At 44.1% G+C, this 72,089-nt stretch overlaps 1 protein-coding gene across 1 annotated transcript; it reads right to left on the bottom strand.

The window, feature by feature from the left end:
- Positions 1–28,649: 28,649 nt before the first annotated feature.
- ETS2 (ETS proto-oncogene 2, transcription factor) lies at positions 28,650–60,486 on the bottom strand. The gene is made up of 10 exons (XM_030203841.1): positions 60,276–60,486; positions 51,194–51,270; positions 41,151–41,262; positions 40,011–40,130; positions 38,579–38,779; positions 36,128–36,211; positions 34,353–34,574; positions 33,624–33,887; positions 31,545–31,663; positions 28,650–30,275 (listed from the first exon to the last, which is right to left on the bottom strand). The coding sequence occupies exons 2-10, from the start codon at positions 51,263–51,265 to the stop codon at positions 30,060–30,062; spliced, it is 1,410 nt and encodes a 469-aa protein (XP_030059701.1). The 5' UTR covers positions 51,266–51,270; positions 60,276–60,486; the 3' UTR covers positions 28,650–30,059.
- Between the last annotated feature and the right edge of the window lie 11,603 nt (positions 60,487–72,089).

Below are 72,089 nucleotides of genomic sequence, written 5' to 3' on the forward strand. Positions count from 1 at the left end.
CTTTCCTCTCTGAGCACACCACCCGAACTCTCATCCACTCTCTCGTTACCTCTCGCCTTGACTACTGCAACCTACTCCTCACTGGTCTCCCACTTAGCCACCTATCCCCCCTTCAGTCCGTTCAGAACTCTGCTGCACGTCTTATCTTCCGCCTGAACCGATACACTCATATCACCCCTCTCCTCAAGTCACTTCATTGGCTTCCGATCAGGTACCGCATTCAATTCAAGCTTCTGCTACTAACCTACAAATGTACTCGATCTGCAGCCCCTCCTTACCTCTCAACCCTCATCTCCCCTTACGTTCCTACCCGTAACCTCCGCTCTCAAGACAAATCCCTCCTTTCAGTACCCTTCTCCACCACCGCCAACTCCAGACTCCGCCCTTTCTGCCTCGCCTCACCCCATGCGTGGAACAAACTCCCGAGCCCATACGCCAGGCCCCCTCCCTGCCAATCTTCAAATCTCTGCTTAAAGCCCACCTCTTCAATGTCGCCTTCGACACCTAACCTCTACCCAGGAAATCTAGACTGCCCCAACTTGACATTTCGTTCTTTAGATTGTAAGCTCCTTTGAGCAGGGACCGTCCTTCCTTGTTTATTTTGTACAGCGCTGTGTAACCCTAGTAGCACTCTAGAAATGTTAAGTAGTAGTAGAAGTAGTAGTAGAATGAGGATAAAATTTAAGAGGGCAAATATAAACGCAGAGAAGAGACAGGAAGGGAGAGAAAACATGGCAGATGAACTGGAGATCTTGTAATGAATGTTAAGACAGAGGAAAGCAAAAATTGGAGACTGAGACAAACATAATTGGAAAAAGCAAAACAACCAGACAACAAAGGTAGAAAGAATTTTAACTTTATTCTTAATTCAGTGAGCAGAAAATGTCACGTTTACAATAAATTCACAATGCCGTTTCTATTTCTCTTTTTCTACTGTTGCACTGCTTAATCAACTCTGGATAATCCCCATTAGCCACCGCCACTGAAGCTGCCCCAATCCTAAACGAGTGGGTCCCAAATAAAGAAGGATCCAAACCTGCTGCTCTCAGTGCCAATTTCAAGACAGCCTGAAATTGATACCTAGTCAAGGGACTACCATTCATGTGCACTAACCAATAAACACCTAACCTCCATGTAGGCCATAGACAAAACCACGGGGCAGGAGGGCAACGCTGAAGAGTGACGCAACCACAATCACACACCTCAGCTGTGCTGATCACATTTGGGCCGCCTAATTAACAAACATAACTCCCAAGGCCCCACTCGCACATCCCCCCAAAGCATTCCCATATCACCCATAGCATTCTTGGCAGAGGCCACAAGTTCACTCACTTGCAAGGCCCCAAAAAATGAAACCACAAATGCAACCGAAAATAACAGATGGCAAAAGTCATCATTAAGGACAGCAGCACTGTATGAGAAATAAGCAGGTGTGCCCGGTCGAGCAGCCACCACACTTTTAGTGTATCCATACAACAATTTGTGCAGCAAAAAAGCAGCAGTAGGATCACAATGACCTGCGAGTTTACGGAAAAAGGAAATAGCTGCCATTGACTGAGCAACCAAATCCATAGGCCACCCAACCCTCTTTACATATAAAACAAACTGCACCACCCAATTCACAACAATTGGCAAAGTATGACCAATCCTTTGCTGAGCACAAACAGCCCAAAAAACACCGCTACCCTGCCGCATAGGGCTTTCAGGTATTAGCAGGAAACATGTCCACAACTTGTTGGGCATCACAGTCCTCAGGCATGTCCCACCTCTGCGGAAAACAGGAAGTTGCATTACAGTAGGTGGGATGCGCCTGAGGAGAGACCCCGACACTGGCAGAAGGCTGACTGTGATTCGCCGGTGCCGGAGGGAGAACGGCGCTTCATCAGGGCAGTAAAAGTGACTGACCACGTGGACAGGGAGAGCGGGCATGAGCTATTTTTTCTAGAAACCTGTTTGGGGGAGCGACCGCTCCCCCTGCACCCTCCCTAGCTACGCCACTGGTTGCCACATCATTGACTTTGGGAGCCAAGGCTCAAAATTGTGCCTACTGAAAGCAAGACAAAGCATCGGAAGAGGCATTGAAAACACCAGGCACATGTCTCACCCTCAGGGACACGTTAAGCCGAAGACAACAGAACACAATCAGGCACAACTCCACTAGCAACGCACAGTGGCCAGACTGCCTATCGGCAGCCTGTACCACTGCCTGATTATCCGAATACAGCACAATGCACTGATTAGCCAGCTGTTCACCCCACAAAACTAAGGCTACCAACACCTGAAAAAGCTTCAATAGTTCTACCTTCCCACACCACCCATTTGTTTTCCACACCTTCAGCCAAACCTGCCCACACCAATGCTCCTGAAAATATATACCAAATCCATGGCTGCCTGCCACATCTGTAAACAATCTCATTACATTTGAAATCAGCAGCAAAGGCCACACCCACAGTATTAAAATCACCCAAAAATGATATCCAGAGCCGCAAATCAACCCGAATGCCCCTAGGGACACACATCTTGTAATGTTTGTTTTTCATCCCCCAGGACAGCAGAGCTAGATGTCGCAAAAAATACTCCACACTGGGGCCACTCATGTAGTAAAATTAAAGTGACCCACCAAAGACTGGATAGCGTTTGCGGCAAGTCAAAAATTGCAGAATAGCTGACCGCAATGCTTTGATTTTTTCTCTAGGCAAACGAGACTCCATTTTGACAGAGTCCAACTCCACACCCAAAAATATTAGCAATATGCTAGGGCCCTCTGACTTCTCCGCCAAAGGGATCCCTAATTCCAAAAGCCACCTGATGAAAAACAGCCACCATGTGGGCACATTGGTCCAAAAAAGCCAATCCCCAAAGAAAAAATCATTGAGCTAGTGTACAATACTACCCAAACCAGAACTCTGCTCTGTAACCCACTGGACGGAGGTAGAAAATGCCTCAAAATAAAATTGACCCTCAAAATGAAAACCCAAAATATGGAAAGGTTGGGGGTGTATCAGTAGCAAATGGAAGGCATACTTAATGTCAGTTTTTGCCAGTAATGCACCCTGACCAAGTTGTTGCAGCATCTCCATAGCCCGATCAAAAAGACACATACTGCACTGAACAGAAGGTAGGATCAAGAAAAGAATTAACACTTCATCCCTCTAGGTAGGACAAATTGAGGGGCATAATCGAACGAAAACGTCTATCTCCATGGGCGTTTATCTCCGAGAACGGGTCCGTGAAGGGGCGGACCGAACCGTATTTTCGAAAAAAATAGACGTCCATGTTTTATTCGACAATTTGTGAGGTGGGCATTTTTGTTTTTCAGCGATAATGGAAAATGAAAGCGCCCAGCTCAAAAATGAATAAATCCAAGGCATTTGTTTGTGGGAGGGGCCAGGATTCATAGTGCACTGGTCCCCCTCACATGCCAGGACACCAACCGGGCACCCTAGGGGCACTTTTACAAAAACAAAAAAAAGGTAAAAGAGCTCCCAGGTGCATAGCACCCTTCCCTTGTGTGTTGAGCCCCCCAAATCCCCCTCAAAACCCACTGCCCACAAGTCTACACCATTACTATAGCCCTAAGGGGTGAAGGGGGCACCTACATGTGGGTACAGTGGGTTTGGGGAGGTTGGACGACTAAGCATTAAGCAGCACAATTGTAACAGGTGGGGGGGGGGATGGGCCTGGGTCCACCTGCCTGAAGTCCACTGCACCCCCTAACAACTGCTCCAGGGACCTGCATACTGCTGCCAGGGAGGTGGGTATGACATTTGAGGGTGAAAATAAAAAGTTGTGAAACATCATTTTTTGTGGTGGGAGGGGGTTAGTGACCACTGGGGGAGTCAGGGGAGGTCATCCCCGATTCCCTCTGGTGGTAATCTGGTCATTTATGGCACTTTTGGGGCCTTATTTGTGAAAAAAACAGGGTCCAGGAAAAGTGCCCTAAATTCTAGCTACAAACGCATACTTTTTTTCCATTATCGGCGAAAGGCGCCCATCTCTGTTTGGGTGATAACCATGCCCCAGTCCCGCCTTCACCACGCCTCCGACACGCCCCCGTCAACTTTGTACGCTTCCGCGATGGAGTGCAGTTGCAAACATCCAAGTTCGGCTTTCGATTATACCGCGTTATTCGTTTTTGTGAGATAAACGTCCATCTCCCGATTTAGGTCGGAACTTGGGCGTTTTTCTCGTTCAATTATAAGCAGGATTGTGAATTAGGCAAATTTTCCCACCTTTTTCTTGGGAACTACACCCAATGGAAATACCACAAAATCATCCAGTGGAGAGGAAAGAAAAGGCCTCATGATCCTACCTAATTCCAATTCTTTGCCAACTTCACATGCACAACATCCACATGCAACCATGTAGAAGCTGTGTTAGTACAAGAATGAGATAATGGGGGCCTCTCAAAAAGAATCACAAATCCTTCCAAAAACCCTTCCCAAATCCACTAGGTCACCTCACTCAGCAGGTAAAAAGACAGCCAATACTCCAAAGCTCCTATCTTAATGGGAGAAGGAGCCTTGGTCAACATCCCTGGGCCTCCACCCCAAGACGACTGCCATGGCTGCCCTCAGGCTTCACTCCAACGGACAGCTGAGTGGGGCACTGCACTTATGGGTAAATTTACAGCCCACTTGCTTATAACACCCCACATTAAATTGGAATCAGGCTGCCCCTGGGAACCCACCCCTCTGCTCAAGCATGCCTACCGATCCATCTCTCCAACTCCTGAAAAACCTGGCCGCACTTCACCCTGAAACCACGCCCCCCCCCCCCCCCCCCATGGAACTTGCAAAACCAGAGGGGGCAATACCTTGAAAAAACAGAGTACGAGATGCTGTCATCTCTGCCAACCATAAGTCAACATTCCCCCTGGTGTTCCTCGAGCCGGCTTCCTTTACCCTGACCCCCTTCAGAGGAGCCATAATATCGACAAAGTGGCGTAGTGGTGCAAAGTCTGTGGTGTGGAGTGCGCAGTCCCATGTAGTAGCCTGGACAGCCCGCTAAAGAACCCCAACTAACCTCCAGACCCAGCAAACTCTCCAGGTTCTGACGCAGCAAAGCTGTTGCTGCTGGAAAGCAAATGCCCCAGGCCACCAGCCTGCAGAAGCTAGTAGAGCCACTCACAGCCTGAAGAAGCCACAAGAGGCACTCACAGCCTGCCGGAGTCATGCGTGGAACTCACCAGCGCCAAAGGTCAGCACCATTCACTCAACAGTACCTATTAAGAACTCACTAAAGGAAGCCGAAAACGTTCCCCCAGGTAAGCCAAATTTAATCCAAGTAATCAAATTCCACAAGCTCCCACCACACACTGACCCACTCTAAACCCTCTCCTCAACAACAATCTCCTACTTCACCTGTCAAAACAACTAACCTCACACTCCATCCTCTCCCTCCCTCCCCACCAATCCCCATCAACCATACCCCAAACCCTTGCCAAACCCTCCCAGCAACTTGTCTCCCACCAGCATCTCATTACCTTAAACCAACCAGCACCTGATTCCCCCACCTTGCCACCCCCACTCCCCCCCACCTACTCCCACAAGGCTGACCACGGCTCTGCCCATTATGGGGCCCATAGCTAAAAGCAGTGGACCCTTCTTATCAGTGGCTCACAAATTTTCAGTTCCTCTCTCTTTAGGATGGTTTCTGAAGTTGCCGACTCTTACTTTGTACTGGCCAATCCAGAGACAGCCTGAGAGCCCTCAGAGATCTAGAGTAAGATGACTGAACCCAGAGACTCTGGATCAAACATGGCAAGTTTCTAGGTATAAGCCTGATAGAGCTATGAAATGAGTAGCATTTGTAACGGGATAAAATTTATAGCTGAATCTGACAGAAGTGGTATATAGGAACAAAACATCAGATTTTAGAATATGTTGCATATTCATTTCTAAGTTAATTTTTAGAAGTTTATTGATTTTTCATCAGGTAAGGGCAGCATTCTCCATTCTCATCTGCTCATAGACTCCATGAAGAAAAAAACCCCATAAAAGGCACGTATCCATATTCTAATAATTATTACAAACTTACCCCCCCCCCCTTTTATAAAGCCACTGCGTGGTAATGGGCTATGTCGGTGCAAAGGGGTGGGGAGGGGGGTTTACTTAGTCAAGGTTAGCAGATTTTGCATTAAGAGTCAGTAAGAAAGCCAAATCTGTTTCAAATATTGGAAAATGTACAAATTTGTTTTACATTTGTTGAGGTTCATGAGGTTTCTGAGTAGCAATAGATCTCAGTTATAATGTGACATCACAACATTCAAAGGGGGAACCTGCAGAGACTAGAAATGGTATTGTCATCAAATGAAACAAATAGAAGCAAATCATTCTTGTCAGATTCCTCTACAAGTTTAGCTGTGGTTGGAAAAGTGTTTAAAACATTATCTGGTTCTGATCTCTTTACCACCCAAGTGCTTCATGGGAGGTACAGTAAGTCACATTGAGATGGAAGAAGGAGAAATGGAAACCCATTATTTCTGAGATCCTGGGAAAGGGAGATGCTGGTGCTGCTGTTTTCCTGATCTGAACTCAACACAAACAGAAATGCGCTTGCTCAGTTCTTTTTATCTTTTGGGGTCACTTTTAGTTATTTAGAACATATATTGGTTCTGGTTTCAGTCTATTTTTCTTAATATATTCTAGTTCTCAGGCTAATAATGACTACTGAAGAACTGAACTGTATAAACTTGGAAAATATCAATAAAAGTATATTGTGGGACAAAAGAACAGCTTTGGACTGACACTTGCCTTAAATTCTACTTTTTAGATCGAGTTAAGTCAACAACAAGTAGGCAAAGTATTTTTCTACCCAGACGAAGAATAATCAGAGTATCCCAGAAACTATACTGGTCTTATTTACCTTTGTGTTTATCAACCTGATGGCTAAGTTCATTTTCTAAATACACAACTTTGAACTATTTGTGTTTCAGTGTCTGGACTGTGCTTCAGATAAATCAATCATTAAAGAAAAAGCAGTGTTAACAATACTAACTCAATAAATTCCAGTACTGGATGACTGAGCACAACCTTCAAGTGAAACTAATAGTTTACTCTTCCTAGATGCATATCTTACCTGTTTAAGAAACTCAGTATCAGTGAATCATTCTACACTCAAGGTATGAAAACAATGCAGTTTTGTATAGTCAGTCCCAGGAGTATTTTGGTTTCTTTCAATGTACTGTAATGTGACGCGCTCTATACTTGTTTAGGTACACTGTCAAAAGTTCAGAATCATAAGCATATGCTGGATTTATGTATTTAAACCATTTATGTGGCACTGGCGCCAGCCCAAAGGTATCTGATGCCCTGGGTGGATTTTAGTTGTGCAACCCCCCCCCCCCCCCCCCTCTTGCCAGCACCAGAAGCTTCCTTTCTCTTCCTTCACCCCACTTCCAGGCCCATCAGTTCCCTTAGCTCCTTGTTTCCACCCCAAACTCCTTCCTGTGCAATCCCCTTTCTGCCTTAGCAGCCTCTTTCTTCCTTGGCCAGCCAACAGGCAGCCCCTTCTATTTTACCCATGACTCTCCCTTTCAAATTCCTATGGCCTCAGCCAGCCTCCATTGAGGGTCTTCCCTCCTTGGCTCAGAGTCAGACCTGGTATGTGCCTCTCTGCCTCCTCTTGCTTCTGCAGCTAGGAGCCTATCTCTGGGACCAAGGGACTGGGATGCCACCACCACATCTACCTGTTGCAGTGCTGCTGTAATGTGCTGCCTCAGCTTGCCATGCTGTACCCAGGTCAACTGGCAATGATTATTTTTCTTTCCTCTGCTGCTGCAGTTGGAGTCACTCAGTCACATGCAACCACATGCCAGTCAGTTCTCTCTCTGAGTGCAGTGGTTGCATGATATGTTATATCCTACGGAGGATGGGAGCTGAGGGATTGAGAGACAGGTGGCGCTGGAGGCTGAGCAAGGTGCCAGCTTGGATATACAGTGCACTCCATTTAAGTACACGTCAGATAAGCGCATGCTCTGTTTAACTGCATGCCGTACTTCGGTCCCGTTTTTGGCGCCATCAATTTCTATAGGGACAAACTTCGGTTTAGCGCACCACTTATAAGTGCAAGATTCGCTTATATGCATGGTTTAAGACCACTCCTCTGTAGGAAAGACTCCGCATAAGCGCACACACGGAATATAGAAGCTGATTGGCGCGTGACAAAAGGGCAGTAAATTTGAAATCTCATTGGTTAACTGCCACAGGCAGACGAAGCGAAAGAATGTTGTTAGAGTGTACAATAGAGTCGTCGTCATCGTCGTTGCGCAACTGTAAGACTTTAACGCTGGCTGAATGAATAGAAGTTCTTAAAAAATTAGAAAACAAACAAAGTCAAGCATCTATTGCTAAAGAATATGGTGTCAATCCCAGTCAAATTTCATGTATCTTGAAGCAGAAAGACCAGCTTCTGGAAGACTGGCAAAACAGTACAAATCCACACAGGAAACGAAAACGGACGGGAAAAGCTGAGGAGGTAGAAGATGCTCTTCTTCGGTGGTTTTCTCAAGTCAGGAGCAGACAGTTTCCTGTCAGTGGTCCACTGCTCATGGAGAAAGCTAATCAGCTAGCTGAAAATCTTGGACTAACTGAATTCAAAGCCACTGTTGGATGGTTGGAAAGATGGAAGGAGAGGAACAAAATAAAATTCAAGAAACAGCATGGTGAAAAACAAGACGCTGATGACTTTGGTGCTGAAAATTGGGTTGTTTCAGTTCTTCCTACCATCTTGAACGAGTTTGCACCTCGTGACATTTTCAATGCTGACGAAAATGGTCTCTACTGGCGAGCGATTCCTGATGGAACACTTGTATTCAAACAAGCCAAAACTATAGGAAGTAAAACGTCGAAGGACCGACTGATGATCCTCCTTTGCTGCAATATGGATGGGAGTGAGACGTTGGAACCACTCGTCATTGGAAAGAGCAAACATCCCCGTTGCTTCAAGAATGTTAAGCGACTTCCTGTGTCATACGAGGCTAATGCAAATTCATGGATGACTGTGGAAATTTGGAAGCAGTGGCTAAAGAAGTTAGACACTAGAATGCAGGCACAAAAGCATCAGATTTTGTTGCTTTGTGATAATTGTGCTGCACACAGTGATGATATCAGGCTGTCTAACGTCAAGGTGGTCTTCCTGCCACCAAATACTACCTACTACTACTACTACTACTTAGCATTTCTATAGCCCTTTGATCCAACCTATGGATCAGGGCATAATAGCCAATTTCAAACATTATTGGGATCTTGTGCTATATCGTCTGATGAGCGTTATGGATGACCAGACTGGCAAGGATAAACGTGCTGTTGAACTGGCTCATAATCTATCACTGTTGGATTCCCTACATATGCAGAAAGAAGCCTGGGATCATGTTACACAGGCAACCATTGTGAACTGCTACAAGCGGGCAAGCTTTGTTAGGGATGTGGAGAGGGACGAAACAGATGCAGCTGTTGCAAATGCGTCAGATGAACAGGCTATTGACATCCCAGCCGGTGTTACTGAAGAGGAGTTTCATCACTACGTAGCTGTTGATTACAATCTACAAACAGCTGGCGACAGCACTGATGTCGAGATATGCACCTACACGCAGGCAACGGCTGATGCTGAAACAGATGAAGAAATGAGAGTAGGATTGCGTGGCCAGTATTCTCAGTGGAGGAGGGTAGTTAGTGGGGTCCCGCAGGGGTCTGTGCTGGGTCCGTTGCTTTTTAATGTATTTATAAATGACCTAGAGATGGGAATAACTAGTGAGGTAATTAAATTCGCCGATGACACAAAATTATTCAGGGTCGTCAAGTCGCAGGAGGAATGTGAACGATTACAGGAGGACCTTGCGAGACTGGGAGAATGGGCGTGCAAGTGGCAGATGAAGTTCAATGTTGACAAGTGCAAAGTGATGCATGTGGGTAAGAGGAACCCGAATTATAGCTACGTCTTGCAAGGTTCCACGTTAGGAGTTACGGATCAAGAAAGGGATCTGGGTGTCGTCGTCGATGATACGCTGAAACCTTCTGCTCAGTGTGCTGCTGCGGCTAGGAAAGCGAATAGAATGTTGGGTGTTATTAGGAAGGGTATGGAGTCCAGGTGTGCGGATGTTATAATGCCGTTGTATCGCTCCATGGTGCGACCGCACCTGGAGTATTGTGTTCAGTACTGGTCTCCGTATCTCAAAAAAGATATAGTAGAATTGGAAAAGGTACAGCGAAGGGCGACGAAAATGATAGTGGGGATGGGACGACTTTCCTATGAAGAGAGGCTGAGAAGGCTAGGGCTTTTCAGCTTGGAGAAGAGACGGCTGAGGGGAGATATGATAGAAGTGTATAAAATAATGAGTGGAATGGATCGGGTGGATGTGAAGCGACTGTTCACGCTATCCAAAAATACTAGGACTAGAGGGCATGAGTTGAAGCTACAGTGTGGTAAATTTAAAACGAATCGGAGAAAATTTTTCTTCACCCAACGTGTAATTAGACTCTGGAATTCGTTGCCGGAGAACGTGGTACGGGCGGTTAGCTTGACGGAGTTTAAAAAGGGGTTAGATAGATTCCTAAAGGACAAGTCCATAGACCGCTATTAAATGGACTGGAAAAATTCCTCATTTTTAGGTATAACTTGTCTGGAATGTTTTTACGTTTGGGGAGCGTGCCAGGTGCCCTTGACCTGGATTGGCCACTGTCGGTGACAGGATGCTGGGCTAGATGGACCTTTGGTCTTTCCCAGTATGGCACTACTTATGTACTTATGTACTTATGTACTTATGAGCAGCGAGGCCCATGGTGACGAAATTCAACAACCTCCTGTCACTTTTGCAAGAGTGCTGGAGAGTCTCAACACCATGCGGGCCTATCTGGAGGCCACTGGATGTCAGTGCTATGACAGTTTTTACCATCTGGCAGACATAGTCTATGGAACTCACAGACACAAGAGTGTACAGAGGACCATGACTGATTACTTCAAGTAAGCCTAACATCAGTTAACGGAGACTGTATAATGTTAGTTAATGGAGACTGTATACTGTACGTATAATAAACAGTACTGTACATATGTTTATCAGATGTCAAGCTTTTTTGGGTCACAATGGTTAAGTGCACACTCCAGTTAACTGCATGTATTTCTTTGGTTCCAGACACTTGCACTTAAGCGGATTGCACTGTACATCGTCAGTAGAGGTGGCAGGAGAAGGAGGAGGATGGCACTCTCCTAGTTACTATTAGTGCCAGTTGTGTTGCACTAGGCTACCATTAACTGCCATTGCTGTCCCAAAATGGTGCCGCCCTAGGAGGGTACCTAATCCAGTTGGCCCTCTATGCCCCCTTCTGAATTAATCAAGGTAGCTCACAAAATTACACAGTATGGATTAGATTCTGTAAATGGTGCTGAAAAATCAGTGCCAATTTAAGCACTGAGCGGTATTCTATAAAGAATCTGCACCGATTATAAAATAGCATTTAAGTGTGCCAGCAATTACACCTGCTGAAAGCAGGTGTAAATACTGGCGCCTAAGTTAGGTGCCAATTGGGTCTATTCTGTTATAGAATGCGAGGCATGCAGAAATCCGAATTAAGGCCAATTAATGCCAATAATTGGTTGTTAGCAGGCAATTATTGGCACTGATTGGCTCATTAATCAATTAATTCACATGCTCAAATTTAGTGGCCATATATAGAATCTGGGGGGTATGTGGATATAAAATTGTAAAAGTTTGGGATTAGAAATAAAATGTGGTGATAAATGGAATCCACTCAGAGGAAAGGAAGGTGAGTAGTGGAGTGTCTCAGGGTTTGGGGCTGAGGCTGATTCTCTTTAATATATTTGAGAGCGACACTACTGGTGGTTGGGAGGCGGGGCTAGTGCTGGGCAGACTTATACGGTCTGTACTGGGGCTGGTGGTTGGGAGGCGGGACTAGTGCTGGGCAGACTTATACGGTCTATGCCGGGGCTGGTGGTTGGGCGGCGGGGATAGTGCTGGGCAGACTTATACGGTCTGTGCCAGAGCTGGTGGTGGGAGGCGGGACTGGTAGTTGGGAGGCGGGGATAGTGCTGGGCAGACTTATAAGGTCTGTGCCAGAGCTGGTGGTTGGGAGGCGGGGTTGGTGGTTGGGAGGCGGGGATAGGGCTGGCCAGACTTATACGGTCTGTGCACTGAAGAGGACAGTACAAATAAAAAAGTAGCACATATGAATTTATCTTCTTGGGCAGACTGGATGGACCGTGCAGGTCTTTTTCTGCCATCATCTACTATGTTTACTATGATAGGTTAAAAGGAAAGGTTTGCATTTTTATGGATGACACAAAGATTACCAACAGACTGGAAATTCCAAAGGGAGTAGAAAACATAAGAAGAGATCTATAGCAATTAGAAGAATGGTCTAATGTTTGGCAGTTAAGATTTAATGTGAAGAGGTGCAGAGTGATGCACTTGAGTTGCAGAAATCCAAAGGAGATGTATGAAACTGGAGGTGAGAGACTGATAAGAATAGTTCAGGAGTGAGACCTTGGGGTGATTGAGGATCTCAAGGCAGTGAAAACCATGTGACAATGTGGTGGCTGTAGCCAGAAGGGTGCTAGGCTGCATAGAGAGAGGTAGAACCAGCAGAAAAAAGAAAGTGCAGATGCTCCTGTACAAGTCATTGGTGAGGCCCCACTTGGAGTATTGTGTTCAGGTTTGGAGGCCATATCTTGCTAAAAACATAAAAAGACTTGAAGCGGTTCAGAGAAAAATGCAAAAATGATATGGGGTTTGCACCAGAATGACCTACAAGAAAAGACTTGAAGCCCTTAATATGTATACCCTAGAGGAAAGGAGGGATAGATACAGGGGTGTAGATACGGGTGGGCCTGGGTGGGCCCTGGCCCACCCAATCTCTGTTCAGGCCCACCCAGTCTTTTGTAACCTGCCAATTGGTGCTAGTCTGGCAGCAGATGCAGCTGCAGGCCTTTCATTTGCAGCCGTACCTCTAGTCCAGCAACAGCTTTACATCAAACAACAATCGCCATGCAGAACAATCCCTCCAGTTGCACCTCGCCGTGTCCGCTCTAATAAACAACCAAGGCAGAGGTGTGGGACCGTGGCTCTCTGCCTGCCACTACTGCTTCCTGTGCCGGTCCGGAAGTTTACCTCAGAAGAGGCAGGACCGGTACAGGAAACAGTAGCAGCAGGCAGAGAGCCGCAGTCCCGCTCTTCTGTCTTGATTGTTTATTAGCGCAGATCCTGCCAGCAGGGCCGCTGAGAGGGGCAAGATTCCCCGGGTCCAGCCTACAAGAGGGGCCCGGTGGTGGCACTACAATGCTGTGCTGCTGCATCACATCGGTCAGTCGGCTGTGCCGGCAGTGGTGTTGTTCGGGAAGGCTTCAGTCAAGTTCCCAGCCTAAAGTCACACACGTGGATTTGCTAGCAAAGGTGAGCCTTGTACTTATAATCAAGTCTTCTGACTTATTATCTTTTACTGTAATAGTTAGGTCATATCTCTTCCTTCTAGCATCTATGGGTGACAGATGGGTGGTATCCTGAACTAGAGCAAGGCAGGTGCAATCAAGCAGACCGGATTGGTCAATTCATCCTTATCTGTCAGCGTATGGTTTCTATATGTGAAGCATGGGAAAGCAAGACGTAGGACGGGAAGGGTTTCATTCATTCCATAGGAGTGCTGGCAGGACTACTACTACTACTATTTAGCATTTCTATAGCGCTACAAGGCGTACGCAGTGCTGCACAGGACATGCATGTACTTTTGTAGAACTTCAATGTACAGTGGATCGGATTGCATGGAGGACTTCACGCACTTGACCAGGCAATATCTCCTTCTGTCTCCATCTATCAATGCCTGGTGATGTCTGAGAACCACCATTAATTGACATCCTTGCCTTTTCTTCCCCCAGCTTCTTTGCAGGCTTTAGTTTTACTTCACAAAGTACCTGGCAGTGAAGGGATTTTGTATTGCTAATATTGAGGTGCTACCAGAATTTGAATACATTTTTCCTATGTAATTATATTGCAGGATCCTGCCATGTGTGTTGAAAGGTTTGCCATTGTAGTAGACTTATGTCTGGTTAATTTTAAGATATGGGATAATGTAATTATATTTAAAAATATCTATTTTTCCATTAAGTATGTATGTGGTTGTGTTGATGCAGGGCAGCTGTTGGGCAGACTGCTTAGAAATCCGACCTCAAGTGCATTCTAAGGCATTATTTTGTAGTATCCCAAGAAACACTACTCATATCCATATACACAGTGCCCACCCATATTAGCTTTGGGCCCACCCAAAATCTCGGGTCCTACTATGCCACTGGATAGATATGATATGATACAGATATTTAAATATTTGAAAGATATTAATATGCAAACAAACCTTTTCCTAAGAAGGGTAAGCCGTAGAACTAGAAAATGAATTGAGGTTAAGGGGGGGGGGGGGGGGGGTCAACTTAGGAGTAATGTTAGGAAGTACTTTGTCATGGAGAAAGTGGTGGATGCCTGGAATGCCCTCCAGCGGGAGGTGGTGGAGACGAAAACAACAATGAAATTCAAGAATGCATGGAATAAACACAAAGGATTCCTATATGGAAAGAGAATTGAATCAAAACAACTTAGCTTACTTAAGCGGCAAATCTAGTAGTTGGGAAGTAAGGCTAGAGCCAGAAAGACTTCTAAATATGACTGAACTGGAGTGGGTTTCAACAGCAACTCCAGTAGTTGAAAATTAAGCCAGTGCTGGGCAGACTTCTACGGTCTGTGCCCTGAAAATGGCAAGGACAGCTCAAGATCATGTATGCATATGTTATCATATTTTAGGAGTTTATCTTGTTAGGCAGACTGGAGACTGGATGAACCATACAAGTCTTTATCTGTTGTCATCCACTATGTTACTAACAGGCTCATTTTTGAAACAGATGAACGTCCATCTTTCAACATAAATCGGAACATGGACGTCCATCTCCCAGGGATGTCCAAATCGGTATAATGGAAACCAAATTTTGGACGTCTCCAACTGCAGTCCATCAGAATCTCAAGGGGGCGTGCCAGGGGTGTGTTCAAGGCGGGACTTGGGCATTTCTAAGACATGGACCTTTCAGGGATTATGGAACAAAACAAAGACGTCCAAGACTAAAACTTAGACATTTTGAGCTAGTCCTGTTTTTATAACAAATGGCTGCAGTGGGAATTGAACCCACTTCCCCACAATCAACATCTGCTGCATTAACCACTAGGCTACTCCTCTATGCCACACAAGAGGTGCCCCAAGTGACCAGATGACCACTGGAGGGACTCAGGGAGTACCTCCCCTTACTCCCCCAAATCACAAAACATTTTTCCAAACAGCACTTTCAAAAGGAAAAGATAGACTTTTTTTGTAGAAAATGACCTTTCCTGTTCTGATTTTGGACGTTTTTTTTTTTTTTAACGTCCAAATTCAGACTTAGATGTCATATCCAAAAATTCCCTTTCTGTATTTGACTTGCACAAAGTTTCAAGGAGCAGCAGTGGGAATTGAACCCATGTTGCAAGGATCAAAGCCCACTACACTAACCACTAAGGCACTCCTCCTCTGTTTTGGATGTTTTGCATTTGGACGGTTTTTGTTTGAAAAATGGACCAAAAACAAGGCCATCCAAATCACAGGACGTCCTTGGTATTTTCGAAACAAAAGGTGGATGTCCATCTCCCCGCCTCCGAATTTGGACATCTTTGTAAAACGTCCAAATTCCAACTTAGACGTTTCTTTCGAAAATGGCCCTCCATGGCACTCATTTTCAAAGCAGAAAAATATGCGAAAGAGCCCAGATTGATGTTTTTTCTGGTGAAAATGCACAAATTGCCATAATTTTGAAAACCTTAAAGTGGTTTGTGTATGGCCAAGAAGACGTTTTGAGAAGGGATGTTTCAGGGGAGTGTCATGGGCGGTGTTATGAGATGGACATTTGTCAGCGATAATAGATAGCAGGGAGCCATTTTACGGCGGAAATGAAAATATTCAAATTGTTATTATCACCTCAGGAGCAGCACATGCTCCTTCCACGGCAGGACACTTTGATTAAGTCAGATGGATTTTTCTTTGTGCAACAACTCTACAGGATTTGGAGACAATTAGCCTTGAACATTTCTATTTTGGGTGCCAATGCCCTACTTTTAAATAAGAACCAAAGATCTGTGCTGATGAAAAAACATGAAACAGGCTCACAGCGGTATAAAGTGAAAAACTTTTAAATGCTTATACAACAACACTCATGTAATAAGTTGATAAATGTCTCAATCTTTTTTAAGAGTACCCTCAGAAATATCCACCTATTTTAAGACAATATCATTGTTTTTTGCCAGGTGGCATAGCACAACTTTCATAGGGCTAACTCTTGTTCATAAGTGTAAATGCTATTGCCTGAATCAGAAAGTGCTAACAAATAATATAGTGCACAATGTTAAAGAAAGAAACGTGAACTTGTCTTTAAATGTTTTTTTTTTATTTTTTTAGTAGGAATACTCAGCTTGCTTGTCCAGCTTGCTTGCTATGTACTTCCCAGTAATAAGGTGTAGCTGGGTCTAGCATCTCCCCCCTTCCCTGCATTTACCTTATTTTTTTTCAAAAGGCAGGTACAACATGGACAGTCAGGTAGTTGGGAGCTCCCCAAGGAACCTTGCGAGACATGTCTGTACAAGAGTCTTTGTACATCCCTACCACCATATGACAGACCAGGATACCCCCAGGACCATATTGGATCATCATAACTACATAAGTATTGCCATTCTGGGACAGACCAAAGGTCCATCAAGCCCAGCATCCTGTTTGGCCAATCCAGGTCACAAATACTTGGCAAGATCCCAAAAAAGTACAAATCATTTTATGCTGCTTATCCCAGAAATAGTGGATTTTCCCAAGTCCAATTTAATAATGGTGTATGGACTTTTCCTTTAGGAAGCCATCCAAACCTTTTTAAAACTCTGCTAAGCTAACCGCCTTTACCACATTCTCTGGCAACAAATTCCAGAGTTTAATTACACGTTGAGTGAAGAGAAATTTTCTCCAGTTCGTTTTAAATTTACTACTTTTTAGCTTCATCGCATATCCCTTAGTCCTAGTATTTTTGGAAAGCATAAACAGACGCTTCAAGTCTACCCGTGCCACTCCACTCATTATTTTATAGACCTCTATCATATCTCCCCTTAGCCGTCTTTTCGCCAAGCTGAAAAGCCCCAGCTGCTTTAGCCTTTCCTCATAGGGAAGTTGTTCCATCCCCTTTATCATTTTCATTGCCCTTCTCTGCACCTTTTCTAATTTCACTATACCTTTTTTGAGATGCGGTGACCAGAATTGAACATAATATTCGCGGTGCGGTCACACCATGTGTCAGCATTCGTTGTCTAGGTATGGTCCCAGGTCCAGTTCACAGAGGCAGTGGGTTCCCAAAGAATACACAATCCACACAGGTTTGGATATATATAGAAAGTATATTGTAGTTATATATATAGGCTCACAGCACTTAGTACAGGTAAATATTATAATGCTGTATCTGTTTGTGTGGGTTTAGATAGGAATCAATTAGAGGAAGGTAAGAATGGGGGGGGGGGGGGGTGCAGAGAAAGAAAGAAGCCTTAAGGTAGGGCTGAAGGTGTGTGTGTGTGCAGAGAAAGAGCCTAAGAAAGCAACAGGAACAGAGAGGGATCAAACAACTTACTTCCTTCCCATCCTTTGTTTGTCAGCTCTTTCCTTTACAAACTCCAGTTTACTTTCCTGATGCAAGGAAGATGACCATTTTCACAGGTTCTACTCATTGAAGTTGCCAGTTTTGGAGTCTCTCTGTCTGGCTTTCATTGTTCTCACAGAGAGCCCTGCTCCCAGATGCCCAGAGAGGACACAGGTATGCTAATCAGGGGTAATTTGAGAAACAAAAGGGCTAGCAGGCAGCTGGGCAGTGTTTGGTCCATTTGCCATCCTCAGAGCTTCCTGAGGGAGGGGGGAGTTATCAGAAGCTGGTTTCATATTAATTTAAGTATGTCCAGCAATCCTGACACCATGGAGCATCCCTGGCCACAAGCCTAGCCTGGGAAAAGATCACACTCACAGCTGCCCTACAGCCTTGCCCTTGAGTGTAGTGGAAAAGGAGAATGAAGTGAACCAATTTTTTTTACTCTTTCAAAAAGTACAAAGACTAGGGAACACTCAATGAAGTTACATGGAAATACTTTTAAAACAAGTAGGAGGAGACATTTTTTTCACTCAACGAATAGTTAAGCTCTGTAACTCTTTGCTAGAAGATGTAGTAACAGCAGTTAGTGAATCTGGGTTTAAAAAAAAGTTTAGACAAGTTCCTGGAGGAAAACTTCAAAGTCTGCTATTGAGACAGACATGGGGAAGCCACTGCTTGTCCTGGGATTGATAGCATGGAATGTTGCTACTATTTGGGCTTCTGTGAGGTACTTGTGATCTGGATTGGCCACTGTTGGACACAGGATTCTGAGCTAGATAGACCATTGGTCTGACCCACTATGGCTATTCTTATGTTTGTCAGGTTCTGCATTTGGCAAACACAAGCCTACTGGCTGTTCTTGTTTAGGCCACAATCCTTGCTCCCCAAAGGACCATCTCAAGGCGTAGCCTAATGGTTTCTGCATTGGGCTGGGATCGCAGGAGTGGCAGGTTTGAATCCCTCCCCTATCAGTAAGGTGTACAAGATACAGTTGAGGTAAACAGGTTCCCTTTGGACACAGCCTGTAGCCCCTATTTCCCAACTCTAGAGGTGTGATCTCTTTTTTTTCCTCAGGGATGTGCAATTACTGTTTTGTATAAAACTGTTTTTATCATTGCATGTCATGTAATGTTGGCACCTTTGAAAAAATTAGAGGCAAAGGCGTTTGTATGGAACAATATATAAAATGTAACTGGTATTCATATTAAAATAAGTAAACTCTGAAAATATAAGCAATTGCATTGCAGCCATTATTAGTCCATTTCATTGCTTCTTGGGTGGCTGTTGGGGCTGCTGCTGCTGCTCCTGGCGGAGGAGCCTTACCTCCTCCAGCAGGAGCAGGACTGAGGCCTAGATTGCAGCAAAGCCCTGCTTCAGGTCCTGGCGCTCAGTTTGGAGCAACCCACTCTGGCCAGGTATTGGGCTTATATTGGGGGGGAGGGGGAGCTCAGCAGCCACAATAGATGCCGGTTGTGGTGCAGCCACAGTAGCACAGGCCTGAATCTCTGCTGGGGGGGGGGGCTGGTCCTCAGGTCCCTCCGCCCCTTCCAGTGGGGGCATATTAGCATACGGATACTCCTCCTCCTCCTCTTCCCCAAACTGGGCAGGACCCTGTGCTGATGTGAGTGGCAAGAGCCCGATATATGGGTCCACGTTGACAATTTGCTGCTGCTGGTGGCTCTGCTGGCACCTGGGCTGCTGCTTGAGGGTGACCTATGTGTAGATAGTTCACAGTTCAGTTCATTGAATCCAGTTTTTCTAGCATAGTGGGGCAGCAGTGCAGCATAATGTAGGTCCCGGGACAGGGTGGGGCTGTGCATTGTCACCTGGGGACAGCTATGATCTCTATGATGATATGGCAGGGAACCTCAGACCCGCAGGAATGCTTCCAGTTCTTCCCCCTGAGAGGTGTTTATGTTCCTATGCCTAGGGGGCCACCATCTGACTAGGAGTGAACAGGACACTCTGCTTGTCCCTCCCTGCCACTGGCCACGTTTCAGGGGCTTCTATGCCACAATCACTACCTGCTAGACGGGGAGACATGTTTGGGTGGTTGTAGCTGTGCTGTCATAATGGTAACCAGGTGGTGTCCCACACAGCTGCCAGTGCCTCCCCCTCCCCCCCCCCAACTCATGTGCATGCTCTTTGAGGGTCCAAGGGGAAGGGGGACTATTTTCATAGGTGGTGCTGTGGCTCTGGAGGGGTTGTTGACAATGTATAACTTCAGGAGTGCGATGCCTACAGCAGTGGCAGTGATGAACATTGGACAGTGCTGTGCACATAACTTTGGGGCTCACATTGTGTGTGTGCTCTGGGACACGAGGGGCCTGCTTTGTGGGCAGGGGCATAGCCAGACAACAGATTTTGGGTGGGCCTAAGCAAGAAGTGGGTTGGCACCAAATGTTCTCCTCCCCCCCCCCCCCCCCCCCCCCCCCCACACCAAAAGATATCTCAGCTGGCAGGAAAATGTTTCTTTCCACCTTGGCAGTCTGCAGCAGGCATGAGCTGAAAACTGAGCATGTGCAGGTGCCGGTATCATGGACAGTAGCGTTTTTAATACCATCAGGGGGAAGTCTTCAGCTGGTAGAGCTTGGGATCTCCACCAGCTACCGCTAAACATGTGCTACTGTTGGGTGGGCCTGAGCCCTAAGTGGATGGGCCCTGGCCCACCCAGGCCCACCTGTGCTACACCACTGGGTAACAGGCTTCTGTGGTCACTGTGCTGTCTTTTCCGCTTTCTCCCTTGTGAGGTATGTGTGCTGTGTGGTGGGTGCTGTGCACTGCGGGCATGGGTTTGATTTCCACAGATGCTTTTTCAGATAGCTGTTTTTTTTTTCTGGCTGCCACACCTACTTCAATGTGCAAGGTAGCTTTATGTGACATGAAAAACGCTTTGATTTAGCTCACTGAGGTGTGCAGCCCCTCAGCCCGCCCCCTCTTGCCACGTCATCTTATTGTTTTGTGTTTCAATGCAACACATTTTTGTGGGTCTGGTGGTTTTGGGCACACTGTGATGATGATAGCTGCATACTGAGGCCTTACTTTAAAACATGGCTGTTATGGTAGTGCAATGTTATTGGCACTCATGCCTATCCCTGTTTCACTCCCTTATGTGCCGGATCAGGCCTGGGTCTTCCTGCCATATTGGGCAATAGCGGCACTGGAGCACCTCCAGGTTCCGACAGATCCCAAAGCACATGTAACATACAACAGGATGGGGACAAGGTTCAGATGATGGCCCTTTTTGCTTTGACCGACCAGCTTTCCCATGGACATGCTGTGCATTGCTCCACACATAGACAGTGACAGGCAGAGGCAGAAAGATAGGGGATGCTTTCTGGAGGGTGAAGGAAGGGTATGGGCATTGGGGCATGACAGGTGTCACTTTGTTTTGGGCGCCTCTACATTTTAGAGCTGCTGCTAACTCTCCCCTTGCTATCTTGTGCAGATGCAGCAGGGTGGGGGAGGGGGAACATATGCATTCCCTCATTTCTGCATGCTATGGCTGGGGAGGGGGGCATGTTCAGCAGATGTGGCACATAGGAACAGGGGAGGGGCCTTTTCAAGTAGCACTTAGAAAAGAAGGAACTCCACAAAACTAAAAGTAGCAGGTCTGAAACAAATTTAGGAAAAGTATTTTTCACTCAGTCATGATCAAACTGTAGAATTTCTTGCCAGAGGATATAATCAAAGCATCTAGCATAGCAGAGTTTATAAGAGGTTTGTACAAGATCCTGAAGGAAAAGCTCATAAGTCATTATTAGCCAGGTAGACTGGTGAAAGCCACCACTTACTCCTTCGAGTGAGCAAAAACTATAGGTCTACTTCTTGGGATCTACTGCATATTTGTTACCCAGCTTGGCCACTGTTTCTGATAGGAAGCTGGGCTTGATAGACTTTTGGTCTGACCCAATATTGTGTTTCTTATGTTCTAGAAAGCTTTCCCAACCTAGCCCTCTCTGGGAGGCACACCAGGCCAGTTGTGTTTGCAGGATTGCCTCAATGAATAAAAATGTTAGATTTGCAAGCACTGGTTCTCCAATGTATGCAAATCTATTGTACGCATATACATTACAGATATCCTGAGAAACACGCTGGTTAGATATGCCTTCAAGACATGGCTTGGAAACACCAACAATATAGAACATGATGAGAGAAAATAACCATTCAGCTTATTAAAGTCTGCCCATCCACACCAACTACACAGCTGAGTAAGCTCTATACATTCCTTCCTTTTCTTCAGAGATCTTCTGTGCTTGTCCTGTTCTTGCTTGAATTCAGGTACCATCCTTGTCTCCACCAGCCACACTAGGAAGCTACTCAGCACATCCACCACCCTTTCTGTAAAGAAATATTTCCTTATCTGAAAATTGCACTTAACTAAACAAGTAATAGCCAGCTGCACAAACCTGCATATTCAATGATGTTGCCCAGACATAACCTGGTATTAAATAACCAAGCAGAACCCTGGCAGTGGCCAAAAAAGGCTGACTGCTGGCAGCTGAATATTTACAGCATGGCAGTGCTGTAGCAAGGGTGCCTGACACCCGGGGTGGGTCGCCGCTGCGCACCCCCCCCCCCCCCGGTGCAGGGCACAGCGCCCCCCCTCCGGAGCGCTCCCCCTGAAACGCACCCTACCTTTCAGCGGGGGGCAGGCGGGAGGGCCAATCCGCCCCCAGTGCACGTCACTGGGAGCTGCGTCGGCTCTGCTGCTTCCCTGCTTTCTCTGCCCCGGAACAGGAAGTAACCTGTTCCGGGGCAGAAAGAGCAGGGAACCAGCGAGCCGACCCCCCCCCCCCCCCAGCACGTGCACCCGGGGCGGACCGCCCCACCCCCCTTCCTACGCCACTGCAGCATGGTCTCCAGAACTTCCTAACAGTATTCACACGAACATAAGAATAGCCATACTGGATCAGACCAATGGTCCATCTAGCCTAGTATCCTGTTTCCAGGTCACAAGTACCTGGCAGAATTCCAAAGAGTAGCGAGAGTCCAAGCTACCAATCCTAGAGCAAGCAGTAGCTTTCCCATGTTTGTCTCAATAGCAGACTATGGACTTTTCCTCCAAGAACTTGTCCAAATCTTTTTTAAATCCAGATACGCTAACTGCTATTACTACATCTTCTGGCAAAGTGTTTCAGAGCTTAACTATTCGTTTAGTGAAAAAAAAAATTCCTATTTGTTTTATAAGTATTTCCATGCAATTTCATTGTCTCCTAGTCTTTGTACTTTTTGAAAAAGTAAAAAATTGATTTATTTCTACTCATTCTACAGCACTCAGGATTTTGTAGACCTCAATCATATCCCCCCTCAGTCATCCCTTCCAAGCTGAAGAGCCCTAACCTCTTTAGCCTTTCCTTATGTAAGAGGAGTTACAACCCGTTTATTATTTTGGTCGCTCTTCTTAGAACCTTTTCTAATTCCACTATATCTTTTTTTAAATACAGGATCAAAACTGAACACTTTACTTAAGGTGAGGTCGCAGCATGGAGCGATATGGAGGCATTATAGCATTTACAGTCTTATTTACCATCTGTTTCCTAATTTATTTATTTAGCACATTTATACCCCACTTTTTCCCACAGGTGTGAAGGCTCAAAGTGGCTTACAATGTAATAATAAGGCAATCGTCAGATCAGGTGTTATACATTTACAATCAAATGAGATAGGATAGAAGGAACAAGGTAAGAAGAGGGAAAGGGCAAGAGAGTCAAAAATGGTCCATGGAGATGTTATTAGGAAGGACTGTTGGTTATATGATGAATCCTAGGAGTAGGCTTTCCGAGATAGGCTGGTCTGAGGTAGATTCCTGATGCTGAGATGATTATGAGTGCCCATAATTCCTAGCATCCTGTTTGCTTTTTTGACCGCAGCCGCACACTGGACAGAACATTTCAGTGTGTTATCTACAACAATACCTAGATCATTTTTCTTGGGTGCTGATCCCCAAGGTGGATCCTAGCATCAGGTAACTATGATTTGGATGGTTCTTCCCAATGTGCATCACTTTGTATTTGTCCACATTAAATTTCATCAGCCATTGGGATGCCCAGTCTTCCAATTTCCTAAGGTCTTCTTGTAATTTTCACAGTCCCTATGTGTTTTAACAACCTTGAATAGTTTTGTCATCTGCAATTTTATCGCCTCACTTGGTGTTCCAATTTCCAGATCATTTATAAATATGTTAAATAGCACCAGTCTCAGTACATATCCCTGCATCACTCCATTATTCACCCTCCTCCACTGAGAAAAATGGTCATTGAACCCTACCCTCTGTTTTCTGTCCAATAGCCAGTTCCTAATCCACACCAGAACCTTGCCTCCTATCCCATGACTTTTTAATTTTCTCAGGAGTCTTTCATGAGAAACTTTGTCAAAAGCTTTCTGAAAATCTAGATACATCAACTGGCTCACCTTTATTGACATGTTTATTCACGCCTTCAAAGAAATGAAACAAATTGGTGAGGCAAGACTTCCCTTGTCTGAACCCAAGCTGACTCTGTCTCATTAACCCTTGTTTATCTATTTGTTCTATAATTGTATTCATTATAATAGTTTCCATTATTTTACCTGGCAATAATATCAAACTTACTGGGCTGTAATTTCTTAGATCACTGAGGAACCTTTTTTTAAAGCTCAGCGTTACACTGGCCACCCCCCAATCTTCAGATACTATGGATGATTTTAATGACAGGTTACAGATTACTAACAGCAGATCATCAATTTCATGTTTGAGTTCATGCATGCCATCTGGTCTAGGTCATTTACTACTCTTTAATTTGTCAATTTGGCTCAGTATATGTTCCAGGTTCACGGAGATTTCTTTCAGTTCTTCCACATCATCACCTTCGAAAACCATTTCTGGTACAGGTAGAGCTCTCACATCTTCTCCCATAAAGACCGAAGCAAAGCATTCATTCAGTCTTTCTACTATGGCCGTGTCCTCCCTAAATCCCCTTTTGCTCCTTAATGATCCAATTGAAGTCTCATCAGAGAAATACTATGGTTGATATTTAGCATGCAGTGATCGGTGTATATTTAAACGCTGACTGTGGCAGTCAGAATTAGCTCCAGATATCCAATGTTGGGCCATGTCCGAGCACCAACATTGAATATCTGGAGCTAATTCATACAGAGCACTGTTGATTTCTAAATATTGTAAACCACTTAGGACCTACTGGATTCTGCAGTATATAAATTCTGGATTAGATTAGTGCTACTCAAAGGTTAACCGGGCAATTCAGACCAGTGCCTGGTTACCTCCATGGCTAGTTAGGACAGTTTTTTTGCTGTCCTAACTTTAGCTTCTTACTTAACCGGTTAGCAGCCTGAATATTGCTGTTATCTAGTTAAGTTCCAGCTCTTCCCATCTCCACCCAACCTCTGCCCATGGACTGCCCCGGCACTTTTTCCTGTTGACCATTCCTCTCCCAATGCATACAAGTACCTTTCTGGCTTTGCTTTCACCTTGGCCACCTTAAGATTATCAGATACCCTGATTCTTCTCTTATTTTGTACATAGAAGAAATTCATCCATGTATTGTATTACTCTTTTAGCTTCTTTACAGTTCTAAATAAATGCCCCTGTATTTTTTCTTCATTACATCTTACCACCAAACTCTAGACCTGTGGGTTCCAAAACCAGTCCTTGATGCTCCTGTACTAATCAGGTTTTCAGGATATTCATAATGAAGATGCATGAGATAAATTTGCATGCACATCTTTCATACTATACAAATATTTTTCATGCATACTTATTGCAGATATCCTGAAATCCTGGCTTGCTAGGAGTCCCCCAGGACAGGTTGGGGAACAACTGCTCTAGACCATTCCTCAAGCTTTGTTAGAGCTCTCCTCATATTTTCAAAACATTTTACGGTGTCTATCCTGTCACAAATTTGGTATCATCTGCAGAAAGGCAAACCTTTCCAAAGAGCTATTTGCCCTTGTTTTAGAATGTTCAGCCTAGAGAGACTAAAGCTCTAGAAGATTCTCTCCATGCAGAATAAAGTACTGTAAAGTTCTGTGCAGTCAGAATAAAAGTTTTGAAGGTTGTAGCTAAAAAGAAAGCACAATACCTTCAGAGATTCAGCTGCAGGAAAGAACAGCCAAAATATGTCCGTTTTTTATCATCGGGATCTGGTTTTGGGTAAGTGCAGGGTAAGGCAGTTACTCATATTCTAATAAGTAGATCCATGTACATTTCAAGCTGCAAACATACAATCTTCTCGTGGCTAAAGGAAACCTTTTCCTCTGTCTATATTTAAACTCTGAAACTCTGTGACACCCTGAGACCTGCCCACGCAGTATTGAAAAGATGCACTGGTTTGTCAGTCATGTGGTTTTCTTACTTAAATAAAACACCCAGCCCTTCCACAAATCTCCACTTTATAATTAGCGTACTTTCCAAAGGGAAAATAAGGCTTCTGGGGGTGTGTGTGTGTCTATAAATATCCTGAAAAATAGGTTCCATTTGGAACTTCCATTAGTTCAAGGTGTAATTTCTTGTTCTTGGCAGGATTTTTTAAAATCAGGTTTAATCCTCCCACTTTGGAAATGATCCGAATGGAATTATTTCTGTATTTAGGTTAGGTGGCAGAGTGTTAACCTCCCTCCCTTTGCTCTCTCCTTCTCCTTGCACCCAGTATTGTATAGGTTCTCAATTTCAAACAAAAGGTCCGTCCTCATGACTTATACCTTAGATTTGATCATAGGTTGAGATGCAAATACAGAGTCTTGGTATGCTCCTAGTCCATAGCTCAGGAAAATTCAGCCTTCTCAAAAAATTCTAGCTATTTACTTATCAACAAGGTGACTTTGGGGATCATTTTTGAAACAGAAAAACATCCAAAAAAGAGACACAAAGCGGATGATTTTTTTTTTCACAAAAACATCAAAAGTGCTATTTGTGAAACTCATTTTTAAGATGTTTTTCTATGCAGTTCATCTAAATCTCAAGGGGGTGTGTTGGAAGCATATTTTTTTGTGGGGGGGGGGGGGGAGCTTATGATTTGGACATTTTTCTGTGATAATTAAACATTGTAAAAACATCCTGGGCAAAAAAATATGATCTTTTTGGCTAGACCCCATTCAGTAATGACTAAATGCCAAAAATGTGCCCAAATTGACAAGATGACTACTGGAGAGATAAAGGCATGACCATTCCTTTAATCCCCCAGTGATCACTGACTCCTTCCCACCCCCCCTAAGAGGTGAAAGTGACAGTACATACTAGGCTCTATGACAGTTGCAGATATAATGGCCATTCATCTTTGAGCAAGCAGGTCTGTGGAGTAGCCTAGTGGTTGATGTAGTGTAGAGAAGCGGACCCAGGCTCAGGGGCGTAGCTACGTGGGGCCACAGGGGCATGGGCCCCCCAGATTTGGCCCTGGCCTCCCCTGCCGCCGACCCTTTCGACCCCCCCCCCTTCCCACCACCGCCAACCCTCTCCCACCGCCGCCGTCAGGTACCTGTGTTGGCGGGGGTCCCCCAATCCCCGCCAGCCGAAGTCCTCTTGAACGCCAGTCTCCGGGCCGGCGCGTTGCTGCAGCTGATCTGGATGGAAGGATTCTGTTTCTGTGCGAGTCGTCCTGTCGTACCTGAAAAACAGTATGTGCCAAAAATACCTCCTGTAATGTATTGCTACCAAGGACCAAAATGAATTTGGATGGCTCTAGTTTCACTGAGAATCCACTGCAACAGCTAGTCTTGATTTCCCCAAAAAATTTATTAAAGATTTAAATTGATATATTTTTTTTTTTACTTCATGAACTGTACAGGTAATGTTTCAATTTACAAGAGGCACAAATAAAAAATAAAACTTTCCTGAAAAATCACAATTTCCAGTGAATACAATTGTTTGCAGTAAAAACAGCTGCTACATAAATCGCTCCTGATCTCTGAAAAGGAGTCAAATAATTATTTCCAAAATAGAATTCATACTTTCATCATATACATTAGGGGAAAAAGAATCCAACACAGATCAACTTACAAAAACAAAATAGTCTTATAAAACAGACAGATATTAAAAGAACACTTTGTACAGAAGTGAAAAAAATATACAATTTATCAAAAAAAAAAAAAAAAGTTATTTTCATACACCTCACTAAGCTGCTCTAAGGTGGTTTTGCGGGGGGAAGCTTTGGCTTTGTTTGGATTTAACTATGGAATTATATGTGTAATTCTTAAAAAGGAGATAAACTATTCAGTCTAAAGTGCACATTTTTCTCCATCAACTTTAACTACATTTGGTTTTTGTTTTGTTGTTTTTAACTGGTGTGTGGAAATTAAGCACATCACACACACACACAAATATAATATGTTGACAGCAAATTAAAATCGGGTGACAGTGCCCAAGACGCTCAGACTATCAGCTCATTCTTGGTTCTATTGCTCTCCTTTAGTTGACATATTTCCTATGCTTCTGCATACTTTTTTTTTTTTGGGGGGGGGGGGGGGGGGCATATCTTTTTTTTTTTTAAAAACCCTGCTTCCCTGATGTTCCTCTTCTGCAGTTTTCTATATAAGGTGTGGGTGAAAGTAATACCAGTGACCAAGCAAATGTTTGTTTACAAAATATTAAGGGCTAGATTCTATATATGGCGTCTGACAATTCCGTGCGGAAAAAAAAAATATGACCAGGTGTACTCTGTAAAGTACACCTAAATTTTATAGAATAGGCATAAATTTCCACATGGTATATAGAATAACGCCGAGTGCCACTCCAAGCGACCAAAATGTAGTCAGTCATTCCCGAAGCCTAAATTAGGCGCAGAGCGGGTATATTCTATACCACAAAGATTTTAGAAACCCCTATGTCTATGGCCATGCCCCTTTTCCAACTATGCAATTTAGAATTTAGGTGCAGCACGTTAAAGAATACGCTTAGTGAGTTGTGTGCATAAATCTTAATGCACATTAGTGCTGATAATTGCTTAACACCCAATTAACAAAACATATTAGCTAGTTAACCAAGTTATGCACAACTGCATAGAATATGCTTTGATTTCTGTGCAGCAATTAAGGCGCCATATATAGAAACCCAGGGTAAATGCTTTATCCTTGTTTTGTTTCTTCTGTGAGTTGCTACCAAAAATGGTCTGTCTTATTGTTACATTAAGGGGGATCATTTATTAACAGTTAGCATGTGCCAATGCTGTTAAATGCCCACTGAATAGCATGCACTGTCAGTAATGACTATGACATATACCTGCTTGCCTTCTGCCAGTAAGTTGACTAAATGTATCACTTTCACCATCCCTTATAGCCAAAAGGGCAAAGAGTTTCTACAGTACCTGGCCAAGTTCCTCACTGGTTTTAATGAACACATTCAGAGGTTGATGCTACGAAGCATATAAGCACAATGCTTTTGCTTCCATAGGTCCTTCTAAACATCTTTTCCAAAAATGTAAGATAGTATCAAATGTGATTTTATAAAGCACTCTATATTCTTCATGACCTCCTCACGTTCTCCTAGTTACAGCAATCACAGACTGGTTTTAATTCCCAGTCTGAACAAGTTGAAGTGTAGGTTTCATAAAGAAACTTTGTTCAGTTTTAGAGCTGTACTGAGTATTGGTAGGGATCGAAACCTAGAAGCTACTGACCTCTTCTCATATGCCAATTTTTTAAAATGATTAGCTTTCCTTTAAAACACAAGAAAAAAAAAACCCTATCATGGCCTATTAACTCATCCTCTACAACATTCACCTGGCCAAAGAGGCACATCTGCATACATCGTAAAGTGTACACACACATCCAAGCAGACCACTAATAAATCATCTTAACCAGAACATCCAATACTTCATAATCACAGGATTCTTACTGAAAATATGTACAGACCAGTTTTTGAAATGATGTGATTTGCGGGAAACATTTTACACCAAAAACAGAACGCAACACGCCGTGGCACATGCTTTTGCACAATAAGAAGGAACCATCTGAGTAATCCATGGAGACTGGTTGTGGAGGGCGAGGGACAGGAGAGTGTGGGAGGGGGAGGCTTTATTGTCCTATTTTAAAATTGCTGCAGTCTTTGGTCTTCAAAAAGCAATTCTGTGCCAGAATCTCAGGCTAGCAACATCTACCACATGCAGCACAATCCATGATTTGTGCTACCTGGTGAAAGATATGGACTGCATTGTCCATTCCAAGGTGCTCCAAGGACTAGCACAGCACTAGTTGAGGTAAAAGCTTCACATGGGCTTGGAAATTAGGCTGTCTTTTCCTCCTGCTTCTCTCCAATACAAATTCCTCTGTATACAGGCCCGTCTCCAGAGTTCCATTCTCCTTTACAGGCCAACAGTTTGGTCTCTCTGGGTCCATATTCACAGTGCAGTGGGTGAATGCCTATTCCTCAGTGCGATTATCAGGGCTCAGTCCTCTGTGTCCGGCTGCACCCCCAGCATAGTGTGCAGTTCCTCCGCTGTATACCCCAGCAGGTTGTGGAGGTCACACACAAAGCGGTACACGTAACGCTTGCCAGCTGTCTTGTGGATGATATTTTTGTCGTAATAATAGCGCAGGCCTCTGCTCAGCTTCTCATAATTCATCTTAGGCTTGTTTTTCCTTCTCCCCCACCTTCTTGCAACCTGTAACCACACAGAAGGAAAATGGCAAATAAATAGAGGAAATCTGGAAACTCAAACCACAACCAGGAGAGCCATTAACACGTTCTAGAAAAATGTTAAATATGCTTTGTTCTCTTGCTCTATTTCTCCCCAGTTATAAAACAAAGAATAAGTTACTACATCAAAATAGTGAAACTACCTAGACTACCATTCTATAATGGTTTACATCCAAGTTTGATACTAATGTAAAAAACCAAATTCTGATGTCATCAGCTATAGGGTAGTGCAGTAGTTTCTGAGTGTGTGTGTTAAAGAAAAAAAAACATTTTGAAAAATTGGCACACACAAAAAAATTGTCAAGTACACACTAAATGTGCCCTGCTCTGACCGCCCCCCCCACCACACCAGTATTACCATGTCATAAGCCTGCATTTCAGTGCCTTGAAAATGTTTTCCAGGGCTCCTAATTAGTATAGAGAACTGCACAATAACCTCAAAACTCACAGTGGAAGATGGACAGTGCCTTGGGTTAACTGTATTTCAACTGCATGATCTGGGTGATCTAATGAAGGGACCTTTTCATAATCCTGAAAACTTCCATCTTCCAATGATCCATTAATTCCACAAAATTAACATTCCTATTCGACACTTCCTGGGTTCTCATTTAACAAATGTTTTTTTTGGTGGCCTATAAGGATATTCCTTCTGATATTCGAGGGTTAGGTGACCCTGCGAGCTATTTCATGCAGCCTAATGCTTAGTGCAGTGGGTTGAGGAACCAGGATTGAGTCTCAATGCAACACCTTGTGACCCTGGGAAAGTCACAATCTTCCATCGCTCCAGGTACAAACAAACAAATAAAAAACCCCAAAATGTAGATTGTGAGCCCAATAAGGACAGGAAAAGGTATCTGTAGACAATATGTAAACTGCTTTGGTTGTGCCACAGAAAGGTGGCATATCAAATGCATTACCCTCTACCCTCTTTACCCTATGATGTAGTTAGCAAGTTTAAAGTAGTTTTTGAGGGGGGAGGGGGGGGTTGTGTGTTTTTTTTTTTTTTTAATCTCAGACCAAACACACTGTATATTGCTTGAAAGGTAAGAACCCACAAGTTGGGTCTTACTAATATGTTACTAACATTCTTCCTCCTTAACTAAGAACTCTGTTCCCTAGGAGTATCCAAGATGAATACAACGTAGTTGAAAGCCATCAGTAAAACAAGCGATTTAACTCTTTCAGAAGTGTCATGCCTAGATTCTATGGAAGTGTGTGCATCTTTGCCACGAACCTCATCTGGGTCAGCGAGCTTAAACTCCCAGCCATCACCAGTCCAGCTGATAAAAGACTGACAGGATTTGTCAGTTAACAACTCCAACAAGAACTGCCACAATTGGATTGGTCCACTTCCTGTCAAGAGATAAGGATAATTGTTAAATATCATCCTAACTAGTGTAGTGTGTACAGATAAGGACTAGAAGCAATCATATTTCTCAAAAGTGACTGTGTAGGTGGGAAAAGTTAAAACACAGTGTAATAAAGTTAAACACAGACATGTTTATAAACTATGATGCACTTGGAGAGAAATTTGCTTTAATTCCAGGGCAGGCTTTCATTTCTACTTAATCAAATTAAGTCCTGGGCTGGTTTACTCATTAGACAAATTAAATTAGCAGCATTTAAGCTGGTCCTGGAATACCCCATAATCAGTCTGGTTTTCAGGATATCCACAATGAATACACATGAAACAGACTGACATTTGCCATCTTCATTGTATGCAGATGATTCAGCCATATTCAATTATAGATATCTTGAACACCAGACTGACAAGGGAGAACTGCAAAACTGGTTTGAGAAAACACTGGTCTAAAGCACCAGTCTGAAGGGTGGACTGGCATCCATGCTTCAATCCCCACTTTTAATGGGGCAGAAGAAAGAAAAGTCAGCATCCTCCCAAGTTTCCATCCTCAATGGACTGAGTGACCTAATGGTTAGAGCAGGTAGTCCGAGAACCAGGGAAGGTAGGGTTCAAATCCTACCTTGTGGATCTTGTGGCAAGAAACTTAACCTTCCATTGCCTCAGGTGCAAACATTGTGCCCTGTTTACTAAGGCGCGTTAGGGTTTTAATGCACGTTAACCATGTACGCGCCTACAATATCCCTATAGGTGTCTATACAGTTAGCACACATGCTAATTGTAGGCACGTTAAAAATGCTAACGCGCCTTCGTAAACAGGGCCCTTAAGATTGTAAACCCTCCAATACCTACTGTACACCTGAATGTATCATCTTGAGCTACTATTCAAAAAGGCATGAGCTAAATCCAAATCCCTCCTATCCACAGAAAAGGGCTTGGCTAGGGAAACGAGAAAAATATCTGCCTCCAGATTCAGCTCTTTAACATCGATGGTTAAGATGATATTTTGTAAGCTTAGGTTAAGGCAGTCATTCAGGGTGTGGGAATGTATAATATTGTTTTGCAGGATTTGCTTGGCCAATAAATAAAAAGATAACAGTTAAAAAAAAAAAAAAAAAAAAAAAAAAAAAAGATAGGTAAACTGGTAGCAGGAAGTTCTAGGTGAGAAAGTAGAACTCTATTCTTGATTATATAGTATACTGGTTGCTTGTAATATAAACTGAATATAAGCCTGCACACTTACAATTTTGAGTCTACAATTATTGCCTGTACTTGCCTTTGTCCAAGCAGAATTCTGCTGGCACTGACCATCTCCTTCATTTTTGGAGTGTAAGATGCCTAAAGTGTAGCAAGAATTATGAGCTATATATAGTAACTGATTCAGCCACCAGAGGCTCAGTGCAGGTGACAGGTCACCACCAAATAGGCAGAATTCTTAAGTGAAAAGGAGAGATTCTCTCTTCTTTGGGTTTTCTTTCTGTGTATTATATGGGTTTGTTGGTATTGGGCTTAGCTCTCCATCCAATCCCTTTGTGAGGCAGGCAAACTGGCAGTGAAGGAGAAGGGATGGAGGGGCACGTGGAGTTTCTTCAGAAGAGGATGGATTTTTGTTTATGTGGTTTTATAACAGTGGATTTATTGTATTTTTGTACCTGAAGTGTGATTTTTTTAAATTACATTTTATGTAAGTTGCTCCAAGTCCTAGGAGAAGGAGGTGGTTATATATTTAAAGAAAGCAAAACATTGTTGGAGAGAAGATGGACTTCACTCAACTAGTTCATTTGCACTGGACTAGGTGAAGTCTGTCAAATTCAACAAGTGACTGCTCATATGAATCATTAATGATAGAAGGAGCAGCATATAAATACAAATACTAATTTATTCTAGATGAGCAAGCGCCTTTAAGTATATGGAAAAGGTACTCATATATCAACACACTCACAAAGAGTTTACCTGTAAATCCTGCCAGGATTGCTGCTGGTATGACAGGTTTGTCTTGCTCCACAGGGTCATTTCTGTCCTGAATGTAGTCCTTAAAAGACATGGTTGGTTTGTTTACACACAGGGACTGGCTGCAGTCCTCTTCAAAGCTCTCATAGGAAGGCACACACTGCATGTCCACTAATGACGACTGGCTAGTCCAAGAATGAAGCAGTGAATCTGTACCCTCATAACTCTCCGTTCCACTGTCACCAGAATCGTGATCTCTGGATACCCCTAAAAAGGGAAGTACATGGTATAAAGATGTATAAGAATTAATGTTTGTCCACCTTCTATGCTTTCATTGACGTGAAAAGGCAAAAAAGACGTTTTAAATTTTGCCAATCAGCAAATTTGCTGACCACTGCCAGATTTATGGGTTTTAAGTTTACAACGAAAGATAAATATTAAGTTAAATGGGTTGTAGATTTGTCTCATACACAATGTAGACCCATGGTTACACAAGGTCTGTAAAAAATTCTAGTTACGAAAACAAGTGAAGCTCGTGCCACCAGAACAGGTCTTCTGAAGCCATGCTCATATAACACTGTCCAAGGTGCATTTGAAAGAGTAAATTCACTTGAATTTAAGAAAAAGAGTCAAAAGGCACTGGATAGGTTTGGCCCTTAATCACAAACTAAAATGAAAAAAAGATTAAACTGAATAAGCGATATTTGAAAACAGAATTTTCTTGACTCTCACCTGAGCTACTGAGGAGTAAGTTCACATTGCTTCTTGTGAAGTCTTGATTCATGTTGCAGTAACTGTTGACTGTCTCCAAGTGAGATTTGGGGTACCCTTGAAATTCCTGGTCTGGTGTGCATATTTCAGATACTGCTGGTGCCTGGCACAGTTCATTCAGGAGACTGCCTTTAGGGTAGCTAGGCACTTGTGCAGCACACTGTAAATGATCCAAACTGAAACCTAGAAAGAAATGAAAGAGCCATTATTCTCATCTCCACTTATTGCTAAATTCAGAATTAAAACGTATTTTCTTATATCTCAGTTTTGTTTTGTTTTTTAAAGCCCATACTAGAATATTGTACAGGTAGAATCCTAGAATAAAACACCCTACTGCTGTCTGGAATAGCACTCCTGGACCTGTGTCATAGTTTGTTAGTGTTCGATCATACCCAACGGGCTTAGAGGCTACAGCATCTGGTCAATGTTGAAAAACAGCTTCCAAGACGGGCTTAAGCATATCAAACGTGCTGGCATCAACCCAGTGATTCATGTATCAATGCCATAGTTCCTCATTACATTCCACTAAAGATAGTTGTTTCATGAGCATGTAAGCCTATTTGCATCACTTAAACAATTACACAGCAACTGAACATATCAATGGATTTCTCATTTAAGGAAGAGATGCACCATGGTATAATAAAGTCACAGACTAGTTATTAATTGAGGTATCAATCAACTCATTATGCATTTTAGCTACATTTAAAAATGGGTTTTGTGCAGACTTCAAGCTAGTAGAAAACAATTCTACATACGGTTCAAATAGCAAAAGGAAATTTTTTTTAATTTCAATTGCCACTATCATAGGGTAAAGATGAGGCTGGAAAATACTTTTGCTCACAGCAAATTTTAAAAAGACTGCAAAGCATCTCTGAATATGAAATTTATAGATGGCAATTTTTTGTGTGTATAGGAAGGCAAATTGCATTATTTATCATATAGATATAACTTGAAAGACAGAACCTTTCAAGATGACATCTCATTCCATGACAGATATTACTGGCTGAATCTATTAACTTTTCTTTTTTTTTGCTTCAATCACATCTTCCTCTCTTTCTATCCAGCATCACTAGTTGCATGCCAAGGCATCACTATAACCCTTGCAAGCAGTGAAGGTGGAAGAGAAAATTTCTAGCTACTGGTCAGTCTGATAGGGGTTGCTACCTTCCCTCCCTTCCTCCCTCCAAGCTTAAGTGCACTCTCTCTGTATCATGCCCAATCACCACAAGTTTAGTAAGGCAGAAAAACAACCTCTGGTCTTCTATACCAGTAGTTTTCAAACCAGTTTTTAGGATATCCCTAATGAATATGGATTGGTACGCCCATCACCTCCATCATATGCAAACCTCTTCATATTCTTTAGGGAAATCCTGAAAACCCAGCTGACTGGTGGTTCCCAGGACTGCTTTGAGAACCACTGTTCTATACCACACTGTACGGAATGGAAGAAGTGCATGCAAAATTTGTTTCATGCATATTCACTGTGCACATCCTCAAAACCTGACTGCCTAAGTAAGTCCCAAAGACTGGGTTGAGAACCACCGCTGTGGACTATTGTGGCAAGAGTCGTAAGACTGGCCCGTCTATTAAGCTCAGCTTATTCAATACAAACAGCATAACAAAAAAAATAAAATCCAGCACATCCTGTTCAAACTTTATTCATCATTAAACATAGTTTGAATAGACTGGCTTAGCTGGAACAACTTACTCAATGAATTTGTATTGACACGACTTACCCAGTGAATTTGTATTGATCCAGTGAGAGCCTGAAGCAAGATGTGAATTACAGAGATACTGATCCTGGGCTCTGTCTTGATAATCTGAAACAGAATCAACATTTTGGTCATTACATGTAGAGGGGACCTTTTCAAATCGCTGTCCTTGAAACATCAAACAGAATCAACATTTTGGTTATTACATGTAGAGGGGACCTTTTCAAATCACTGTCCTTGAAACACCATCTTTGAGGTTCCAGTTGCCTTTGACTACTGCACTACTCTTACAGTCAACAGAATCAAGCCTAGCATATTAGATTTAAGGATCCATCACAAAATCTACAAAGAACCTAGAAGAGTTTACTTTTTAATTGAAAATATATGTAAAAAAGAAAGCTCATTTTAGAGAACAGATTGCAAAAAGACTGACTTGCAGGGTTTATATTCATTAAATGATCCCACAAACTCTAGGAGGACAATCATGAGTATATTCTCTGTTTCTTTCGGCTATATCGTCCCCTACAAAGCCTCTTTTTAGTTCTTCCCATGTGATTCTCACTGTACGCACACAATAAATTTGTTCCTAAAAAACGTTCATTTTCTTTCATGCTTTTCATGCCATAGCTTCATGTGGTATAAGACTGCAAAGATAGCAGTCACTAAAGTGTTTTGGTAATTGTACCCACAACTGAGCACAATTTGGGCAACTCCTCCTGCCCTAGCTAGACTGAAATGCAAAGGCTGATCTGGTTATTCAACCCCAGCTCTCCTGCTTAACAATGCAAAGCACTAACAGTGATGTCATGGGGCATCTCAGCGTGCTGTCTTTAAAAGTAGACAGTCCTATCCTGCCAGAGATTTGAATCCAATTGAACTGTGCAACAAAATCTGTTGTGTGCAGGTAAAGAGGTCACACTACCAGGAAGCATACGAATTTTTCTCAGAAACAGAGGATTAACCCTGTCTCTACGACTTTGTTAAGATAAATGAATTATTGGGGGGGGGGGGGGGGGGGGGGGGAGAATGTACAGATGGTATACTGCTCTTTAAAAATAGCATATTTGACAAAAAGTGTTTTTAGATAATTTACTCATCAATTACAGTAAACAGAACTATTAAGAGCCCACATTTCACTACAAAGTAAGAACTGGATTTAAAAAAAAAAAAAAAAAAAGGAGGAACTTTGGACACTAAGGGGCACTTTTACTAAGGCTCGCCTAAAAGTGGCCTGAGCTGGTGTAGGCAAGTGTTTTGGACGTGCGCAGGTCAATTTTTCAGCATGCCTGGAAAAAATGCATTTTTTTTTGTGGCAGAAAACGGATGTGAGGCAAAATTAAAACCAGCGCTCGTCCATTTTCGGCCTGAGACCTTACCATCACCCACCGATCTCATGCACTAACCGGGTGGTAAGCATCCAGCGCGCACATAAAATGCTGATTACCGCCGGGTAAGCGCCACGCAATAGAAAATATTTTCTACCGCGCATTTTGGGTGCGCGTCAAAAATGGAATTACCACCAAGGGCACGTGGTAGCCAGGCAGTAGTTCCAATTTGGCACTCAGACGCCCATAGGCACCTATGAGCCTTAGTAAAAGGGCCGCTAAGGAGGTAATTCTATAAGGATCTGCTTAAGTTAGACAGCATGTATATTTGTGAATGCCGACATTCATCCATATGTGAACATAGATGTGTGTAAGTAACAATAAGCTGGGTTACATAGTACAGTGATACCTCAGTTTTTGTCGATAATCCGTCCGAAAACAATCGGCGAAATCCGAAACCGACGAAAACCAAGGCAATTACTTCCATATGAATAAAAAAAGCACAAAAACACTGGAAAGCAATGGAATTGTTTGGCTAGACACGTGGGGTGATGCTCACACAACGAGAAACAACGCCACACTGAGCAAGAAAATGCGTTTTTGCAAAATTAGCAGCGAGATCACGTAGGCACACCGACGAAATCCGAGGCAACCAACGAAATCCGAGACAAATTTTTCGCGGGGAAAAAAAATCAACGAAAACCGAAACCGATGATAACCGAAGTCAACAAAAACTGAGGTATTACTGTATTCTGTACGCACAAGCATCTTGGATAGCATGCATTCTGCAGGTGGGCTGGGCAGAGCATACACTTCTTACACACGTAACTTATAGAGCACTACACATTATGCATGTATCTCTTCAATCTAGGCATGTGCATCAGCTCGGGGACAAGGGACAGATAAGAACATTTTTAAAATAAGGTGCAAATTGCACTTTTTTTTTCTACAGTGTCAAACAATTAGAATGTATTACAAGGGTGGGAGGAAACCAAGAGTTAAGACCCTACAGGCATCAATGAAACAAGAACAGCCAATTTGTTAGTTGGAGAAATTTCAGTATAGTAAGTGTGCTGAACTTCTTGGAATGAAAATATTTAATATTCTCTTCAACAGAGCCATTGTACGTAACGTAAAACTCCTCCATTACCTTTCATCATCTGCTCCAGATGCTCCCAGAGAATGTCACCTACAAAGTCAGGAGCCAAATCCAGGAAGCGCTCCTTGCCAAGATTACAGAGGGTTTGACCATTCATGATAAATCTCTGAAAATTCACATTCTCCAGGCTAAATTCATTCACTGCCCACAGAAGCCACTGGCACACCTGATTCTCAGTCCATGACCACGGATCTGTAAATACAACAAAGGAAACAACCCTTGGAGGCATGCACAAAAAAAAAAAAGAAGTCTAGTATTTGAAGGAACTTGTAACTTTGCACAAAACAGAAGCAGTGAACCTGTACACGTTTAAGCTGCGGGGCTTTTCACCCTTTACTCATAGTTTTATGATGCATATATTACAGGAACCATTGGAGCCGACTCTGTGGGTGCTTGAGCACCCCCAATATTGAGAAAATTCCTTGTATGTGTCCAGGGAGGGGTCATTTCCATTGGGCTTAGCACCCCCAATAATTTTGAAATGTTGGCTCCTATGACAGGAACCCTAATCCCCTCTATAAAATCACTGTCATGTTATGGCAGGTGTGGTAACTGATAGTGGCACATAAACTGCTTTGATCTGGAAACCAAACAAAAGTTGGGAGGTCTCGTGTAGCAAGGTATTACGTTTTTAAAACATTCCATGCAGATGCATAATATAGATCAAACAGTTCTTTAAATGTAAACAAAAATCAGATTTAAGAGTCTTTTTAAAGTACTCTCCTCTGCTAACACCCTTCCTTGTGTGTCTCAGTTCTCTCTGGACTGGGGTGTATAGACTCATCCTTCACTTGCACAAAATTAAAGTGCAACGAAAAACACTGCTGACAGTGCAACTACTGTAATTAAAATAATCAAAGACCACCTGAGACACTGGAGGATGATATAAGAATATAACAGGAATACTGGGTCAGACCGATGGTCCATCTAGCCCAGTCTCCCGCTTCCAACAGTGACCAATACAGGTCACAAGTCAGAAGCCCAAATAGTAGTAACATTCCATGTTACTGATCTCAGGGCAAGCAGTGGCTTCCCTTTGTCTATCTCAATAGCAGACTATGGACTTTTCCTCCAGGAACTTTGTCCAAACCTTTTTTAAACCCAGATATGCTAAACACTGTTACCATATCCTCCAGCAACGAGTTCCAGAGCTTAACCTTTTGCCAAGTGAAAAAATATTTTCTCCTATTTGTTATTACCATATAACTTCGAGTGTCCCCACTTCAAAAAAAAAAAAAAAAAAAAAAAGAAGAAGAGAGAATATTCACTTTTATTTGTTCTACACCCCCTCGTCTAAACCTTAACTACTCCCACCGATATGAGTACCCCCATAAGCTCTTACAGTAATAGCTAAAGATTGGAAATGAATGCCAATATACTGCACTCTGTTGAAGAGCAGAGTGTTACTAATGCTGTTACTTACTATTCGGAATGCCCAGCCGATGCTGCTCCTTGGCGAAGCCATTAAAAGTGGCTTTTAGGGCCTGGCTCATCACTGCCTTACTGCATGGTGTCAAGAGAGGCAATTCACAGTTGTTCAAGTCTGAGGAGAAGGTAACAAGCTATTACTATCTAGGATCATGACTGCGGAAGAGTGAAAGAGTTTTGGTTGCATTCACTTAATGAAAAATGTTTAACACAGGTTGTAATAAGAATCCTTAAACATATACAATTTGAGGGTGGAAGGGAGCACATTTTGAGTAGCCTGCATAAGTGCAAGTATGAAAGTACTTCTACACCGGAGAGAAGAACTGAAAATTAGGTAGTGTAAAAAGTACATGCTAAAAGGTTCTCCTATGCATTGTGCCTAGTTTCTGTGTGGAGTGACCAAGAGTGAATAACCATTTCAATACCCCCCACACAAAACTGTCTTCCTCCCTCAATTTACACATGAATGTCTCTTTTTAACCTGGCTAAAAAGTACACCTGTGATGGAAACCCCACCCCTTTAGCTGGGCACTGTGTAAGCCCTGTAGCACTTTAGAAGTGATTATTGGAGATACTGGGGAGGCCAACTTTCCTGGGTGAATCACTGTTTACTCAGGTAAAAGGCTTTCAGAATTGTTCTTTGTTTTTGAAAGCTCCTCCTAGTGTAAGTCCCATAATTATGGATCTAATCTGAGGTGCTGCTATGCAGTCCAGCATCAGAAACCACCCTGATACTTCCAAAACGTGAACACAGCAAAACATTGCTGATCCCACAGGAGGAGATTTGGAAATAATCTGAGAGCATGGCTGATCAAAAGGTAAATGTATTATTAAAAAACATAAGGATGAAAAATGTTTTTGACCCAGTTTCTTCCTACCTTTGTACTACCGTGGAATTTTTTTCTCTATTATACAGCTGCCCCTCCCCCAACTCAAGAAATATAACCGACTACTTTCTAATTGGCAGTGTCAAAAAAACCAATAGGTCATGCATGAAAGAACAGAATCCTATTAAAAAACCCCATACACAAAAACCACACATTGGACACTAGAGCAGAACATGCGAGGATCAGTTACATCACTGCTTTTTAATATGAAGGTCCATATATACAATAAATTTAACAAAATAATTTACCATGGGAAATGGAGTCCAGACCTGTTGGCACCTCTTGTTCTTCATCGAATGAGGAAAATAAGCCTGGCAGCAAGCAAGTGGAAGCAGCAAAGGCATCAAACGCAGCCTGGCGCTAAATAAATTAAAGAGATTAAGAAAATGTAAGAAGAAAAATATATCTAAATAAACAAACAGAATATCTAGGAGAGAAACTGATCCCTAATACTCTTATGATTGAGTTTCTGTAAAATTGTTAATTGCTTAAAATTAAACAGAAGTTAGAAATAGAAGATCCATCATTCTAAAATAACCCCATTAGCAGTCATAACCGATTCATATTTACCAGGTTCACTAACCCCCATTCACTTTGAATGGGCTGTGTTGGCACTTCTGTTTGGGTGTTACTCTCTGTCAAATTTCTTAACACTTTATTTTTATTATTATTTTTCATATACGGTGTACCACTGAGCTGGCCTCATGGTTTAGGTTGCAGCATGCAGCACCGAGGATACAAGTTTGGTTCTCCCTCCCATCCCAAGACTCACGGGACCAGGGTGCACCATGAAGAGGGGTGAGAAGAAGGGAATATAGCTTTTGTGCAACCCCTGCTTCTCAATGAGGCGGGGCATCAATCCAGCCCTTTAGTCAGTAAGAGCTCAGATTTGCCATCTTGGAAACAAGAATATGGAGATGGAGATTACATTTGTAGAAGCTTTTTTCCCCTAGAGCGTGGGACTCCTTTTTATTCTGGTCACCACTCCATATGTAAAATATCTGCTTCAGTCCATTCATATACTGTATATTCGGCATTGCCATGTACCCATGTAGGGTCCTGATAAAATACTAGTGAGGTGTGGCTACACCCTTAAATTCTTAAATAATGGGAGTGACAAAAACAAAAAGGATCTTTCAAAATTCATCAAGACTAATCACTACTCAGAATCTAAAATATAAAAATCAGAAAACGGTGCAATTTTGCTCTGTATAAGAGGCAATGCCGTTTTTAGGACACCTTCACAATATGTGTGAAGGCCACAGAACAACCAATTTCTGAGACTGAATAAAATCCCCCAAGGAAAACAAAATGTATGAAACACACAGTTGATGTGACAATGGACATTAAAAACAAAAGAAAAAAAAAAACATGACTGGAATCAGTTTTGCTCAAATACAAATCATGGTGTTTAAATCCCAATTTCTTTCCTGCTTCTGATTTGTTACTGCATTGGCTGCGGACTGGAAGGGAACGTCTCCTTCCAGACAGGTATCCTTTTTGCACTAGTATGGGGAAAGATCCATTGCAGTGGTGGCTGGCACTTCCCATACTATAAGTAAATAATCTCCTCTAAGATATACCAAAGCCCGAAGCCCTGCAGCTCACACCCGAGTCCCCTGAGCAATGGTGTTTGTTCACTAAGGGGGTCGTTTACTTAGGCGTGCAGACGTTTTTAGCACATGTTAGTACATAAGTACCGCCATACTGGGAAAAGACCAAGGGTCCATCAAGCCCAGCATCCTGTCTCCGACAGCGGCCAATCTAGGCTTCATGAACCCGGCAACCCCCCCCCCCCCCCTCCACACACACAATTTTTTTTTTTTTTTTGGGGGGGGGGGGGGGGTTGCCGGGTTCTTGAAGCCTGGATTGGCTGCTGTCGAGACAGGATGCTGGGCTTTTTAAAAATAGGCGTGCGCTAAACGCTAAATACACCCATAGGAATACATTGGCGTCTTTAGCGTTTAGTACACATTTATTTTTAACGTGTGCTAAAAATGCCAGCGTGCCTTAGTAAAAGAACCCCTAAAAAAGAAAGACCATTAATGGTGACTACTTATTAAGATGTTATTTTTTAAAATAATAATAGTGTACTGCTCAGAATAATAAAGTAGGGATGACTAAAATTGGTTGGCTTCAGTTCTGGACATAAATTATGCTCCATCCTATTTACAGTTTGTGAAAAGGACTTTACATCAGCCCAGGGCACATTCTTTCCTTGTGCCTCATATTTACGGAGGAGCGGCAATTCCCCAATTACAAAACCTATTCATTGCAAGCGTTAGCAGTAGTAACACAAAGCTAAAGCCAAACAAGATCAAATCGCTTCAGTAAACACAAAAGGAAGCTGTCTTTGGCAGGCTGGAAGTATTACGACAAGTGTTAACAGTAAATTTGAGAGACTCGGAGCATACTCCACATACCCTGGCTTAGGAGGGAGGTTCATTACTGCCATGGTATGCGCAAAACTAACCCATTTGGAAATGCCCCCCACAAAAAGGGGAGGGGGACTTTGCATTCACATAAAAACCGGGAACGCTTGACAGACAAAAGAGAACATGGCTACCTGGCTACCTCCACAGGGATATAGAGCATTTTACACAGCTACCTAGCAAGCCCTCTTTTTCAGAAAATGTGTTAATGAAGTTAGTAATTGAGGCATTTAATGACTCTTGGACTAGCATCTGTTCTTTGTTAGAACTGTTAGTTTTTGGAAAAAATGGGACATAAATGCTCAAAATAAATAAAACAAACCAGGGGCATAGCCAGACTTCGGCGGGAGGGGGATCCAGAGCCCGAGGTGAGGCGACACATTTTAGCCTCCCGCCTCCCTTTTTTACCCCCCCCCCCACCACCTTTGACCCCCCCCCCCCAGCGCTAACCCTTCTGACCCCCCCTTCCCGCCGCTGTTGGGTACCTTTGCTGGCGGGGAACCCCAACCCCCACCAGCCGAAGTCCTCTTCTCCGGTGCGCCCGTGTTGCTGATCTGCAAGGCTTCTGTTTCATGCAGGATGTCAGACTCACAGAAACAGAAGCCTTGCAGATCAGCAATGCGGCCGAAGAGGACTTCGGCTGGCGGGGGTTGGGGACCAATGCCCCCGTGGCACCACGTAGCTACGCCCCTGAAACTAACAAGTTCCCAAAATGATTGAAAAACAAGCACTGACACGCCTTCAGAGGAATACTGAAGCATCCAATTCTCTTCCCCTGGACATCAGCTCAGTGTTCATTTGTTTGGTTTAAGTCCTGTTTAAAGACGCAGCTTTTCAATTTAGCTTTTAATTTATGTTTGGTAGGGCCTGGCAGTTTGGACGGTCCAGCTCAACCCCCCCACCCCTCCCCCTCTTTACTGAATGTTTGCTTTTGCGACCTTTTGCTCTTTCGTCACATGATTTTATTGATTGTAAACAGCTTTGATTCAAACCCTGAAAGGCAGTATATCATGTTTTTAACAAGCATAAATGTAAACACAAGATCCTAAAGCACCTTGCAAACATACCGACTTATTCAGCCACCACCATAGGGGTACAGGATGATTTCAAATCACATTAAGTGAAAAGGTGGCCACCCTCAGGCATTTCATGTAATCTTTATGGGTTCAGTATTTCACAAACACAAGAAGAGGGCAGTGACTAGAGAGAAAGGTGATCTATATGCTGGCAGCAACGCAGCCCTCTCCTTGAGCATTGGGATGTGGGTTTTACAGAGAGGATGTCCTATGAAAGGCATACAAGGAACCTATGAGAGTTCCTCTGATATATCTGAGCTTACTCATATTTTAAGAAAACATTCCTCACAAAGAGTATCTCCAAAGAGGAAAGGTACAGATATATAAGCCTGGTAGGTACAAGGACAAATATCCTCATCTAAGGAACAAATTCAGCTTTGCCACAGGAGGCCTAGTGTACAGCCTGGAACTATAGCCACTTTTAAAGTAATTTATTCTAAATGATTAGCATTTTGAACATGTCTGTTATTAAAAACAAGTTATGAAAATGCTGGTGATTTAACATCATCTTTCTATCATATAGTCTGAAAATGTGACAGGAATACATGAAAAAAAATACAATGGGATTAACTTTATTTGAGCACAAAATAAATTGCTATGGTTCTCACTTGTCACTAGGCTGCTACATTTGCTCATGAGCTCTGCATACTGGGGGTGGGGCTGTGTAGGACCAAGACCACCCCTGTCTGTACTCGCTGGCATCTGCTACTGGTATTTAAAAGGGACAGCAGAAATCTGGCAAGGTAACACACACAAAGAATAGTGTGTTCCTTCAGGTGAGATTGACTTTCCCTGGTGACCGAAAAATTGAAACTTCCCTCAATATACTTTCTAGGTTTTCACTCAGGTACCGGATTAAACAGTTATGGTTAAAAACAGAGTGCTCCGATCATCCCAACAGTTACTAGTGGATCCTATGTACAGGCAGATCAGATATAATAACCACATTCAAAGTATAATATTTAGTGTGGAACACTCTTCCAGCTCATTAATGGTTGGAGAATTCTCTTCCAAAGTTCCAAGACTGGTCTAAAAACTTCTCTTTCCCTCCTGAACAACAACTCATTTCTACCTTATTCTTTGGCACACAGGTACAGCCAGCAGCTGAGAGTCTAAAACACACAGCGAATCTATCCTTCCTACCTTTTCTAATACTATCCTATCACAAAACAGAGTTCCTTTTCCCCTCTATCAATAGCAATTGTACACTGCTCAGAAGGTCCCCGATGGGCGGTATAACAGAATACCAATTAAATTTGAAACGCGAGTACTTTGATGACTTCTGGCATGCTTTGCATTTATATAGCACCACTAGGAAGTGAATTTCTGCATTTGTCAGAATCGTATCAGGAATGCTAGCTCAGGCATGGGTGGTATAAGGACACACAGTTTGTGAGGATGTTACTAACCCCATCTACTGCACAGAGACCATTAACCTTTCACATATGGAAATACCCCATGTGCAGCTGTCTGGACTACCCACAGTTCCTCTGCATCTATCACAAGACTTCCCAATTTGACCTGGAGGTCCCAGAGGTCATCAAGTTTTCAGGATATCCCCAAATGTGAATGAGGTTAATGTATGCACATTAATCTCTCTGATTTATAGTAAAGTAGAGCTATCAGTGTTTCTAGTTTTGCAAAAGACAGGGAGCAGCCAGGAGCTGGAGAGGGCTTCCAGAAACACCTTTCTTAAATTATGTTTTATGAAAACAAAAGTGTCTCCCACCTAGTGGAGAAAAGATGGTGTTAGGTTCCATTGATAAGAAACTGGCAGCACACTGCTAAAGAAGAGAGACACAGGACCAACAGGGGGATGATCAGAAGCAAACGCCGGCACTAGAGGAAGAGAGACACAAGACCAACAGGGGGATGATCAGAAGCAAACGCCGGCACTAGAGGAAGAGAGACACAGGACTAACAGGGGGATGATCAGAAGCAAACGCCGGCACTAGAGGAAGAGAGACACAGGACTAACAGGGGGATGATCAGAAGCAAACGCCGGCACTAGAGGAAGAGAGACACAGGACCAACAGGGGGATGATCAGAAGCAAACGCCGGCACTAGAGGAAGAGAGACACAGGACCAACAGGGGGATGATCAGAAGCAAACGCCGGCACTAGAGGAAGAGAGACACAGGACTAACAGGGGGATGATCAGAAGCAAACGCCGGCACTAGAGGAAGAGAGACACAGGACTAACAGGGGGATGATCAGAAGCAAACGTCGGCGCTAGAGGCTGTTAGCGTCATACTAGCGCCGGCGTTTGCTACCGCCCCATAAGAGCCCTCGAGCACGGTAGCTCTGAACGCAACTAGCATGCAAATGCATGCTAAACAGGGCTAAACATATTCATCCCCAATGATCAGCGACCACCGCGCCAAAGACTGGGTCGCTGGCTGCGGCAAACCCTACGCCAGCTCTGAGCTGGCGTTAGGGTTTGCAGATCATTGGGGAGGAATGGTGAGCCCTGTCCAGCATGCATTTGCATGCTGGCAGGCCCCCATTCCCCCCAACAAGGCAAACCTGTCCCCCCCTAACTCCCCTCAACATGTGCGACCAGTCCTTGATGGTCCAGTGGGCGACCAGTCCCCCTCAGCGACAGTTTCTCCCTTATATGGTGTGTAGCCCCACTCAGCACATCCCAGGATACACTGGGCAGGGCTGGGCACCGCCATTTTGCGGCGTCGAAGGAAAAGGAAGGAGGGAGGGGAGGCGGATTGATCACTGGACCACCAGTGACCCTTTGCTGGGGGGGGGGGGGGGGTCAGAGACTCACTGGATCTCCAGCCCTCCCTGAACCTGAGGGGGGGGGGGGAATTGTCGGGGGGGGGGGGGGGCGGCGGTCCAGCGGACTTCCAGCCCCCCTGGGCCACCAGGGACTGGTTGCACATGTTGAGGGGAGTTGGGGAGGGGGGTTGGAGACTCACCGGATCTCCAGCCCTCCCTGAACCTGGGGGGGGGGGATCGTCGGAGGGGACCAGAGGTCCGCCGGACCTCCAGCCTCCGTTGCTTGGGGCAGGGGTAGTTGGGGCCTGGTGGTCCCATGGACCTCCAGCCCCTGTGTTTGACAGGTTTGGGCTTTTGACAGCTCAGACCTGTCAAACAAGTGCGGGAGGATTGTGCTGAGTGCGTGCTCAGGCACAATTCTCCCGAACTTCTACCCCATGATCAGAGACAATTGCGTGCTTAAATTTGCATGCAAATATCTCTGATCATCGGTGCGGTAAAGCCCCACACTGTTCCAGCACTATTTTAGAGCACTGTCTGGAACAGTGCGGGGCTTTTGATCATTTGTCTGTTAGTGAAAAACTGCTCTCAGCAGTTCAGGCTGAGTCATTACTAAAGACAAACAAACCCTGGTGTATACAGATAACTGCAAACAGAGGTAAGGTTTCTGTTTAGCAAACAAAAAAAAAAAGCAAATAAAAATGAATAATTTTAAGCTGTGTCAGAAGCATGAATATAGGCACGTTGACAAAGTATGATGAAATATTAACTAATCTTATCTCATCTGTGAAGACCAATTTATCATAAAAGCAAAATGTATTAGGGTGTCAGACTTTGCAGCTGCTACAACTGTTCAATCTTCCCAGCAAAAGACCTTGTGAGCCCTACAGCAAAAAAAAAAAAAAAAAAAAAAAAGGCACTTAAACAGCATCCCTCCCTGCAAGTACAATACCGATCCAAGATGTAAGATGCATTCAACTTGAATCCCTCATGAAAGAAGTGAAAAAAATAGAGGAAGTGGCAAGGTTCAGAAGCATCCACAAAAATGAGAAATTCATTTATGATATGCTTCATGAAGCATCAAACATTCCAGCAGTGGGGAAGAAGCAGATGTGCTGAAAAAGGACAACTAGATTCAGATCATGTGGGCTCTATCCCATTACTGAACATATAGTCATGGTTTAATTTTGTTCTTTATTATTAATAATTTCTATTATTTTGACCAGCACTGACATCAGGCTTACTGTTCTGTAGTTTCGTGGCTCATACCTGGTACCCTTTTTAGAATCTGGCATTATGTTGGTCACGATGCCAGGGTTGGGCAACCTCAGTTGGGTTTTCAGGATTTCCCCAAGGAATATGCAACTTTATCAAACCATGCTCATTTTGAAAAACTTTATTAAACATTCAAAACACTTGTTAAAAAGTAATTAGAATATTCACACCTGAGCTTCTAATAACTGCATAATTACTATAAAACCTTTTAACACTCCAATATAACTAGTACAACATTTTTGCCTGACTCAAAATTATTATACAAACACCTGATCTATTGATAACATACACATAATGTCCAAACCCAATCCTGATCAAAAATGTACTTATCTCAACACTTAAGCACAATTTTTCTTCCCACAGTGTATATAATATCAATTGACAAGTTCATTCATCAAATATGGTCGGGAAATTGAACAATCACCAGGTGTCCCATACACATGCCAGGCTAAGCTGCACTTCAATATTTTAAGTCACTTAGAACCAGAAATCACAACTGGAATCCATGAAATCCTTTTACTACTGAACCCAAGGAATATGCAAGAGACATTTGCATACAATGGAGGCAGCAGGCAAAAACATCTCATGCATATTCATTGGGGGAAATCCTGAAAACCCAACTGGGTTGCAGCCCTCAAGAACTAAGGTTGCCCACCCCTACACTATGCCATAGAGAAGTTACCAATGGTAGGTCTTCAATTTCTTTCTTTTTTTTTTTTTTAGTACCTTAGAGTGTATACTATCTGGTTCAAGTGACTTGCTACTCTTTAGCTTGTCAGTTTGCACCATTATACTGTCCAGGTTCACCAATAGATAACATTTCCCATATAGGTATCTCCTCTAAATTCTCTTCAAATCAAAACTGAAGTAAAGAATTTATTTAATCTCTGATAGGGCCTTGTCCTTCCTCAGTGAATCCACTACCCTTCGATCATCCAACCGTCCAACCAACTCCCTCTTGCTTCAAATGCACCTGACAAAGGGCCATGTCTACAAAAGGTTAGTGTGTTGGTCGCTGTGCCGTTATTCCTATAGGCATTTAGCACGTTACCCCTCATACTCTCCTAGCTTTTGGGGGCTGTTTTTAATGTCAGGGCCCCCTACCTCAAACTCCACCCCCCCACCACCACCAGATTCTTCCTCACAGAAGAATTAATTTTCTCACAGGAACACAAACTGAAACGTTTGACTATACCCCAAACTAGGCATTATTCCACTTTGCATTTCTTAGCAGAAATTTCAACAGCTATTTATTTTTATTTATTTATTAGGACTTGCTAGACTGCTATAACTGCCACAAGCAGAGAGCAAAGCGGTATACATACTAAAATTTAAAAGAGAAGAAAAAAAACAACAACAACTCCATTTCAAGACAGGAAAGTGAATCACTCAAACCAAGAATGAGAAGGCAGAAAACCCTGGGGAACAAGAATCCCACTTATCACAATTGCTAGAAAGCACAAAGTCTCTAAAATAAAAAAAACACTAATTACCCTTTGAAAAAGACCTGAACATAACAGATATGGAGGGGCACTTTCGATATGATGTCTAAGTCGGACTTTGGACGTTTTGCACTAAAGTACCAAATCCGAATAGCAAATGTAGCCATTTTTGAAATTGCAAAATGTCTTTTTTTTCTGAAAATACTATTTGTAACAAGGTTTTGTGCTCTGTGCGTTTATATTTTCATGCCATTTAAAAAACAAAAACCCAAGTACAAGTGACAAACGTAGAAAAAAAAAAGTCAAGCCATTGGGATGTAAGAGGGGCCAGCATTTTTAGCAGACTGGTCCCCCAGACCTCCCAGGATAGCAATAGCGCACCCTAGGGGATACTGTTGTGGACTGCTGTGGTACACATCTCACCATTGCTCTCTTATCTTGTCTGCTGCGCCCTCCAAAACCCACTACAATAGCCCTTATGGGTGAAGGGGGCACTTATTTGTGGGTACAGTGGGTTTCTGGCAAGTTTTGGAGGCCTCACAGTTTCCACCACGACAGGTAAGGGGGAGGTAAGGGCCTGGGTCCACCTGTCTACAGTGCTCTGCACCGCACCCACCACTACACTACTCAGGGGACCTGCTTGCTGCTCTAATGGACTTGGCTATAACTTCCGAGGCTGGTTTGTACTACTTTTATTCACATTTTGGGGGGTTGGGGAGGGGGTCATCCCCGATTCCCTCCGGTGGTCATTTAGGGCACCTTTTTGAGCCTTAATCATTCTAAAAACAGGTCTAGACCAAAACAAAGTTTTCAACGTAGATGTTTTCGTTTTGTTCCATTATGGCTGTAAAATGTACAAGTGTTAGGCATGCCCTAAGCCTGCCATCGAAACACCTCCTTGTGATATGGGCACACCAAGGATGAAATGCATAGACAGACATCTGCAAAACAGGTTTGAAAATACTGATTTGGATGTTTAGAGACTAAATCCACTCAAGCGGTAATTAATATGACACTTTTTGGGTGTTTTTTTTTCTCTTTTGAAAATGAGCCTCATAGTTTGGAAAAAAGCAACTAAACCTTGCCTTCTTGAATTACTCCCTTTGCTGTCTGGTACCGATCTGCCTCCCTGACTCATTTATTACTTTGGATACACGCCCAGTAACTTATCATTTGCAGATAAGACCTAGCCACTTCTCTCTTGTTTCTTGGCAGTTGTGACTGGAAAACTCTTCTTCTGAACATCAATACTGTTCTTTAACACAGCTCAGTATTTGAAAGAGTAGGCCAACACATTGTGACAGCTATCATAGTTAGCTTTGTAATCATTGACCTACCTTTAGTGTTCCTCTGTAGCCATTATACACAGGAGCCACTTGGTCCATACCCTTTATTTCAAAGTCCATCATTAGCTCTAAAAGGAAAAAAACAACAAAAATTGTAGAAGCAATTTTACAGATAAAACACCATGTGTCTGCTGCAAAATGATAACAGTTCTGGTATAGAAGTGTTCCATACTAGAATCAGACGGGTGAGAGACAAGTGAACAGGCTGGCAGTCTCAGTCCACATCCCCCAGGTTACAGGTTTGGGAATCATGGTGGTGCTTTAAGTCTGATAAATGCAGCACATGAACTCTTGTACATAATTGTACAGTCTACAGCTGCCCTCCGGCACTAACCTTAAACCATGCCTGCATACACAATGTCTAAATTACATCCATGTAAAATTCAAAAGATTCACCTTTTGCTGGTGCTGAATCACCAAGGACCTCATTTACTAAAACGCATTAAGGCATAACACTGTTATTGCACATTAATTTAGTATGAGTCCCAGTGGAGGAGTGACTTAGTGGTTAGAGCAACGGTTAACATCCAGAGGTGGCCAGTTCAAATACCACTGTGATCTTGGGCAAATCACTTAACCCTCCATTGCCTCAGGTACAAACTTAGACTGCGAGCCCTCCAGGGACAAAAATACCCAGTGTACCTGAATGTAACTCACTTTGAGTGACTAATGAAAAAGGTGTGAGCAAAATCTGAATAAATAAATTTTATTCAGCAAGACCTGTTTATTAATATCATATGCCAACGCCATAGTGCACTTTAGTACATCTAGACCCAAACGATACTCAGATGGGGAGAACCCCCTCCACTTAGTATACAGGAGTTTAGTTCTCACACTTTATAATTTAAAGATTTGGAATATGATTATGAGACACGTCTGGGGTGCTCCTCCTCAGCATCATCCTTTTGTCCTTCTCACAAATCAACAGACTGAAGCAGAATTGACAGATGTGAATACTTCCACTATGGCCCCTATCAGATTTCTCTATACCATAATGTCTTCTGGAATAATTTACAAAGCAATTTAAATAGCCCTTTGGTACAAGTGGATTCTAGCTACAAATCCAAGCACTTGAGTACCCTCCCTGTACTATTTGTCCAGATTTGGTAAGGGAAATAAACCAGGGTTTCTATGTTCACTACATCACAATGCTGATCATCTTACTGAGACTCACTTTCTTCAGCTGAATCTAAGGGCCTTGTATACTGCACATTTCACAGTATTGGACACCTAGGTGTATTTCCTAATGCACATATTCATTACAGGCAACGCAGATATCCTGACCAAAGTAGGAAGTAAAAGGGGATTTTGGGGGCTATAACAAACCATTAGCTCAACATGATCACTCTGAGCTACTGTATACCAAACAGCAGTAATAAATACTACTGCATTACCTTGTTACCGACATTAGGTCACAGGTGAAATATCTGCAACAACAGAGCTTCTACCAAGACACAGCCAGAAATCACTTAATAAAAGGAAAAATGTGCTTGATAAAGAGATGCCAACTTTTTCGAAACAGGAACACTGTTTTGGGGGACTGTAGTTCTAGTCCCTTCATGAAATACAGAAAGCTCTCTTTGGCAGGGACTTACCAACTGTGCCTGCATCTGTAACTTGTCTTGTGCTTGAATTTGGAAAGGCAAGTACTTGAATTACTACTACTACTACTACTACTTAACATTTCTAGAGCGCTACTAGGGTTACGCAGCGCTGTACAAATTAACAATTAAGGACGGTCCCTGCTCGGAAGAGCTTACAATCTAAAGGACGAAATGTCAAGTTGGGGTAGATAAGTTTTCCTGAGAAGAGGTGAAGTGGTTAGGTGCCGAAGGCGATATTGAAGAGGTGGGCTTTGAGCATTGATTTGAAGATGGGTAGGGAGGGGGCACGGCGTATGGGCTCAGGGAGTTTGTTCCAGGCGTGGGGTGAGGCGAGACAGAAGGGGCGGAGCCTGGAGTTGGAGGTGGTGGAGAAGGGTACTGAAAGGAGGGATTTGTCTTGAGAGCGGAGGTTACGGGTAGGGACGTAAGGGGAGATGAGGGTAGAGAGGTACGGAGGGGCCGCAGATCGAGTGCATTTATAGGTGAGTAAGAGAAGTTTGAACTGTATGCGGTATCCGATTGGAAGCCAGTGAAGTGACTTGAGGAGAGGGGTGACATGAGTATATCGGTTAAGGCGGAAGATAAGACGTGCGGCAGAGTTCTGGATGGACTGAAGGGGAGATAGATGGCTACGTGGGAGGCCAGTCAGGAGTAGGTTGCAGTAATCAAGGCGAGAGGTAATGAGAGAGTGGATGAGAGTTCGGGTGGTGTGCTCGGAGAGGAAGGGGCGAATTTTGCTAATGTTGTAGAGGAAGAAGCGACAGGTCTTGGCTATTTGCTGGATGTGCGCAGAAAAGGAGAGGGAGGAGTCGAAGATGACACCAAGGTTGCGGGCAGATGAGACGGGGATGATGAGGGTGTTATCAACTGAGATAGAGAGTGAAGGGAGAGGGGAAGTGGGTTTGGGTGGGAAAACAATAAGTTCAGTCTTAGACATATTCAGTTTCAGGTGGCGGTTGGACATCCAGGCAGCAATGTCGGATAAGCAGGCCGAGACTTTGGCCTGGGTATCCGCAGTGATTTGTGGTGTGGAGAGATAAAGCTGGGTGTCGTCGGCATAAAGATGATAGTGGAAACCATGAGAAGAAATCAGGGAGCCTAGGGAAGAGGTGTAGATTGAGAAAAGAAGGGGCCCAAGGACAGATCCCTGAGGAACTCCAACAGAGAGCGGGATAGGGGAGGAGGACGCACCATGAGAGTGTACTCTGAAGGTACGATGGGAGAGATAAGAGGAGAACCAGGAGAGGACAGAGCCCTGGAACCCAAGGGAGGACAGTGTGTCAAGAAGTAGGTTGTGATTGACAGTGTCGAAGGCGGCGGAGAGGTCGAGGAGGATGAGGATGGAGTAGTGACCTTTGGATTTGGCGAGGAATAGGTCATTGCAGACTTTAGATAGTGCTGTTTCTGTTGAGTGTAGGGGGCGAAAGCCGGATTGAAGCGGATCAAGGATGGCATGAGAGGAGAGAAAATCAATACAGCGGCTGTGAACGGCGCGTTCAAGTATCTTGGAGAGGAAGGGTAGGAGGGAAATGGGGCGGTAGTTGGAGGGACAGGTAGGGTCAAGTGATGGTTTTTTGAGGAGTGGAGTGACCACAGCATGCTTGAAGGTGTCCGGGACCGATGCAGTGGCGAGTGAGAGGTTAAGGATATAACAGATGGTGGGGGTGATGGTAGGAATGATGGTGTTGAGTAGGTTGGTGGGGATGGGGTCAGAGGAACAAGTGGTGGCTTTCGAGGAGGAGAGGAGATGGGTGATTTCCTCTTCGGTGATAGCAGGAAAGGAGGAGAAGGAGGCCTGGGTAGGTTGGATGACAGAGTGAGATATAGGCTGAAGAGGAGGAGAGGGAGTAGTGGAGAATTCGAGGTTGATCTTCTGGACCTTGTCACGGAAGTAGTGGGCTAGAGATTGAGGAGAGAGTGAAGGTGGGGTGGGAGCAGAGGGCACTTTGAGGAGGGAGTTGAGGGTGGCGAAAAGACGACGAGGGTTAGAGCTGAGGGAATTGGTCAATTGGATATAGTAGTCCTGCTTAGCGAGGAATAGGGAGGATTGGAAGGAGGATAGCATGAATTTGAAGTGAATGAAGTCAGTAAGGGTGCGAGATTTCCTCCAGAGGCGTTCAGCCGAACGGGCGCAGGAGCGGAGGTATCGGGTGCAAGGGGTCAGCCAGGGCTGGGGATTGGTACGTCTTGTGGGCCGGGGGGTGGACGGTGCAAGGGTGTCAAGAGCAGAGGAAAGAGTGGCATTGTAAGTGGAGACAGCTTTGTCAACGGATGTGGAGGACAAGATGGAAGGGAGGAGATCAGAGATAGTAGAGGATAAGGTGGGGGGGGTCGACAGCCTGGAGATTTCTGGACGTAGTAGTTAGTGTTGGGCGAGATTGAGGGGGAGGGTGCTGAAGTGTGAATGTGATAAGGTGGTGGTCGGAGAGGGGAAGAGGTGAGACGCAGAAAGTGGAGGGTGAGCAAGTAGAAGAGAGGACGAGATCGAGACAGTGGCCAGATTTGTGAGTAGGGGTGGTGGGGCTCAGTTGGAGGTTGAAGGAGGAGGTAAGAGTGAGGAACTGAGAAACATACGAATCGGAAGGGTTGTCAATGTGGATGTTGAAGTCACCGAGAATGAGGGATGGGGATGAGGGCTCAAGAAAGACGGAGAGCCAGGCATCGAAGTCGGTAAGGAAGGAAGGAAGGGATTTCTCAGGGGGGCGGTAAATGACTGCAACTCTGAGTGGCAGTGGGTGGAATAGACGGATGGAGTGAATTTCAAAGGATGAGAAGCTGTGAGACTGAGGTAAGTGGAGAGGTTGGAAGCTGCAGGCGGGCGAAAGTAGTAGTCCGACGCCGCCACCGCGGCCGACTGGGCGGGGCGAATGGGAGAAAAGATAACCTCCGTGGCATAGGGCTGCGATTGAGGCAGAGTTGTCCGGGGTGAGCCAGGTTTCAGTTAGGGCGAGCAGGTGAAGGGAATGGGAGATGAAGAGATCGTGGGTGAAGGGAAGTTTGTTGCAGATTGAGTGGGCGTTCCATAGGGCACATGAGAAAGGGAGGGAGGAGGGGGGGAGGAGGGGAATAGGGATGAGATTGGAGATATCACGGGATCGTTTGCATAAATGAGATGAGGATGAGGACAGGTGTGGGGGACCTGGGTTGGGATTGATGTCACCCGCTGATAGCAGGAGAAGGAGCAAGAGAGTGCGGAGAAGGGTGGGTGATGAAGGGTGACGAAGGCGGCGAAGACGGGATGCGCTTAGGAGGAAAGGGGAAGGGTTCATGGCAGGAAGGAGGTGTTGAAGGTTGAGAGCTAGGAAGGAGGAGGAAGACAGTAGGGATGGTGAGGTGGTGGGTAGGTAGAGGAGGGTGGAAGAGGATAGGGATGGGTAGTGAGATCGTGTGGAAGACAGCGGTGAGAGGAGGAAAAGATTAGGGAGGGACAGGGCAAGGAATAGAATGTGAATGGGGGCCATGGGTAGTGACTGAGGTGCTCAAAGGGAAAGGTGGGCTGGGAAACAGGCAGGTGAGGCTAAGCAGTCGGGCAGGAGAGTGATGAGCTGGTAGGAAGATGGGCTGGGAGGCAGGGGGGTGGTAGACAGTCAGGTACCAAACAGCAGTAATAAATACTACTGCATTACCTTGTTACCGACATTAGGTCACAGGTGAAATATCTGCAACAACAGAGCTTCTACCAAGACACAGCCAGAAATCACTTAATAAAAGGAAAAATGTGCTTGATAAAGAGATGCCAACTTTTTCGAAACAGGAACACTGTTTTGGGGGACTGTAGTTCTAGTCCCTTCATGAAATACAGAAAGCTCTCTTTGGCAGGGACTTACCAACTGTGCCTGCATCTGTAACTTGTCTTGTGCTTGAATTTGGAAAGGCAAGTACTTGAATCCAAATTGAAAACAGTTACATGAATGTAAAGCCTGTATCATGGTTTATCAAGATGGAAACTTATGATACAAGAGTGTGGCACTGTCACTCGAGGGCTTGGTTAGTGTGTTTATTTTATGGTCTCTGCATGGTACAGACTCCAGCACTGCCTGTATCAAAACCCTTCCATAAAACCTGCACCTGCCTTTAAAATCCAAATACAAGAAAGATAAAAAGCAACTTTAACATGGTCTGCTCAGATGTTTTGCAACTACAACCCACAGAATACAATTCCAGTGTGAGCCAGACCCTAATGACTTTAATATATGGAAGAATGTTGTAACAAATTTACCATCGTCTTGTTGAGTGATTTTAAATATATAACCAATCAGTATCAAGCACATTAGAGAGTAACTTTTTCTAGTATAATTAACCATGGCCATAAGGTGTCTACAGAGCTGATCAGCACTTTCATCCTTTATTGCAGAAAGGATGGCTATAATGTGGCATTAGACCTTTACAGTGTTTTGTGAGTGACTTGTATGTGGAAACACTAACATGCATGTAGGGTGTGTTTGTGTTAAACATGACACAGAGTTTTTGGAACAATGCAATCAAACCAATGTCCACCACATACAGTACTTCCTATACTTAAGATAAATTGTTTTCTTTACACTTAAAACAGTGTTTATTCATGTTACATGCATAACCAGAAGACAAAATGTAGACTAGAACTAATAGGTATGTATAAAGGCTTTATGAGAATGACAGTTTCTTTGTAACAATTTGAGACCTGGGGGCTTATTTTCAAAGCACTTAGACTTACAAAGTTACACAGGAACCTATGGAACTTTGTAAGTCTAAGTGCTTTGAAATTGCGCCTCCAAGTGTATTAAGGGGCTTTTAAAAAACGTGAGTGATCCATGGCACAAGAAGTGGCACGTCTTTTAAAAGCAGCTTTCGGATATTTAAAAAAAAAAAAACAAACAAACCAGAGGAAAGTTATTTAAATATTTTTATATTTTTCGGTGTTATCAGAACATAAGAAAAGGAGTTGTTGCAGCTGGTTTGCTTCTCTCCCCCCCCCCCCCCCCCAAGCAAATTTAAAAAATGTTTTTAAATTGTTAAAATTGCTTCCATGCTAGGCAATGGGAACTGCACAGCTGCGGTAGTGCTTAGATCAGCCTTGAGCACGACTATCTCTCTGGGCTGTTGCTGAGGAGGTGAAAAAAAAATGCATATATACAGGGGCTGAATGGGTATGCACAGATCTAAGATGAAGCAAAGAGCATTAATGGACTGTTTAAAGTAGGGGTGGACAAATATTTTTAAAAACCTGGGAGACAACCTACAATTTTTAGAAACTAGGAAAAAAAATCCTTATTTTTGTCTATTTTTATTTTTCACTTTTTAATCTCTTGTTCCTTCTCTTCTGCTCCTTTATACTCCCCTTCTCTCTTTCAAGGTGGTCTTCTTCCTCCCCATCCAGGTACTTTTTTACCACCACCACCTTCCTTCCTTCCCTTCAATCGTTCTCTCTCTGTTACTCAGTAATGGAAGCAATCCAGGGATAATGCAGTTCTCCCAGGTTCAGGTCCCACTAGTATAGGTCTCTCTGCCAGGCACCAAATGTTAAGCACCCTGATTTTTTCCACCCCGATCTGTGGAATTCCTCTTCTATGTCTGAAATATCTTGTATGACATGTTTTGTGCATCAAATATTTGAGAAACCTTCTTTTACACCAAAACCAAGTATTCTGCTAATCAATCTTCATAGGCCAAAATGAAGCCTTTTGGACCTACATTTTGGAAATGAAAACAGTATGTAAGGAAAAATAAGCAGCATCCCTTTTTCACTTTTGATTCTAGCTGTCAGTTTGATTACTGCCATGGTCACACTAACTTGAAAATACCGTCAGTACCACACAGAGAATTTGAACAAAAGGTGGGAATGTGCAAATTCTTAAGCCCTAACCTATATGTAACAAAGATAAACAGCTGTGTTCTAAAAAAAAAAAAAAAGTAGTGCTGTTATGATCTAAAAGTAAATAAGCAAATACAAGACCTGATCTAGTATATGCAATTTAAGGTTTCTACAATGCACAGAAACTTGGTCTACTGTTTTCGTATGTGCTGTTGCCACCAGTAATCGCTGCCTATTCTTTTTGGGTTTTTTTGACATTTTCAGAGCTCCAATTCAAGCTCTAGTATGAGGGAATTTTATCATTATTTATTTTTTGCTATACAATGCCCTCAGGTAGCATTAAAAAAAAGTTTGAATATAGTCATGTTTAAGGACAGGAAAACTTCATTGCACATTGTTATGTGCAATGCCTTTTCATACACATGGGAGGTATACAAAAACGTTAATGTTTTCACCATATAAGATCAATACACACACCTAGAGACCTGTGAAAACCTCTGGTATTGTTAAAGGGGGGCATGGCTTGTTGTCCTAACTCATAATTATCTTGTTTTCAGGGGCGAGCTTAGTCATTTTTCAAATAAGACAGTGTCTCAAAGTTTCATTAAAGGAGCAAGTAAAAAGGAAATGCATTTTGCTGCTGTTTAAGATAAAATCTTTAGCTTTGATTTTTGTTGTACTATTGAGAAGAAATCTAGAATGTAAACTTTTATGAAGGCCCCTGGTATTAAGCCATCCAATCAATGTAAGTCGAAGATGAACCCTTATCAGAACCCCACTGGAGCACCATATTGATATAAAGCACATGATACAAGGCTCAGGAAAGGAAATTAAACTAAAAAGGGGGGTATAAAATAAAATGTGTATGCCCTTTGTTCCTACTGGGTATGAATATGCAAGAAATAAATGCAGGAGTACACCAGCAGGACACCTGAGAATAGCCATTAAAAGATGTTTAGAGTAGGCCTGTGGCTTCAACAGAATATAACAGCTTTCCCTCCCTTGGCATAACTTAAGGCCACAGTCTGGATGTGACTGATCTCCATTATTTATTGCTTGGGGGATGGAGGTGCTGTTCTAGTAGGTTAACACAGATCAGTGCTCCTCCACCTAGTCACAGTCCAGCGTGGGAGGTAAGTGGAATGTGTCCAGACTCGGAAGATCAAACAGTGACGGCCTGCTCCTGTCTACAGCAAGTCAGTCATCACATTCCCTGATTAGAGATTACACCATTTTATTATGATTTATACGCTTTAAGAAGGCAAAGGGGGGCATGGGCATAGTGCACACCTTTTATTTACATGCAACTTAGAACAGACATAAAAAATAAAATTAGAACCAAACCCGAAAGAAGATGCATCGAACTAAGAAATAAGCAGGTTGATATCCTATCGCATTTAATTTAGACCACAGCTAGAAGTCCTCGTCCACTTCCCATTAAACAGCTATCCCGTAAACACGGGCACTGCTGGTGCTGGCCTTTCCGCAAATAAAAGCTCGTTCGTCACATTAATAAAGGATCGCTTTTCCTCCCACTTTTCAATCTTAGCATTTTCCACGATCCCCGGCACCGCCCGCTGATTCGGAGCTCAGCCGCAAGACAGAGCAAGAATGAAAAAGAAAAGACGAGAAAGAGCAGAGGGGGAAAGAATCCAGCACAAGTAGAGGCAGCTCTCACCTAGCCCGCTACGCTCCTGTTCAGCAGGAACTGTCCTGTCCTGGCGTCCTCCCAACACCAGTTCTTAGAAATCCCGAAAATCCACAAAGGAATCAACCCGAACCACACTATAATTCCACAGCCACCGAAGTACGCGCGCCCTCACTTCGCTCTCTCTCCCAGTCCCGCGAGCGACTGCAACAGCAGGAGGAAGACAGGCGCGAGGCAGGCGTTCTCTCCCCTCCTTTGGGCCGTCCTCCTTTGGCTAAGGCGGAGGCTGCTTCCAGGTCGGGGGAGGAGCTTGACGTGTTCCCGCCCTGCAGCGCCGTCTCGGTCTCGTCATGCGTACGGAAACAGTCAAGGTGCATGACTTAGATGAAAGTAAATAGCAAGGGCTGAACGCGCGTGTACGCACGCGAGCAAAATCTGCAGTCTCCAAGGCTACAAACCAAAGTACTTACACACATTTAAGACTACATACACATAGCAGGGCAATCAAATTGAAGATGGGCTGCCTTTTTTTAACACCATCATCCCCAGGGTCGTGAGGAGGCGGGAGAGATATTTCCCAAAGCTGACCTATTACAATGAGAAAAAAAAATAAGGTATATATATACAGTGCCAACCTTAAGGGCGGGGTCACTATCTATGGCTTCGCCCCATAGTAGCCACACACCCCACATTAGCCACATCCATTTTACTAGTCATGGAGCATATAAAAATGTAGCATTGAAAATAGTACACAAGTCCCTAGACCCAAAACAAGAACCCTGAAGATTGATTATAAACTAATAAAAATGTAGACAAAAAAAATCAGCTACAACCTTATGGTGGAAAGGCGTACAACGTGGTGCGACGTCAGACAGACTCCGAATCAGCAGCGTACAGCATGGCCACAGAGGAGGACAACGAACAAGAACTTTGAAGACCTCGGCGGCTGGCGGGGGTTGGGGTCCCCCGCCAGCTGAAGAATTATTTTTAAAAGCAGACGGAAGCGGACCTCGGCTGGTGGGGGTTGGGGTCCCCGCCAGCAAAGGTAAACAACGTCAGCGGGGGAGGGTTGGCGGCGGGAGAGGAGGTGGAGAGAGTCGTTGGTGGCGGGGGGGGCTCTGGCAATGGTGGGGGGGGAGTCGTTGGTGGCAGGGGGGGCTCTGGCAATGGCGGGGGGGGGGGGGGTCAGTGGTGCCGGGGGGGGCTAAATGTGCCCCCTCCCTCTGGCCCTGGCCCCCCCTACTGCCAGAGTCCAGATACGCCCATGGTTGGGAGGCGGGGATAGTGCTGGGCAGACTTATATGGTCTGTGCCCTGAAAAGGACAGGTACAAATCAAGGTAAGGTATATACAAAAAGTAGCACATATGAGTTTATCTTGTTGGGCAGACTGGATGGACCGTGCAGGTCTTTTTCTGCCGTCATCTACTATGTTACTATGTTACCTTTTATTAAACTTAGATATTAGATATGTATCATATGTCAAAGAATAAAGTGGTTGCTCAAAGCATATACTAACCACAATTGCTCAACTGCAAAACACTATGCACAACTTTGTGCAAAAAACACAATCAGAACTTTACTGTACCATAAATATTACACTGGGCAGACCCTAATACACCAATATAGCACCCATAGGGAAAATGCAGACCGTCAACAATATGAAACAAAGGATCATAATATCACAATTCTCATGTAGAGCCACAAAACACCCTTTTAGGGTGGATAGTGTTCACAATGAGCTCCTTGTATTAACGACCATATGTAGATCCTTCAAGAGGTAGTGTGTCATGATTTACGCTGTACACCCTTTCTGATATTTTGGTGCCACCTCAATAAGCCCAACACACAATCTCTCCACTGCAAAACACTATACACAAACTTGTGCAAAAACACACTCATAGCCTTACCAAACCATAACAGCACTAATTCCAAGGACAGGACGAGCTACAACCTTATGCGTGGAAAGGCAGCACTGTAATTACACCGGGCTCTAAAACACCAGTACACAACCTAGTGAAACAAAAACAAAACAAAAAGGGCTGCAAATACTACACGGTAGCAGAATACTGCATCTTGATCACACATGAAAAAATTTGGAGAAAGAGCTTAAACTCCTCACTGGAATACACTATAAGCAACTAAGGGCCATGTTTACTAAGGTACGCTAGCGTTTTTAGTGCACACTAAAAATTAGCATGCGCTAATGCTAAAGGCACTCATAAGAATATATGGGTGTCTCTAGCATTAGCGCACTCTAATTTTTAGCACGCACTAAAACCTACAGCATGGCTTAATAAACAGGGCCTTAAGTATTATGGCCTCCACAAGCTGCTTGGTAAACTAGGAAAAACCTTAAACTGAACTCTGGCAGGCACTGGCAGCTAATGTAGGCCCCATAATGATGGGGTGACATAATCCCACCTGTTTTTCTTCAGGGGCCTCCTTGCCATATTCTGGACAAGTTACTATCATTTTAGGTTAGCTTGGGAAAGGTTAAGAAACAAAGAGTTATGGTAATCTAACCTACTGAGCACAAGCATAACCACATTTTTTGTAGTCAGACAAGCCTTAAGGTTCTAAATCTGTCAGAGCTGATTACAAGCCCTTCTCTCTGTTCCTTTCTCCCCCCCCCCCCCCCCAACCCTTTTACTCTCTGTGGCAGTGCTTTTGCCAGGTAGCTCTCCCTCCTTCCTTCCTTCCTTCCTTCCTTCCTTCCTTCCTTCCTTCCCGCTCTCGGCTCCCCGATCGGCAGCCCCCCCCCCCCGCCTAAGTTATTCTAAGAATGAACTCCCCATACCCAAAGTTCAAAGTGGATTACAGTGCAACATACAGTACACAATTCATTAAAAAACAAGACACATAAAGATAAACAGAGCCCTATTTAAAGCCAGTTTATGATCTATCAAGAAACATGTCTCCCCAGCCTCCTAAAATATGTAATTTGTCCTGTTAACAATAAGAAGGAAAATTTAGCCATCAGATTACTTACAAAGGGAAGGCCTTTGCTAAACAGAAATGCCTTTAACTTTTTCCTAAACACTATCACAGTAGGAATCCTTCTCAACTCAATTTGCAATTCATTCTCTTCCATTGGGCTTGCTATAAATGAATAACATTGCCTAAATGCGATGGTCCAGATAACAAACTTGTGTTGTGCACCATCTGCAAGACCTTCAGGTATTATTAGACAGTCCAAAATGTGAATGACTGTCTAAATGAGACAAAACCAAAGCGTGCAGCACCAACCTGAAATCATCTAGAGAAATATGATTTTAACCAACCAAACAAGCTATACAGACGATCTCACGAATTTGTGGCTTCAGAGATAAAGATGAATTCTGTATCAATCCCAGGCTCTGCCCCTAAGATGAAACTGGAATTTGATGAATCCTCAAGGTCAGGAAAACCAGCTCAACATAGGAACAACTGCATCGCGTGCGTTTTAACCTTTACTTTTTCCGTGGCAGCGACGTCAATCAATGAAGAAAAAGGCACTTACAGGCTCGCTTCCAGCTTCTCTCTTCACATAGTGTCCCGCCCTCGCGGAAACAGGAAATGCATCATCGCTGAAGGCGGGACACTGTGTGAAGAGAGAAGCTGGAAGCGAGCCTGTGCCTTTTTCTTCATTGATTGACGACGCTGCCACAGAAAAAGTAAAGGTTAAAACATGGGAGGGGGGGCGGGCCTGCCGATTGTGGAGCCGAAAGCGGGAACCAAGGAAGGAGGGAGAGCCAGTGCCAGTCCAGAGCTGCCCGGCAAAAGCGCTGCGCTTGTGAGGGCAGCACTGCAGCAGCCAAGGGAAGTCGGAAGTCCACGATTAAGCCTCCTATATGGGGCGCCTATGGTTTTCTACCTTTGCTGTCTGAGCATTTAGTTTTTCTATTAACTTTGGTCCCAGTGTCTTCTGTTTTATGCAGTGTCTTCGTTCCATTTGATATTTTTTCTCTCACCATGTCCACCATCCTTCTGTGTCCTTATGCGTTCTGTCTACCATCTGTAGCCCTGTCCCTATCCTTTCTCCAGTTTCAACATCTGCCCTCAAAGTGTTCCAATCCAGCCCTTAAATTCAGCAATTGTCCCTCCATCCATATCCAGCATTTCTCCTCACTCCCCTCCCCTCCATCCTTGTGCATCTCCTTCCTCTGTCTTCCCTTCCCTCCATCCGACCATCATTTCTCTTCTCTTCCCTCCACTCCATCCGTGTGCATCTCCTTCCTTTGTCTTTCGTTCTCTCCATCCTTGTTCAACATTTCTCCTCTCTTCCCTGCCCTCCACTCCATCCATGTCTAGCATTTCTCCTCCTTTCCCTCCCCTCCATCCATGTGCATCTCCTTCCTGACTCACCTCCCCTCCATCCATCCATCCATCCATCCATCCATCCATCCATCCATCCATCCATCCATGTCCAGCAATTCTCCTCTCTCCCCTGCCCTCCCCTCCATCCATCCATACCCAGCGATCTCTTCTCTCCCCCTGCCCTCCCCTTCTCTCCCCCTGCCCTCCCCTCCATCCATCCATGTCCAGCACTCTCTTCTCTCTCCCTGCCCTCCCCTTCTCTCCCCCTGCCCTCCCCTCCATCCATCCATGTCCAGCAATTCTCCTCTCTCCCCTGCCCTCCCCTTCATCCATCCATGGCCAGCAATTCTCCTCTCTCCCCTGCCCTCCCCTCCTCTCCAGTGATCTCTTTTCTCTCCCCCTGGCCTCCCCTTCTCTCCATGTCCAGCGATCTGTTCTCTTCCCCCTGCCCTCCCCTACAGCAATCTGTTCTCTCCCCCTGCCCTCCCCTTCTCTCCATGCCCAGCAATCTGTTCTCTCTCCCTGCCCTCCCCTTCTCTCCATGCCCAGCGATCTGTTCTCTCCTGCTGCCCTCCCCTCCTCTCCAGTGATTTCTTCTCTCCCTGCCCTCCCCTCCCCTCCATGTCCAGCGATCTGTTCTCTTCCCCCTGCCCTCCCCTCCCCTCCATGTCCAGCAATTCTCCCTGCCCTCCCTCAGCTCCCTGACAGCCCTCCTCTCCATTCTTTCCTGCCCCCACCAAGCGTTTAACCTTTTTATTGTCCGTGGCAGCGACGTCAGTAAAGAAAAAGGCACTGCAGGCTCGCCTCCAGCTTCTCCCTTCCCTCTTCAAACAGTGTCCCGCCTTCTCCGATGATGCATTTCCTGTTTCCGTGAGGGCGGGACACTGTGTGAAGAGGGAAGGGAGAAGCTGGAGGCGAGCCTGCAGTGCCTTCTTCTTTACTGACGTTGCTGCCACGCACAATAAAGGGTTAAACGCTTGGGGGGGGGGGAGGAAGAAACGGAGCTGAGTCAGGCTGCTGGTCGGGGAGCTGAGTCGGGAGGGAAGGAGACCTGCGCCTGTGGGGTAGAGAATAAAAAGGTGCCAGTACACCGTACCATTGCGTACCGGCACAAAAAAAGCACTGTACATATCAAACATATAAATTGCGAGTGACCGTACTCACCCGCAAATGCGCAGTAGAGACCGAACTTTCAAGGAGCAACACTCCAAGCCCCGCCTCCACCAGCAGCTCCTGTTCTGGATGTAATGCAGCCAATAGGAAGGGAAGGAGGGGGCGTGGAAATCGGAGGGGAGGAGCCATGTACATCGGAGGTGCACAACAAATCTGCAACTACGGAGGAGGGCATGGAACTCAGCAACGGGAGGGAGGGTGAAGGCGTGCAAAACGGCGCAGGATGGAGGGAGGGAGACAAGGGTGATGCAGTACACACACACACACACAGAACAAGTCAGGTACACAGGACAGAGGACAGTTGGTGGAAATCGGACGGAGAGGAGCGAAGGAGGGGGCGTGGACATCCGTGGGGGAGGGAGGGAGGATGGACAAACAAGGATAGGAGCAGAGGGAGGAGCCGTGGAAATCGCTCTCAAATGGCAGGCTCTCTATTCGACATGGCATGGAGGGGGCGTGCAAATCTGAGGGGGAGGAGCCATGTACATCGGAGGTGCACAACAAATCTGCAACTACGGAGGAGGGCATGGAACTCGGCAACGGGAGGGACGGTGGAGGAGGGAGGGAGACAAGGGTGATGCAGTACACACACACAGAACAAGTCAGGAACAGAGGACGGTTGGTGGAAATCGGACGGAGAGGGGCGAAGGAGGGGGCGTGGACATCCCTGAAGGAGGGAGGGAGGGAGGATGGACAAGCAGAGGGAGGAGCCCTGGAAATCGCATGGGGGGGGGGGAGCAGCAGTGTAAATCGCTGGAAATGGCAGGCTCTAGGGAAGGACAGCAGGACCACTACTATTTTCACTCAGACAACAGGAAGGAGGTCTGTTGTTGGACATGGGCATGGAAATCGGAGCAGGAGGCAGGACAGGAGGGGGCGTGGAGAGGGGGTAGGGAGGGGGACACTGGACAAAAACTAGGATACTACTACTACTATTTACTTAGCATTTCTATAGGGTAGTAGCAGAGGGAGGAACCGTGGAACAAAGATAACCAATGGCCAGAACCGCTACCATCCGGGGAGGAGCCAATGCGGAGACCTGGCTGACTAATGCAGGAGAGAAGAGAACCATCAGAAACCAAGCAGGGATCCAAAACTGTTCAGGAGGCCAACAGCAAAAGGTAAGCACGTGCATTCACTCGCTGCACACACACACACACACACACCCTGCTTTGCTGCAAGCAAAGGCATACCTGTCACGCCCCTTTGGCTCACTGAACAGCACCAGTCAACAGAAGGGGCGGAACAACAACATGCATGGGGGGGGGGGGGGGAAGAGACCGGCACGGGACTGCAAAACGAGCCTGCCTTTCAAACTGCTCCAACAACTGCCTACAAGGAGACACTGAACCTCCACTGAGACAGGGAGTACTAACAGCTCGCTGGCATTCTCTCTCACTCACTCACACACTGTCTCACTCACACACACACACTAGCAGCTCACACTCACTGTCAATTTCCCACATAAAACACTTTCTCTTTCATTCTCACACACTGGCACACACACAATATTAAACGAAGGGGTGGGGGAAGGCAAATAAAAACAAATCCCTGATTTGCACCTTGCAACAAATGGATATAAGGAGCCACTAACCACCACCACTGTGACAGCTCACTCTCATGCTCTGTCTCTTTCCCAGAAAGACACACTTTCTCTCTCACTCACTCACTCACTCTCTCACCCAAGCACACACACACACACACAATATTAGAAGAAGGGGTGGGGGCAGGCGAAACAACAATGAGCACTGATTTTAACCTAAACAAAAAAAAAACCATAAGGACCAACTGACCCACTCCACTCTGACCCTCACTCTCATGCTCTCTGTCTGTTTCCCAGAGAGACACACTTTATCACTCGCTGACTCACACACACACAATATTACAAAAAGGGGTGGGGGCAGGCAAGTGAAAAAAAAAGCACTAATTTGTACCCTAAAATAACTTGCTATAAGGAGCCAGTGACCCCCTCCACTGTGACAGGGAGTCCTAGCAGCTCACTGACACACACAAACTCACTTTTCAAAGCCCACAAACACCGGCTACAAGGAGCAACTAACACTCACTCTCTAATACACATACACGCTCTGTCTCTCACTCACACAGACGCACACACACACACACTTTCACACTGCACACTTTGTCTATCATACACACACACAAAATATTACAAGGAGGGGGGCCACACAACAGAAAAAACATCAAACCATTGACCCTCCACTGTGACAAGGAGTACTACCACCTCACTCTCACACACTTTCTCTAACACTCTCTCTCTCACACACACTCAGCTACAACAACATTACAACTGATTTGAACTACTGTGACAATCAGAACAAGAAAAGGACTGTAACAAAACAGAAACACTACTATTAAAAAAGCAACCTAAAACAACTAATATGCCACGACGAAAACTAGACACCATAGGAACTGAGCAGGCAGCTCATGATTTAGAATTGAAGAGGAGGAAAGCTCAAAGAGATAGAATTAGACATGAAAATAAAACAGAAACACAAAAATATATGCAGAAAAGGAAAGAGTACGCAATTACAGAAAACATCGCAGTGAACTACAAAAACATGAAGAAAGACACAGACGTCAACAATCAAGAATCAACAAACACTTAATGGACCTTCAAATGACAAGACACAAAGCTTTACAAGAGTTTCAGGAAAAAAATATAAACAGTAGCAGCCTTGGCAACTTTTGCGAAATCTGTGAACATTGTCATGCAAAACACTTTAAAAATGAGAGACCAACAGATAAGAAGTTTAATGTTTGCTGCAATTAAGGGTCTATACATTTACCGCCTATAACTACAAATGAATACATTAAGAACTTGATGACTGCACAAGATCCAGATTCAAAAACATTTATGAAAAATATACAATCATATAATAGTGCATTAGCATTTGTATCAGTGGGAGCAAAAATTAATGTCCCTAGAGGTTTTGGACCATACTGTTTCAAAATACACGGACAAATGTAAAAATCAATTATTAAATGTTTTCCCCCCTTATTTAATTTCTTTTTTTTATTAATCGATGGAGGGGAGGGCAGGGGACAGAGGAGGGTGGCTGCACATGGGGTGAGGGAAGAGGACAGAGGACGGTTGCTGGACATGGGGGAAGAGCAGGGGACAGAGCACAGTTGCTGCACATGAAAGTGAAATTTTAAAAAAACGCCCGTTTTAACGGGCTTAACGGCTAGTATATATATAAATAAAAATGTAAATGTTCGTTTGTTCAAAATCTTAAATCTCTGAAAGTTCTTCACTGATTGCTTTCAAATGTGGACACAACATTGCATTCGAATACGCACATGTTTTTATATATCTACTATTATATAGATGTCACAGCTGTCATACTTGCGGAGCGGAAGCAGTGTGACGAGTAATTTCAAATCAAACTGAGGAAGAACGGCCATCACTGAACGAGCAAAACAGACAAAGAATGGCTCAAATACGTGCCAAGGAAGCAGCAGAGCGACGTGCAGCCAGACTTGACGATGCACAGTTGCGAGCACTGCGATCGCGTTCTGCAGCTTCAGATCTGCTTCATTCTCAACAGAATCAACGCGACAGGCTGAGAGTGGCTTACATCTACGAAAGTTCTTCATCGATTGCTTTGAAATTTCGACACAACGTTGCATTCAAATACGCGTGTGTTTTTATATACCTACAATTGCAAATCAAACTGAGGAAGAACAGGCATCAGCGAATGAGCGAAACAAAGAATGGCTCAAATACGTGCCAAGGAAACAGCACAGCGAAAAACATCGTTCGAGCCTCTTGATCGATCATTGCAAGATTTGCGTGGAAACATCAGACCATTTGGGAACACATTAATATTGCTTGCAGGAGATTTCAGGCAAACATTACCTGTAGTTCCTCCATCGACACCAGCGGACGAAATAAATGCTTGCCTAAAATACTCTACTTTGTGGCAACACGTAAAGACATTAAACTTAACTACAAATATGTGTGTCCAGCTGCAAAATGATCAATCACCTCAGATAGTCTCACATCAATTGCTGAAAATTGGGAACGGAAAGGTGCCGGTTGATCTGACCTGAGGACGAATTTCATTGCCTCATAACTTCTGCAATTTAGTGACCTCAAAAGAACAATTGGTTGAAAAAGTATTTCCCAATATTCAAACCAATTATAAGAATCACGACTCGCTGAGTGAACGAGCTATTCTTGCGGCCAAGAACAAAGACGTCTACGAACTGAACAATATTATTCAGTCTAACATTCAAAGCGAGCCACTCACATACAAGTCCGTCGACACTGTTCTGGAAGCAGATGAAGCGCTTAATTATCCAACAGACTTTTTCAATTCACTCGATCTGCCAGGGATGCCACCGCACATACTGCAATTGAAAATCGGCGTGCCAATTATCAAGTTGCAAAATATCAACCAGCCAAAGCTTTGCAACCGCACGCAGCTTGCAGTAAAAAATTTAATGAGCAATGTCGTACAAGCAACAATCTTGACAGGACCTTTCAAAGATGAACATGTCCTCATTCCTCGCATTCCTATGATTCCAACAGATATGCCATTTCAATTTAACATACTGCAATTCCCAATTCGATTGGCGTTTGCAATCACCATCAACAAAGCTCAGGGCCAATCTTTAGAATTCACCCGTTTACATCTACACACTGATTGCTTCTCACATGGACAATTATATGTTGCATGTTCTACAGTCGGCAAACCAGACAATCTCTATCTCTGCACACACAATGGAACAACAAAAAATATTGTATACCCACAAGCATTGTGAAATTAAACATATTAGAAACGTGTGCTTCCTCTTTTCTTTCTTTTCCATTTAACCAGACTGAGCCACAGCAAAGCGTGGCCAGGTAGAGCTAGTATATATATATATATATATATATATATATACACACACACACACACAGATAAGCGCATGCTCTGTTTAACTGCATGTTGTACTTCGGTCCCGTTTTTGGCGCCATCAATTTCTATGGGGACAAACTTCGGTTTAGCGCACCACTGATAAGTGCAAGATTCGCTTATATGCATGGTTTAGGACCGCTCCTCTACAGGAAAGACTCCGTATAAGCGCAAGCACAGAATATGGAAGCCGATTGGCACGTGACTTTAACACTGGCTGAACGAATAGAAGTTCTTAAAAAATTAAAGTCAAGCATCTATTGCTAAAGAATATGGTGTCAATCCCAGTCAAATTTCACGTATCTTGAAGCAGAAAGATCAGCTTCTGGAAGACTGGCAAAACAATACAAATCCACACAGGAAACATAAACGGGCGGGAAAACCTAGGGATGTAGAATATGCTCTTCTACGGTGGTTTTCTCGAGTCAGGAGCAGACAGCTTCTTCTCAGTGATCCACTGCTTATTGAGAAAGCTAATCAGCTAGCTGAAAGTCTTGGACTAACTGAATTCAAAGCCACTGTTGGATGGTTGGAAAGATGGAAGGAGAGGAACAACATAAAATTCAAGAAACAGCACGGTGAAAAACAAGACGCTGATGCCTTTGGTACTGAAAATTGGGTTGTTTCCGTTCTTCCTACCATCTTGAATGAGTTTGCACCTCATGACATTTTCAATGCTGACGAAAACAGTCTCTACTGGCAAGCGATTCCTGGTGGAACACTTGCATTCAAACAAGCCGAAACTACAGGAAATTAAACGTCGAAGGACTGACTGACGATCCTCCTTTGCTGCAATATGGATGGGAGTGAGAAGTTGGAACCACTCGTCATTGGAAAGAGCAAACAGCTCCGTTGCTTCAAGAATGTTGAGTGACTTCCTGGGTCATACGAGGCTAACGCAAATTCATGGATGACTGGAAGCAGTGGCTAAAGAAGTTAGACACTAGAATGTGGGCACAAAAGTGTCAGATTTTGTTGCTTTGTGATAATTGTGCTGCACACAGTGATGATGTCAGGCTGTCTAACGTCAAGGTGGTCTTCCTGCCACTACACACTACCTCTCTGATCCAACCTATGGATCCAACCTATCCAACCTATCATAATAGCCAATTTCAAACAACATTATTGGGCTCTTGTGCTACATCGTCTGATGAGTGTTATGGATGACCAGACTGGCAAGGATAAACGTGCTGTTGAACTGGCTCATAATCTATCACTGTTGGATTCCCTACATATGCAGAAAGAAGCCTGGAATCATGTTACACAGGCAACCATTGTGAACTGCTACAAGCGGGCAAGCTTTGTTAGGGATGTGGAGGGGACGAAACAGATGCAGCTGTTGCAAACGCGTCAGATAAACAGGCTATTAACATCCCAGCCGGTGTTACTGAAGAGGAGTTTCATCACTACGTAGCTGTTGATTACGATCTACAAACAGCTGACAACAGCACT

Source organism: Microcaecilia unicolor, chromosome 5, assembly GCF_901765095.1.
Source record: "Microcaecilia unicolor chromosome 5, aMicUni1.1, whole genome shotgun sequence".
Lineage (NCBI taxonomy): Eukaryota > Metazoa > Chordata > Amphibia > Gymnophiona > Siphonopidae > Microcaecilia > Microcaecilia unicolor.

Excerpts from the sequence above, each read along its gene's own strand:
- ETS2 (XM_030203841.1), bottom strand. The coding sequence starts at position 51,265 with ATGATGGACTTTGAAATAAAGGGTATGGACCAAGTGGCTCCTGTGTAT. Across the intron at positions 36,212-38,578 it reads TCTGGAGCAGATGATGAAAG|ATTATCAAGACAGAGCCCAG; the intron begins GTAATGGAGGAG and ends ATTCTGTTTCAG. Across the intron at positions 30,276-31,544 it reads AGCTCGCTGACCCAGATGAG|GTTGCAAGAAGGTGGGGGAG; the intron begins GTTCGTGGCAAA and ends GTGTGGTTACAG.